The sequence below is a fragment of the Dryas octopetala genome, chromosome 2, assembly GCF_963921425.1.
Source record: "Dryas octopetala chromosome 2, drDryOcto1.1, whole genome shotgun sequence".
In the NCBI taxonomy this organism is placed as follows: Eukaryota; Viridiplantae; Streptophyta; class Magnoliopsida; order Rosales; family Rosaceae; genus Dryas; species Dryas octopetala.
In genome coordinates, this window is record NC_141367.1 from 7,196,630 (window position 1) to 7,268,718 (window position 72,089).

The 72,089-nt window shown below is 37.7% G+C and overlaps 3 protein-coding genes and 1 pseudogene across 3 annotated transcripts; 3 read left to right on the forward strand and 1 right to left on the reverse strand.

Moving 5' to 3' along the window:
* Window positions 1-13,390: 13,390 nt before the first annotated feature.
* LOC147292834 (PKS-NRPS hybrid synthetase cheA-like) lies at window positions 13,391-17,063 on the reverse strand. The gene is made up of 7 exons (XM_086230937.1): window positions 17,025-17,063; window positions 16,425-16,574; window positions 15,147-16,348; window positions 14,833-15,066; window positions 14,248-14,740; window positions 13,682-14,167; window positions 13,391-13,567 (listed from the first exon to the last, which is right to left on the reverse strand). The coding sequence occupies exons 1-7, from the start codon at window positions 17,061-17,063 to the stop codon at window positions 13,391-13,393; spliced, it is 2,781 nt and encodes a 926-aa protein (XP_086087063.1).
* Window positions 17,064-20,901: 3,838 nt separating this feature from the next.
* Window positions 20,902-23,939, forward strand: LOC147292835 (cytochrome P450 81Q32-like). The gene is made up of 2 exons (XM_086231386.1): window positions 20,902-21,891; window positions 23,081-23,939. The coding sequence occupies exons 1-2, from the start codon at window positions 20,983-20,985 to the stop codon at window positions 23,687-23,689; spliced, it is 1,518 nt and encodes a 505-aa protein (XP_086087512.1). The 5' UTR covers window positions 20,902-20,982; the 3' UTR covers window positions 23,690-23,939.
* Window positions 23,940-26,063: 2,124 nt separating this feature from the next.
* Window positions 26,064-26,989, forward strand: LOC147292836 (isoflavone 3'-hydroxylase pseudogene; annotated as a pseudogene).
* A 10,581-nt stretch (window positions 26,990-37,570) lies between these two features.
* LOC147292837 (cytochrome P450 81Q32-like) lies at window positions 37,571-40,539 on the forward strand. Its single transcript, XM_086230542.1, has 2 exons — window positions 37,571-38,676; window positions 39,810-40,539. Exons 1-2 carry the CDS (start codon window positions 37,768-37,770, stop codon window positions 40,416-40,418), a joined length of 1,518 nt encoding a protein of 505 aa, XP_086086668.1. The 5' UTR covers window positions 37,571-37,767; the 3' UTR covers window positions 40,419-40,539.
* Window positions 40,540-72,089: the final 31,550 nt, after the last annotated feature.

Here is a 72,089-nt window from a genome sequence, read left to right on the forward strand (position 1 = left end):
TTTGAGTTATTTACTTTGATTTTGCGTTTGCGTAGTTTTGAAACCTTTATTCTATGCTTGATATATAGTTCGAATTTATGTAATTCTTCAAGGTTGTAATGAACTACCATAACCTTGGGGTTGGTTTTATAAAGAAACTAGTTTTACTTTTACTTCATATATTTTCCGCTATTTATTATCTCTGATTCAACCCATACTAAATTCAAAAGGCTTAACCCGCCTTGAGTATTTTTGGGGATTAATACTTGATTTAGTGGTATTAATCTTTCGGGGCATTCAAGGTAAGTGCTTTTGTTACATATCCGGGATTCGGGATGTGACATGATACAACAAGTGTAAGGCACGTAACGGATCAAAATTAACATATGGATCCCTTGATTATAAAGGCATGACAACACCCTTATTTAGAAGCATTCAAAATCCAAAAGGAAACTTGCGATCCACTTTTTAAAATCAAGTCGTTGGACCCGTGCAAAATAGACAAAAAAGGATATGGTTAAACAATATAATTATAACCGTGCCCTCATGCCTACTAATGAGATTACCCATGTTTCATATCAGGCTAATGCCAAGTATATTTTTACTTACGAGAAAAACTTTCCTATAACAAGGATATTAGTTAACTTGACATATTAAGAGATAGAATATTTCTTAAAATTGAAGAAATTTTTATGTAATGAAGTATAAAAACATATGTGCCATCATGTTATTAAATTGAGCTACCAAATCAGACTTATCCTTATTACAAAGAAATTTCTCTTTTTACTGAATATTTCATAAAAGTAAAACTTAAAAGCCTAAAAAGAAACTTTTTTCAGTTTTACGTCAACATTGTTTTTGTGAAGGGTAAAGTTATAAAGCATTTAAACAAATTGGTTTTTGGCTTGGCTTTAGTCGTCATTTTGCCCCCTTAACTATGACTCGGGTGTCAAATTGTCTCTTAAACTTAAAATATGGTTAATTTACCCCTTTAAATTTTAAAAATAGGCCAATGTGACCCATTCCATCAATTTCTTAAGATTCCATCAGTATTTTTGTCCAAACACATGTCATGTGACATGCGTGTGATGGTAAAATAGACAATTCACACCCAAACTTAGGTTAATTGACTATTATACCTAAAAACAAAATAAAAACTGCAAAAAAACCAATAAAAAAAAAAGTGGAAAATAAAATAAAATAAAATGGGCCATCTCTTTAGTTTTTTATTTAATTTTAAGCATAACGGTCATTTCAGCCCAACTTTGGACATTTTACCCTCACTCACATGGCACATGACATGTGTTAGATGGATATATGGATGAAATATTGACAGAATGGGTCACATTGGCCTATTTTTAAAAGTTATGAGGGGTAAATTAACCAAATTCTTATAGTGAGGCATTTTGACACCCAAATCATAGTTGAGGGGATGAAATGACTTAATTTTTTTGGCTTAATGATTATATAGATATAGACATTGTGTTGTCTTCGGTATAAGTAGCTGGTATTCTATTTATTGTTCTATTGCATATATCATTAGGCTCTCTCACACGCTTATATTAAACACGTCACTACAAGAAATCTTGGCAACTCCAACTCTTTTTTTCCTAGCTCTATTGCCCATTCAACAACCATTTAGAGTTGCACAAGAGATTATCAGCTATGCAGCAACACTTGAGGTGAAGGATGTAGGGGTTGGGGTCGCTAAAGCCTTTCTGCACCACCTGTTTTGGTAAGGTGGCTGTATAATATGAAGTCTGACAAATTGACAATGAGTTGATAGCCACAATAGAAACCAAATGGATTAAACAGGTGCTAATCTTAAGCTACAGTTTCAAATTAGTTGGGATATTGGTTAGTTTAGGAGAGGTCTGATTCTGTTTTCACCACTGCTACAACAACCTTTGTGCAGAAGGTTGGCAGCTACTGCAATCTTTGATAAAGGTTGCCAATCTACTAACCAAATTCTGCAAAAATGGTTTCTCAAAGCATTTATTCTTATTTCTATGCAAACAAACTATTTCTCACAGCATTTATGCCAGGACCTATGTAGCTTTGGACATGGCTTCCAAATGTGCTTGCTGCTAACCAATTAAAGAACAAGATAATAATCCAGTAACTTACCTCATACACCAAAAAACTCACAAGTTGATCCAAAAGCAATTATAACACACATATATAAAACATATTTAGAGATCATCCATTACAAAACACCTCTGGTGTTATAAAAGTGCTGCTTTACACTACACTTAAGCAGAAAACTTAAACCTTCGACTCATCTTTTCAGTGTTCACCAACTTAAATTCACACCCCTACCACATTCACAAAAACAAAATAATCCACTTTACAGCACTTCCCATCAAAATAAACCATAAAGAACATGTCCAACCAAACTGGCATGACTTATATTATGGCCTCATTCCAAATATAAGTCAGCAAGTTCATAATCTAACTTCCAAAAGAGGGAGATTGACCATATATAGCATACTAATACTAAAAAGCAATAAACTAGCTTACTGAGAATCCAAACAGCAGCCTCAGAGGTTAGTTGGTCCCCCATTCGCACTGCTTGAAGGTGTGTTGCTTCCTTCACATGCAGATGATTTTCCTTTTTCGATCGACACTGAGTCAACTTGGGGTAGTACTAGGCTACGCTTGGCCTCCAGCAAGATCTGGAATTGGGGAAGTCACACTTGCAGCTGCTAATGGTTCTTGCAGGCTCGGCCCCATCACCATTTTTGGTGGGAATTGACTAGTGCAAGGGGTAGCACCCAACGACCCTCGGATGTAGTTGTCAACTGCATGAGACACACTTCCATTGACGTTAACATCCATATGTTGCTGTTGCCTTTGGAGCAGCATGATCTCTCCATTGTGCACTAGTCGAAGCCTTTCCATCATTATTATTAAAACAAAGAAGACATACATTAAAACTAAGAAATTACAAATTAAAAACTCATATACCATCTTTGAAGTGTCCATATTTTATAACAACTGAAAATTAATTGAAACTGTACCCAAGTGAACTCACAATAATTTCCCCAGCAGTAGAGTTCACCGGAGTGCCGTTGGACCTGCAATGCATGAGCTTGAACAGTTTAAGATATTTCTACAAATATTGTCTAGCTTAGGACACCAACAAAAGTAACTTAGAAGTCTGACAAACATTTTTCCAGAGTTGAAGGATAAAATACACTTTTGCAATTGTAGCAATTACTGATCCTATTCATTGCAAGGTTAACCTACAAGCACATAAACCTACAAACCATATAGGCCGCCATGCACATGATTGAGTCTTTTTAGCTACCTATTTAAGGTTTTCACGTTTTATAAAACATTACAGGACCTTGCATCCTTCGATTAAGATTTAAGAATGTCGGAATTGTCATATACATTGCTAAGTCACCTTGATTGATAAAATCATATAAACTCAATGACTACATCAAAAACACATCCTACATATAAGAAAAACCGGGTATCTTAATTTGACTAACCAATTTTTCCAAGCCATGTGCACTGATTTTTAAATCTGCATGTAAGAAACATGTAAAATTTATAAGTGGTAGAAAGATCGACAAGCATAATTAAGTGATAGCAAAAATCTGAATCCTACTAACAAGCTGCTGCTGGTTTCTCTTCAAGTCAACAAGTTAGCCGGCCAATCCTTTCACATAATTAACTTTCAACCCTGCGACTGATACAGAGAGTAACTTCTTAAACTTCCACCAAGAATCTTAAAATAAGGAGAAGGTATTGATATCAAAAAATGGGATACAAAAAAATACTCATAAGTAAGTATATTAGCATCTATAAATCAGTTATGATATACCTTCAAAGAACACAATCTCAAGAAGCAAAGAGAACAGAATCATACCCTATAGCATAAAGATAAAAAAACTTTAAATATAAGAAGCCGCCAAGCCGGTATACTTTATAACTATAAAATAGAACTAGATTTGAAATACCTGCTTACGGCTTCTAAGTTGTCTTTCCTTTGTAGAGAAATGACATAGAAGCTGTAATGCAAACTGAAAAGAACAAGGAAGAGAGCTTGGCATAAACAACATTAATGTGCCGGAAAATCTCTCTCTCTCTCTCTCTCTCTCTCTCTCTCTCTCTCTCTCTCAGGCTTTGTCTGGTTTAATTGAATTAATGCTATCATGGATGATGAGATAAATACTCAATTCATAGAAAACTTATTGTTACATAAACCAATCCAGGCTTGGGTTTATGGAATTTACCATCTTTAATTCGAGTTCATATGTCTACAATGGGTAACCTGCAGTTTTGCACATATACAGAATATTCAGAATATTCAAGCATTTGGAGTCAAAGCATCAACAAGAAATCTGCTTTTGTCATTAAACTTACAGAAATTGCAGCAATCACCATTAACTAGAAAGAGGATTGACTTATTTTACATACTAGTAGCAGTTTCAAATTTTCATCTATGCCAAACAATTAGTTTTAGGTTTCTTCAGTGAAAATCCATATCTACATAATCCAAAGACATCAAAGGAGGATGGAAAAAGAGAGGGAGTTGATGGTCTTAACTTTAACAGTGTTGCAACTAGACAATTTTTAAGAAGAGCACCACGAACAATCCATCTACATAATCGTTGCAGATTATAATATGAAATCAAACCAAACACATATAGAATACCAAATCAACCGATTATTGAGAGAGAATATTGAAAGAGAAGATAAGCAGAGAATCAATTAACCTGTAAATCAAATACTTAATACAAAAATAAAAATAAAAATAAAAAAAGACTAGAGATTTGCAAAGAATAAATTAACTTGTAGCATGAAAACATAAACTTTTTCAGAAAACAAAAAATCCCATCAGAAAGCCAACATGCAGGCATTAGAATTTTCAACAAATTTTCAATTTGTACCTAATCTTTTTATTTTCTTTTTTAAGGAAAAACAGTCCAAAAGTGTAACGACCCGACCCCGAATTTTCCTAGTAATTAGAATTTTAATTATTATTCGGAATACCTTAAAGGGAGAATACTTGAATTTTTCTAAGGAGCTATCTGAAAAATAAATTTTAGATGCTTATCTAGAGCTCGAGCTCACGAACTCATAGGCAAAAATGCATCTTGGATCAGAGTTACGTAGAAGAAATTATAGACATTTAAAAGTTGGGGGTATTTTAGGAATTTTAATTTAAGCTTAAAATGTGGATCTCCCTCTTTGCTGACACACACCCCTTTGTTGGCCACCTCCAGCCGCTACACTGGTCGGAAAGCACTCCTCTCCGACCGATCATCCCTACCCCACCCTCAAGTACAACCTCCAGCCCATCACCAAGCCAAATCGAAGGGAGGAAGTTTTGGATCTCTGCCGCAGTATTCTTTTGATCTCGGTCATTACTAGTCATTTCCAACCCCAATTTCAGGTGGGTTTTTCTCCTCTCAAACCACCTTATTTGTACCCTACCATTTTATTATATCAGTTAGGTGTTTGAGACTTATCAGGGCACACATATAAGAATTTGGGCCGTGTGTCAGGATGTTTAGCCCTTTAGGGGCAGCTTTGCATGCATGTATGATAGTTGTTGGCTATGCATGTGTACGTATGACAATGCAATGGCTCTGCACATGTAGGACAGTTTATCCTGAGTCCTGACTCTTCGAGCTAACACCTTGAGATCACTCAAGCTCATATAATAATTTTCTGGTGGGTACTTGATTCAGTTTGTTTATTATTATTAGGTTTATGTGGATTTTCTTAAATTCTATTGAGCATTGAGCATATTTGAGTTATTTATATTATATGGAGCTTTGAGCATATTTAGATTGATTTTAAATGCTGGCCAAAAAAAAAGAAGATTGATTTTAAATGACATTACAGCTAAATAATTGATTTTTATCAGCATCATATTCGAGAGTTTCGACAAGGTTTGAGAAATGGGTTTTAAAACTGGAGGTTTTCAAAAATAACAAAGCTTGGAGAATAAGGCTTTTCTTGGAAATGGTTTTAAGGAAATGAGTTTTAAATCTTTATTTTTATCCTCTCATTGAGATTTCCCTCATGTTGACGTTTCTCTGTTTTGTTTTAACGTTCTCCCTAGGTAGTAGCCATTGTTAGGGATGGCAATTCTCCTCGCCAAACCCCATCCCTGCGGGGACCCGCCCCTAATGGGGCTGGTTTAATTGAGGGACAAAAATCGGGGATGGGGATAATTTTATTTCCTGACACGAGTTCTGGGACGAGGATGGGGAATAAGGTCACCACCCTGCCCCGCCCCGTCCCGTCCCCATTTATTATTTTATTATCTATTTTATATTTATATAATTTTTTGAGTATTCTAGTTCTAATTTACTTTGATTTATTATATTTGTGTATTATATATATTTATACATTATAAATTATAAATTTATATATAATATAACTACTAGAAAAAATAAATTAAATGTGCAACATGCATGTAACTATTATACATATATATATCTATTTGTATAGTTCTATGTATATATTATTTCTAAACGTTTACTTATTATGCATATATAATATTATATATTGACGTTGTATTTAAGTTTTGAGATTTTAATTTTACTTAATTGAATTATATTTAATATAAATGGGGAGCCCGTTCCTCATGGGGAATTCAATTCCCCTACAGGGATGGGGACAGGGAATCCCCAACGGGGAATGAGGTGGAGATGGGGATGAGGATTTTTTGCGAGGACGGGGGTGGGGAGGGCAAACCCAGACCCACCTCACCCCGTTGCCATCCCTAGCCATTGTTGAGGTTGGGCCGTTATATAGCATCTCTTCACACCTCCATCTCATCGACATTGTAGGAAATATATGTCTTTCCTTAACGCACTATTTATGTTTATTAAATGATGTAAACCTTATTTAGCTATGCTCTAATAAACCATATATTGATTGGACATATATTATATTATTGATGGGTCATAAATCCTTTTTGGATTGTTGTTGGGGATGGTTGATAAATTAGAAGTATTATTTTTCTTGTCTTACATGTGAGATTGTCCAAATTACAAGGGAGGTGCTGCCAAAATTTCAGTAAAATCCTCCCTACTTATGGTTATTTCTGATCAAGGTTAATGAAAACGTAGATTAGATGTGCCTAACACCCCATCGTTGTTGAACCCTATATATAAAATCACTTTGGGTTTTAAGATAGACCTAGGGACGGTCATGTCAAAAGGGCTTTATGATTTATTCTTATTCCAAATAGTACGTTACATCAAATTAATTGCAAGGTCGGGAGAAGCATGCAGAGGACAGTACTAGTACTACTCCTGAGGCCAAACATAAGGTTGGTCACAATCCACAATATAACTTTCCAACTTATGAGCGGAGTTATTATAAACCTGAGGCTAATAACAAAGGGAGAAAAAAATCAAACTCATGCAACAAAGAATGGATCTTGGACACCAGCTTGCCATATTTACTCAATCACTCGATCTCCACAACTTTGAATTTCATGCCCGCACCATCTCTTGGGCATTACTCTCAAGTTGTACCTAATCTAAAATGTTATAATATTTTAGTTGTTAAAATAAAAAAAGTTTGTCATTAAATTTTTAATCTCAAAATCAATCTATGTATGATATATATATGTATACAGGGAGCTTCAAGTGTGGGATCTCACATTTAGTGTTAGATGTGGGATGGGGCGGATGGGCCCACTTCATGTAGTTTTTCAACAATCCGAACAGTCTATTTTTTAGGCCTTTATTCATAGATCAAGTTTGTAAAAAATTAGTTAAATTGGAAATCATTTGCCTATCTAACTTTGATCAAACAAATAGACGATTTTATTGAAAATATTTGGTTCGTCTAATTGTTTGATCAAAGTTAGATAGGCAAATGATTTTCGATTTGGCTAATTTTTTGTAAGGATGATCTATGAATAGAGACCTAAAAAATAAACGGTTCGGATTGTTGAAAAATTACATAGAGTGAGCCCATCCACCCCATCCCACATTTAACACTAAATGTGAGATCTCACACTTGAAGCTCCCTGTATAGAACTTGCCTTAAAATTTCGTGCAAATGAAAATGATGAGTATATATTTTGGGAGGACAATGCAAACCCTAGATTTTTAAAATATTTGTTTTCAGAAACTTTATGCCCTTATTTGATGCATATCTGATTGTTTTTCGTACTGAAAATTAAAATGAACTAATGCTAATCTCTGTTCAACCAATTGAAGAAAGTAAAAGATTGTTGAGATTTCAGTTGGAATTTACTGGACCCATTCTTTACAATAAAATATAAGGTAAAGGCTGAAAACTAAATAAAGAAGGGCCACTTTCAGATGAGATCAATGGGTTTAAACAGTTTTGACTTTATTATAGAGAGAGACGTCATAGGTGGTAGGTACAGTTTGCTACACTTTCAAAGATCAGGTACTGTTGGTACGACGGTGGCTTTTCTCCAAGCCATATCACCCCAGTGACATTTTATCAACAAAAAAAAAAAAAAAAACCACACTGCATCCACAGTGGTTAGTTTTGCATGGCATCTTAAATACCTATTTATAATTCAAATGAAAAATGCTTAAAAAGAAACTTAAGAATTAAGAAGAAGAAGAGTACATTACCTATCTTTTACATCCCATCTGGAGATGCTGCCTATTTGAGCCAAAGCCCCCTTCCACTTGTTCACCTTTTCCATGTTGTCTTTGAAAACTTGTTCATATTTTGCAAAAGCCTCTTCAAAATCTCCTGTCTGCTTTCTTACATGGGTCGGTTCCACGTCATAGAACACAGGCAAAACTACTAGTGAGGACATAGTCATGCATTCAAAAATCTTAGCAAGTTCATCCAGACACCACGTTGAAGAAGAATAGTTTTTTTAAAGAATGACCACTGAAATTCTTGATTCTTCAATTGCTTTAAGGAGTTCTAGCGAAATGGGACTTCCCCTCGCAAGTTCTTCATCATCCCTAAAAGTGTGGATTCCTCTCTGACGCTGTGAGATCCCGTATTTTTCAAAGTTTTATTTTAAATACTTTGAGAACTTATTTTGATCATTTTAAAAATTTATTTGAAAATTTAAAAGGTTTTGGATTTAATTTGGGCTTGACCCAAAAGTTGACTTTTAAAATTAGTAGACTTTTGATTTTGACTTTGGACCCGTTTGATAGATCTCGAGTTCACGAGTTCGTAGACACGAAGCACGCATAAATCAGAGTCACGGTTTGAGAGATACAGGCATTTGAAGGGAGGGACAATTTCGTAATTTTGTATGAGTGAGTTTTAAATACCCAAAATCTAGAAAGTTCTAAGGGGGGGGGGGGTATTTTATTCTCTCTCCTCTCGGGATCTCTCTCTCCCCCGCGTCTCCCTTCTCTCTCCTCTCTCTCTCTGCCTGCCCTCTCCCCTCGGCAGTATTGACTAATTCGTCTACAAAAAATAACTTTCTTGCAATATATGTTGCAATATTAACAAAGAGAAATTAAGAGAGTTTTGGGAGATTGAAATTTAGGATCCACACTCCTCTTTATTGGTAATGTCACATCATCAATTTATGTTATCGTTGAAGTGTTTCTCCTTAAACAAACAAAGTTTGTAAATAATACAATATGTGTCAGCTGTCTGGTCTAACAACTTGTTTATCATCATCTTTAATCCATTGGAGAAAGATGTATCTTTGTCTTGCAAATATCTTTTTAATGAGTCAATACAGTACTAGCTAGTATTTTTATAATTGATTGCTTAATAAATGAAAATACAATAATACCATTTTATGGGTGAAAGGCTTAGCAAACAACAATTCAAACCACAACACTTTATATCTAGCCCTTGACAGTGGCAACATTACAATCGGGTGGGCCTCTTTGGTCCTTTGACCATATCCCATGGATATAAGGGACATGTGTCAAAATATTGTCAAAAGAGAAATGGACTTTTGGAGTGAAACGGGGTTGAACCCTAATTTTTTTCATTTAATTAAGTATTAATAAGAGATAAGGGAGTTAAGTGACTATTAACTGCTGGACATGTATCAAAATATCAGCTAAAGAACAGAGAGGGAACAACCAAAATGAGGCTGAAAGGTCTATGAACTCCCCACCATGTGTCAATAATTGAGTATTCTAGCTCCATGTACACACATGGAACTAATCGCAAATATATATGTATTGACTTAGCTCAAACCAATATGAAATGGGCACCCACAATTTAGTTTGAGTGCTGCTATTTGCACACCCCTATTTTTCTCTTTGCACACAAATTTCTCCTACACACCCCCTATTAATTTGTCAAGCATAAAATTTCTTTTTTACACACCCCTATTATGACCAAAATACCCCAATCTCACAACCAATTCTAAATTTCTCTTTACACACCCTCTCAACCCAAACATTACACACCCTCACAAACACACACCCCCACAAACACATCTACACTACACACCCCCTACACATCTCACCTCACAGCCACAATTTTCTCATTTGCCGACACACCCCCACAGCCACCATTGCCGACACCCACCATTGCCCCGACACCCACCATTGCCGACACCCATCTCCGGCTTCATCACCACCGTCATCGCCGTCGTCAGCACCGCCGTGAACTCCACCACAGCTCTAATATTCAGTGAGTTTCTATATACATTAGTTGTAAATGTAAATCTAATACTTTTTTATCTAATTTGAATTAGTTAATCCATCCCAAATACCTTTTTCGTCTATTTCACTAGATTTGTAGGGAGGATTTCGGGTTTTGGAGTGAGCATTTTCGGGGTTCCTCCATTTTCTGATTTCGCAGCTCGTTCGGCACTGGTCTGCCGAACGAATTCATTCTATTCGGCAGCCATCTACCGAACTAAATGAATTGGTTCGGCAGTACCCTACCGAACGAATGCAAAATCAGAAAATGCCCATACTTTGGTTCGACAGGTGACTGCCGAACAATGAATATTGGTTCGGTGGTTACCTGCCGAACAAATTGAATTAGTTCGGCAGCACGCTACCGAACGAAGGGAAAATTTTGAATTTCCCTATTTTGGTTCGACAGTCATCTGCCGAATGGTGGAACTGTGTTCGACAGTCAACTGCCGAACAGTTTCACTTTGCTCGGCAGTTGATTGCCGAACCACCTGTGTTGAAATTTTTTTTTTTTTTTTTTTAGCTTTTAAAAAATCATATATTTGCTAAAACAATTTTGAATTTCTTGTTTGAAATTATAGGATGGACAGAAGAAGAATCAGACGTGGTGCATCTTCATCTAGAGGGGAAGTCCCCGATGCTGCCGATGATATGCAAAGAACACGACCCACAGCATCTGGGCGAAGAAGGCTAGTACAAGCACGAGCTAGTCGTGAGGCAGTTCCTGAACAAGCTGAAGTTCCGGTTCAGGATTACAATGAGGATAATCCGAATGAGCTTGCTGAGCCTTTCCCGGGAGGTCCCATTGACACGTCCCTGCTGAGGAGTTATGGAACTCACGTAGCTGCTGAAATTTGGAACAACGAGGTATGATCTTTAACAGTTGGTATTTTATTCTTGTGCAACTTGCAGTAATAATGAGTGAATTTCTTTGGTTATGTTTGAATTAGGAACGGGAGCCTTTGAGGTGCATGTCCAAAACCACCAAGCTTCGTGAGTGGAAGTTGTGGGCCAGAACAGATAATGACCGGGTGAAGGGATATGTCCTTAATTCTGGGTTGACATCACTGGTGCAGTGTTCTTATCGTACGGTTGACAAAGTGTTGGTGTCCGCTTTTGTTGAGAGGTGGCATCCGGAGACCAATACATTCCACCTGCCTTTTGGTGAGATGACCATCACACTAGATGATGTAGCCAACATTTTAGGCATTCCGGTTGGTGGTGCACCAGTGGCTACACTTGTGGAGGATAACATTACTTGTGAATATCTACTAACTGCATATTTAGGAGTTAGTGGGGATCAGGCATCAGAGCAGTTGATGGACTTTGGTGGTGAGTACGTACGATTAGAGTGGTTACGTACGTGCTTTAGTGATGTCACTGATGCCGACTCTGAGCATGAAATCCAATGTGCAGCCCGGGCGTATCTTCTGTATTTATTGGGTTGTACCCTGTTTGTAGATAAGACTGGCACAAGGGTACAAGTGCAATATCTCAGACTGCTCACTAATCTAGACACCGTTAGCCATTATGCATGGGGCGCTGGATGCCTAGCATGGTTGTTTAGGCAGTTTGGATTTGCCTCTCGAGCTGGTGTCAAACAAATCGGCGGATATATGACACTGATAGAGGCTTGGGTGTACGAGCACATGCACACCATTTTCGGTCCAGCGTACGATATGCATTATTCCGAGAATACCCCTCGTGCGCTCCGCTGGACTCCAAGGCGGGATGGTGGCAGTGATCTTGAAGCAGTGCAAAGAATCCGGCAACGACTTGATGTTTTGTCGGCTGACGAGGTAGATTTGTAATTTACAATTATTTTTATAAATTTAGGATTATATTATGTTTTCAACTATATAATGTTATTGTTTTTTTGCAGGTTATTTGGGAACCGTACAAATCCCAAAGACAAGCACACCCATTGCCAGCTATAGCATTCTTCACAGGGATGATAAGGTGTTTTGATGTTGTTGAGCCTTATTGTCCCGAGAGAGTACTTAGGCAGTTTGGGAGGGTACAGACGATCCCCCCTGCACCACGTGCGGTTTTTCAGGGGGTTAGAGGTTCGAATGCGCACTCATACAGACCCATGTACAACTATTTAGCTGGTATGTGGGAGGCATGGGGGAATCACGTGTTGTCTGAGGAGGCGCGCAGTATACCGGTGAGGCGGCCATCGGATACTGTGAGAGGGTACCTCGATTGGTTCACCTCTATATCACATCCAATCGTCCACAACCCTACTCGCAGAGGTGCATTTGACCCACACGCCACATCGGATATTCCACACGCCACATCGGATGTTGCATACTATCGGGTACGTAAATTTACACAATAAATTTTCTCATTTTCCGATTGCATCTGTTAATGTTCGCATATTTTGGCTTTTAGGAGCGCGAGGCTCGGATGCTACGGATTACCCAGCCGATTATTGACATGGGCGAAGAAGTTGCTATCACACGTCCTACTTACCTCTATCAGACGGTTCAGAGTTTGCAACATATTTTACAGGGGACGCATTTGCAGGACACTATGACATACCAACGCGGTTCGAGGCGGCGTCCCCGCCAATGATTATAACTTGATATTTTTGTAGTTTCCGTAACTAGATAAGGTTTTATTTATGTCAAATACTATGGTTAATTTATATAATTGAATCCACCTCATTTTTTATGTGAAATACTTAGGTTCATGCAAAAAAAATATCCAAATACTTATATATACTTAAATCCACATACTTATATATATTTAAATAATACAATAATCTCATCATAACTCAATGTAAATGCATCAAGTCCAAAACATAATCAATCACTATCAAGAGACACTGGTTCTTGTGTGGATGGATCACTATGGCACACAAATTCTTTGAATTGCTCAAGGCGATGTTGGTATCTAGTATACCACATTTTTGCGCTTTCGGTGGCATGCAAGGTCCACACAGTAGGAATAGGTGGCATGGGGTGATCCGGTACTAAGTGTACCTATAAAATAGCATTACACATGAGTTCAATAAATATGAAATAAATATCCACTAAGTGTACATATTAAGATAATTTAAATATCCAATAAAACAAACCATGTAGTTCAATGTGTACCTGTACGAAATGATCGTCATTGACAAAACCGATACCAATCTCACGAATCTCGGATCCCTCTAGTATATCTGGGTGTACGCTAAATGGTAGGCATGTTAAGCATAACGACCTAGATACATGGGTCACCACTACACCATAGCATGTCGCGATAACATATCCCATCTCCGGCATGTCCATCCAATAATCCTTTGGTGCAATAAGAGGTTCTTCAAAATACTCAATCGAATGCTTTAGCTCAGCAACTCGAGATCGACCAAATATGGACTCATATAGGATGGACAATGACCGTAACGAGTGGAATAAATCTATACGCACTTTCCGCCACGCATCTTCACCCAACCCCAATGCCAAAGCTACGACTCTATACCCACAATGACCGTCGGATTTCACATCAGTGGCACCGGTAATGAATGGCCTAATGCTAGCGTTGAATTGCTGTGTATACCGGTGGGTCGGAACAGATGGCGTGAGTGATGTCTTATATGCCTGTAGAAAAATATAAATAAATCCGATTATGCAATGAGTATTAGTAAAATAAAGTAAGATCATCCAAATGAATTATATACCTTCAATTTTGATACTCTTGCCTTTGGCATCTTCTTTGGTGAATTGGTGCCAACTGTACATATTGTAGGTGATGGTGAGTGGCTACCTTGACCCGAAAGTGCATACTCGAAGGCAGATGGCAAACGGCGGGTAGAATTTTCGGCTTTACTAGGGCGCCCTTTAGTCTTTACCTTCGCACGCGGTTCTTTTAGCACCGTTATCTCTGGATTCATAAGCTCTTCTATTTTCAAACTCATCATCCTCTTAGTGTCCTCATTCTGTCCTTCCATCCATATTGCTAGTCTATCAAGTGTTGACTGAACCGGTGGATTTGACACTATCACTTGTGGTTCGTGAAGCATATCCAACTTTCTCCAACGGGGATGCACTGAATCAAGTGGAATACGCATCTTACGTCGCCTATACGACAAAATCTCATGTGCACATGGCAAACAGTGTGTATGGCGAATCGTGCAATCACACGGTAATGTTCCAGTCGGATTTGAATCGGCCCTACAAAAAGAAAAGAATTATATTAGTCAGTAAGCATCACATTAATGAAGTGTTCATGGTAGTAATTATAGTTGAGTTAGTATCCAAATTACCGGCCAATCTCACAAGCAATTATAGTCAATGCCGTCATAGATACATAACCAATCAAATCTTTCAATTCCGGCTGTCTCATTTTGACTTGGACAAACGTTCGACTCTTCTCAAATGATGCCTTGATGTGTGTATGCTGCAATACTAACAATGAGTGTATATGTGCCCAAGAGGTATCAAAGGGAAGCTGGCTAGAGCCAAGTTCCCTTTTTAGCTTCGCGTGTGCACTTTCCGCCCTATTAATAGAGTCAAGTTAGTTTATATACAACACAATATAATAATTAACAAGTAATGCCAAATATGTGAAAGTGTTTACCTATTGGAAGTTGTATTACCAAAATGCATACATGTGTCTGTCCATACAGCCACAAACTTCTCCTTGAAAGGTATCAACCAAGTGTCCTTCAAATAGTCAATAACTCCAGGAACCCAACCGAACTTAGATTCAATCTGCTGTAAGTCTCTTAAATACACATCTTCTGACGTTGAATTTACCAAGGAATACCATGAACTATAAAACTTATCCCAATCATCCTTGGTTCCAAACTTTTTCTTGCAATTTGCCATCACATTTTTGCTAATGTGCCACCTACACAATAAATGTCTAGCAGTAGGAAAAACTGCAGAGATTGCATTCATGAGTGCTAGATCTCGGTCTGTGACAATCACACCAGGAAGACAATCATCGCTGAGTAACGACCTCAATCTAGTCAAAGCCCAAATGTAATTGTCTTCCTTCTCATAACTCATGTAAGCAAATGCAACTGAGAAAGTCATGTCCGTGGATGTGACCCCAACAATCTCAAAGAGTGGCAGACGGTACCTATTAGTCTTATACGTGCAATCCATGATCAATACATGTGGAAATGCACGTAAGAGATCAACACAACCAGGGTGGCTCCAAAACAAATCAGTCACAATATCATCACCACCAGAACATCTATGCCACTCAAAGTATTTGTGTTCAGATAACTTACTTAGCAAACACTGCATTTCAGTTTTTCCAGCCTTCTCTTTCACCCTATTGCGGTGTCTGACATTGTATATTGTTTTGATTGTTGTTGTATTCGAATAATCCCTTTCCTTCAAGATGGTCAGAATCTGCTTCGGTTTCACTAAACTCTTAGACATATCCACCAATAAAGAACTCTCTGTTTCAGATAATCTCCCCACAAATGAGTGTCCTTCACCAGTAACTAGAACTCTATGGTTATGCACTCCACATACCACACTTAGCATCCATTCATCCTCATTACCAGTTTGCACACCCTTTAATGAGAAGGGGCATCCACATCTTTTTGTAGTAGAGTCCCTACCATCCTTAGGACGTTTTACTATACAACTATCAGCATCATACTTGGATGGCCTATGGTGACCACTTCGTTCGCAACCAAGGAACACTCTAGCTTTCTTCTTCCCCACCCCTGCTGTATTAGACCTCATTATGACAATGACTATGTTGTTCGTCCTTCCTTGTGCACGTGCCCAGCTAACCAATGCATCCCTCGAATGAAATATCTACACATATGAAATTTACATTATTCACATTTCAACTACATTTGCAACATATATTTCCCAAATAACAAATTCATACCTCGTTTGTTGTGAATTCATTACTATAGTCACGTGAGTATTCGGTCAAAACCTTGGCCTCGACCTCGACCTCGACCTCGGGCCCAATGTAGTCCTCAACCTTGCTGTTCCGAGTAGAAGCACCACCATATTGCTCAGTCGGTTCATCATCCTACACATAAAACATGAAAATAATGTCAAAACAGTACGTTCGGTAGAAGGTTACCGAACTGAATGAATCTGTTCGGTAGAAGCTTACCGAACGAAATCATATTGTTCGGTAGTAATCTACCGAACCAATAACCTTAGTTCGACAGTTGACTACCGAACAATATCGATTTTTGTAAACAAAATACTTCATTCGACAGATGTCTTCCGAATATATGTACAATGTTCGGCAGGTGTCTGTCGAAATCTATAAGTTCATTCGGCAAACAGTCACCGAATGGATTTTTTAAAATTTTTTTGTAATTTTCATTCGGCAGCTAACTACCGAATATGTTAGTTATGTTCGGTAGTCATCTGTCGAACAATGCAGAAACGTTCGGTACTGGTTCGCCGAATGAACCGCGAACAGGAAATGAAAAAGACGAAAAAAAAACTCAAAAAATCACGATCATACCTCGTCGGAAGGCGAATACGGGACGAGTGAAGGCTCCATTCATGAAAATGAAGACTTATTTGGCAAAATGGGTAAACACTTTCAATGAGGAAAAATGAAAACTTAGGGTTTAATGGAGGAAAAATGAAGAGAAGAGGTTATGAGAGGAGGGGGTGTGCAATGAGAGTATTTTGGCTGAGGTTTAAGAGTTTGGGTGGGGTGTGTAAGAGTGTTGGGATGGGTGTGTAAGGAGAGTTTTTTTTTTTTCAAATAATAAAGGTTGTCCTTTTTGGTCTTTTCTCTTTGTGTCAATTAAGTAATTTCACAAATTGGGTTGTTAGGGGTGTGCAAAGAGAAAAATAGGGGTGTGCAAATAGCAGCTCCCTTTAGTTTATACTTTATGTTAGGATTGGGGGAGGATTCAAGAGGACTTGGATCCTCTCCTAATCTAGCTAATCTTCTAACGTTCCTAAACTTTTTATTATAAGATGGCATGTGTACATTTGAAGATCAAATGGTTCACATTGATTTAGAGCTATAACTTCAAATTAAATAATTAAAGAAATTAAAAAACGTGAGGAAAAAAAGTTCTGACTGTTTTTTTTTTTTTTTTTTTTTAATCTTTTGGAGATGTTTGTCTCCTCCAAAACTCTAGTCTACCATGGTTTTTCCTTTCTCTACAAGTTTATAGCTTGAGAGATAAAAAGCTGTTGACAAATAATATATCGATCGGTCCAGCACGGATTGAAATAGAAGCCGGTTCGACAGGAAGCTTTTGAAAACGCAGTGCACCCAGGTAAATAAGGAACGAGATGAATACAGAGGTTAAACGAGCATCCCAAACCCAAAAGGTGCCCCACATAGGTCTTCCCCGAAACCCCCCAGTAACTAAGGTAAACAACGTAAAAAAAGCACCAATTTCTGTACCGGTTCCGGAAGAGCAAAGAAAAAGGGGATGTTTGATTCTCTCCTTAATTTGAAATTTATATTTTGTATTTTGTACAATTTTTTTTTTTTTTTTTTTTCTGTTAATGTCTTGGTTGTTTGGTTGATCTTCCAATTATTTGGCCATTTCCTTGTTTGGCTTACAAAATGGTAACAATTAATCTGATAATCACACTATCAATCACTATATGATTGTCCAATGGCCGGCAGACAAAGTGAAATTAATATGATCACCATGACAGACAAGGCGCCTCTCTCTCCAAAAGAGCAATATATATAACAATAACTATAGAGAGAGAGAGAGAGAGAGAGAGAGAGAGAGAGAGAGCGAGCTAGAGAGCTTACAGATAGCAGAAAAACCTTGTTCTACCAAGAGTTGGTTCTAGGCAGGAGACTTACGGCACCATTAGAAAACAAGAAGTCGATCACTCAAATCACGTTTCTTTTTTTTTTTTTTAGGCTTTTTTACTCAAATACCACCTGGACTATAGGGGGTATGCTCCCGTACCACCTAAACTTTTTTTCTTGCCGATTTACCACCTAAAATTATTAATATGTGCAAATGTAGCACCTGCCATCCATATTTCTGTTAAATTATCAACTTTTTTCTCAAACTTCCTAATTTGCCCTTAAGTATAATTAAATATTACTTTTGTAAAATTCATTAAAAATAGCTCGGGTCTCGGAAAAAAATCACCAAAAAATCATACGGACTCGTCTCAGTGAGTACTAATTATCTAAGGGGTCAAAATATTATTTTTGACTTTCAAACTACTTTTGAAAAACAATTTCTTTAAATAAACTATCAAATCTCATAATAAATCTCAAATAAAATTTAAAAAATTTACAGGGTCTCACATCGGGGGTGAGGGTGGATTGGCTGAATTATTTTTTATTTTTTATTTTTTTTTTAGTTTAGAGTTTTATTTGGATTTTATTTTTATTTTTTTTTCCAGATATTCTATAACATAAATTGACAATAGTACCCTTTTAGTTAACAGAAAAATAGACATAAATGGATGACAGGTGCCACATTGGTACATATTGATAACTTCAGGTGGTAAATTGGCAAGAAAATAAATTTGGGTAGTACGGGAGCACACCCCCTATAGTCCAGGTGGTATTTGGGTAAAAAAGCCTTTTTTTTTAAAGCTAAATTCATGTTTTACAAATCAAATGAAATAAAGTCTTTAATCAAGATCTTAAAATGTACACATAGCATCTTATAATAAAAAATTTAGGAAGATTAGTAGATTAATTAGCTTAGGAGATGATTCAAATCCGATTCTCAAAATATTTTAAAGTATTTTTATCCGTTTTTGTTGGCTATTGGGGCTCTACTCATTTGCACAAGTGAGCTCATTTACAAGGGTATAAAGGAAAGAGTTGAATTGAAGAGGTGGGGAATGCTGTGGTGGTTAATTTTATCATCCACCTTCTCGTTACACCATTTTTGGTACTCTTCCTGACATGTATGGACTAATCGATGGCATCTCTCAGTGCTTTTGCTCGACAGTTGAGTATGTTTATTTCAGTCGCCATGCTGACAATCCTATCAAATTGTCCCTTTGGCCTGCCATCTTTGTTATATGTTTGGGTGCTTCAAGATTGAGTGAGAAGCGAAGGGTACACGTACCATAGATGAGACCATTGAACATACTTGCGAGTGTAAATAAGATATTAGTTAGGCAGAGGCTAGTGATTGAGTAAGAATGTTCACCCTAGCTACTTCATCCATATCTAATATCTCGTATACCATCACTTTCCTACGTATGTATAGTTCCTTGTACGGTTTAATAATTGTACTGAAATCACTTTACGGACTTTTTTTATAAATCGAGCTTTGTTCTTGCCAGTACGAGAAAAACTTTCATGAGACATATACACCTAATGTATCTATCTCGCTCATTACGTAAGAGAAATAAAAAAATGAAATTTGCCTAAAACACTATTTCTTTAATACAGTCTTCACCAAAAATGAAGTTATCTAAAAGCACGTACTTTCGTTAATGCAATTTATTAGTAAAATAGTTTATATTGCAATGAAATTAGTTGTCTATTAATCAATCCTAATCCTAATTCATTACTTCTCTCTCTCTCACCATTTGAGCTAACTCTAAAAATTTTAATTTCTTATATCTTAATTTGCAAAACCATAAATAATTATCAGCTGTGTCAAACTATGCTAGTGCATATGTATTGGTCATCGTGCTCTAATTAGTTAAGTAATTGTAGTTACAAAATAGAGAAAAACTTACCTATCCCCGTAAAAGGGACATGTGGCCAATATCCCACTTAGAGAGAGAGAGAGAGAGAGAGAGAGAGAGAGAGAGATAGTGTGTGTGTGTGTGTGTTGGGGTGGGGTGGCGGATACCCACCTGTCTCTATCATGAGAATATGTAAGTTCTTCTCTAGAAGATAAAACTATGATGTGAAATAATTAAGTATAAAAAAAAATTGCAGTTATAGTTTTGTTATAAGTGAGTGGTTGCTATAGTTTTGTTATAGTTTACCAATGTACTATATATATATATATTAGTGAAACACGATTATTATCTCGAATAATTTGAAGAAACATTTGAATATATAGTAAAAACTAATTTGCGCGTATAGCTGTTAAAAAAATACTAGTTTGCATTTCGCAACTAATTCTGTGGCCTTGATGGAGAACAAAAAACAAAAATTCTTTGCCTCTTTGGCCTTAAGTTTGCTCCAACTGGCCACACTGTCACATGCAATACAAATTGCATCACGTATTCACTGACGCATGCATTGATTTCCTGGCGTGAACGTGATGTAACATGCCAACGCCTAGAGAGGACAGGATACATGCAAAACAAAAGAAAACACTCCCTATTAATGTATTGCATCTCGAATCATCCAGATGACTTTGACAACCAAAGACCCACGTAGCACTCGCTATTCTTTTCATTACTTATAAATACCACATTTATATTAACCCAACCTCATCAAACCAAGCAAAAGCCAAAACAAGCCAAACCAATTATATGAGCCAAGCAAAAGCAACTTCATCATGGAAGTTATCGTGTTCTACACATCCCTCTCCCTTATCCTCTTCCTCTTCACTTTCAAGTTCCTACTCCAATCAAAACGACGCCGTTACACAAATCTCCCACCAAGCCCACTCTCCCTCCCAATCATCGGCCACCTCCACCTCCTAAAAACCCCAGTCCACCGCACCTTCCACCGCCTCTCTCAAAAACACGGCCCCATTTTCTCTCTCTGGCTTGGCTCGCGTCGCGTGGTTATAATCTCATCTTCCTCAGCAGTAGAAGAATGTTTCACCACCAACGACATCGTTTTGGCAAACCGCCCTCGCCTCCTCCATGGCAAGCATCTCGGCTACAACTACACCACCATGACATTGGCCCCTTATGGCGACCACTGGCGCAACCTCCGCCGCATTGGCGCCATTGAGATCTTCTCCTCCGGCCGGCTCAATAACTTCTCCGGCATCCGAAAGGACCAAGTCAGACACTTGCTCCGAAAACTCTCCAAAAACTCGCTTCAAGACATGACGAAAGTGGAGCTCAAGTCGATGTTTTCCGAGCTGACCTTCAACATCATAATGACGATGGTGGCGGGGAAGAGGTACTACGGCGATGACGTGGCGGTGGACAAGGATGACAAGGCCAGGCAGTTCAGGGAGATCATGTCGGAGGCGTTTCATTACAGCGGCATCGAGAACGCAGGGGATTTCTTGCCCATCTTGAATTGGATTGGGAGAGGTGGGTATGAGAAGAAGGTGATGAACTTGGCCAAGAGGATAGATGGGTTCTTGCAAGGTCTGATTGATGAGCATCGCAGTAAGAGTAAATCGGAGGGTGGAAATTCGTCCAACACCATGATCGACCATTTGCTTTCTCTGCAGGAGTCACAGCCAGAGTACTACACCGATCAAATTATCAAGGGGCTTATTATGGTTAGTACAAATTCTCTCTCTCTCTCTCTCTCTCTCTCTTAGCAAACTCTGCTTTTGCATTTGCCGCATGCATTTATTTATTTTTAATAAATAAATGATGGAAAATCTATATCTTAATAAGAAATGAATTAATTCTCCATAAAGAATGTCAAAAACTGTCCACATACATGCATTAATTTAAATAATTTTTCTACTTGGGTCCCACCATTTTCTTGGCCGAAGTGTATATTGTTATGCTAAATTTTTGTGATATTTTAGCATTTAGCACACGAGCAGAGTTGCAGTTGATTTTTTTTATCAAAAACTAATATTTTAGCTGTAGAATTTAGCATTTAGCATTTAGCAACCTCATTGTGCATTTTAGCAAACTCATTACCTCATTGTGATATTTTAACTAGAGTGCCTTAATTTCAAGGAACTAACAACAACAAAAACTTAATCAAAACTACACACAAATTTAACTTCTAAGTCACATTCTAGAAAGACAATCCTAACACAAGCCCAACTCATCCAAAATAAAAACTAAAATTAATATAAGTCCAACTCACTCAAAATTAAAAAATGAAAATAACACAAGCTTAATCTACCCAAAACAGCTCCAACAAGCGCCAAACTGAAACTGCGAACTTTAATTGCGTCAGAAAACTGAAACTGTAGTTTACGAACTACAACTGCATTAGAAAACTGAGACTGTAGTCTGCGAACTGAAGCTGCGACTGTTGACATATTTTCATTACACTTTGAACATTTATAAGTTTTATATACCAAAGATACTAAAACTAAAACTGCAACTGTTGACATATTTTCATTACACTTTGAACAAATATAAGTTTTATATACCAAAGATACTAAAACTAAAACTGCGACTGCGACTGCGACTGCTGACATATTTTCATATATTACACTTTATAAGAATTTGAGAGAAGAAAATTCAAAACGAACAAAACTAAAAAAAACTAAAACTAAAACTAAACTAAATAAGCTAAGTGACCTAAATGTTACAAATATTACTTTATTGTTATATTTTAACAATAGGTGTACTAAAGGTTACATAGGATGCTTATCACGCATCCTATGTTAATTTATCCTTTTAATTAACTATGTTGTCACTAATAATTGCACTTCAAATGTAATTACTCATATAAAGCCATGTGGCAATACATAAAATTATTTTTCTACCAATTTTCAGGTCTTGTTATTGGCGGGTACCGATACATCAGCAGTGACATTGGAATGGGCCATGTCCAATTTGCTCAACAATCCTCATGTGTTGAAAAAGGTTAGAGCCGAATTGGATACTAAACTTGGCCAAGAACGCTTAGTGGATGAACCTGAAATTTCCAAACTACCTTACCTCCAAAGCATCATCTCTGAGACTCTCAGATTGTACCCATCAGTACCGTTGCTACTCCCGCATTTCTCATCTGATGACTGCATTGTTGGGGGATTCGATGTTCCACGTGGCACGATGGTATTGGTCAATGCATGGGCCATACATAGAGACCCAAAGTTGTGGGATGAGCCCGAAAGCTTTAAGCCTGAGAGGTTCGAAAGTGGTGTGGATGAGTCACACAAGCTCATGCCATTTGGGCTGGGAAGAAGGGCTTGTCCTGGAGCGGGCTTGGCCCAACGTGTGGTGGGCTTGACTCTTGGGTCATTGATTCAATGCTTTGAGTGGGAGAGAGTTAGTGAGAAGGAGATTGATATGACTGAAGGTAAAGGAATTACCATGCCTAAATTTGTGCCATTGGAAGCCATGTGTAAAGCACGCCCAATTGTCAACAAGGTTCTCTATTGAATTATGGGTAATAGTTTAAAATTGTGTCAACAAATTAAGTAGGTTAATTGCAAGACATAATTGGAGTATTGTAATTTAGGACAGATACATCAAGTCTATTGCAATAATTTTTTTTTTTTTTTAACTAGCTATTATGTATTATATTATAGTAATTGTATTTCTATCTTTTTTCTTTTTCCATATCAATCATTTTTATCTTTGTATGTATAAGTTTTGTTGAGAAAATAAGAGAGGTCAATAATTGATTTGATAGCTGCCTTTCACAAAATCAGTGGGCACTGGTAGGGACAAATTAATCTTTTTCTTTTGGATTTTGACAAATTAATCTTTTTTTTTTTTTTTTGGATTTTGACTAATTCGTCTAAAAAAATGAACTTTCTTGCAATATATGTTGCAATATTAACAAAGAGAAATTAAGAGAGTTTTGGGACATTAAAATTTAAGATCCACACTTCTCTTTATTGGTAATATATGTCACATCATAAATTTCTGTTACCATTGATGTTTTTCTCCTTAAACAAACAAAGTTTGTAAATAATACAATATGTGTAAGCGTCTGGCCTAACAACTTGCACTACAAGAAAAAACGGTTTGGGAGAGGAACAAAATTCATCGCCCAAAGTAGAGTTTTGTCGCCCAAACGTTTGGGCGACGAAATGCGTTCGTAGAGCGTTTGGACGCCCGAAAGGTGACGCCCAAGAGTTTGGGCGACGAACCCGTAAATTTCGTCGCCCAAAGACACCTAGGGCAACAGATTTTTTTCGTCTCCTAAAACATAAAATTCGTCGCCCAAAGATGTCTTGGGCGACGAATAAAGATCTCCGTCGCCCAAAGCATGTTTGGGCGACGAAATTGTCCGTCGCCTAAACAAGATTTGGGAGAGGAATAACTAATTTCCTCGCCGGAACGTGCTTTGGGCGACGAATATCCTTATTCCTCGCCCTATATTCGTCGCCCAAAGAAGGTTTAAGCGACGGAAAATTTCATAGCCCAAACAGTCTTTGGGCGAGGAATAAGGGTGTTCGTCGCCCAAAGTATATTTAGGCGACGAAATTGGCCGTCGCCCAACCATATTTTGGGCGAGGAACAAGGAGATTCGTCGCCTAAATATATTTTATTTAAAAAATTTTTTATTTATTTAAATTATATATATGAATTTAATATTTAAAAGAAAAATCTTTATTCAAAAACTATATAAAACAAAATTAATAAATTTATATATCCAAAATATCCATACAAAGTAGAAACAATTTAATTAATACTGTATGCAAATATAATTAATACATACATACAAATAGCTAATGGCCCCCTAGGTCAGTAGCATCATCGACACCGGTGGAGGAGTCTGGCATGCACTGGTCAATGTTGGGCGGCAGCACAAACCCAGGTACAATCCTGGCCAACTGGCCAAACATCTGCTGCACCTTACTCGTCTGCTCCGCATATGCCGCTCTCGATTCTTCTAGCTGACCCTTCAACAGCTGCACTTCAGTGGTCAGGTTGACTAATTCTGCAGATGGCTGAGGTGAAGACCCGGCGCTGAGATCACGAACCCTACCCGCTCCCATTCCGCGTATCTCCCTACCACGCCTAACACCCAGTGTCTCCGTCATAATACGAAGACCGGCATCGCGATCGGCGACTGAGATCGACTCCAACGGAGTGTCTGGAGGGTACTGGCTGGCCACCTCCTCCAAATAACTCGCCTTCTTGGCGAGCATCTTAGCCTTCAAAATATTATACACAAGTTAGGAATTAGGAAATCAAATACAAATATTTAAAATTGTGAAATAAAACTAAAATATAAAAAACTAACGTGCTTCGCCTTGCCCTTGTCGTTGCCGGGTCGGGTATAAACATCCCCGTAGTTGTCGACCTTCGAAAATTGCAAACCAGCCTGAAAAAGAATGTAATGTTGACAAAAACTCAAACAATACTAAGGTATATATATATATATATATATTAAATTAAATAATAGCGCACCTGACGATACAACTTCACCCGGTATGAGAAGGGCATGGAACCACCATGATGATCAATCCTTGCGGGCGCTTTCTGGTTCTGAAGATTGGCATTCGACTTCCTCTATTAAATATTAAGCAAATTGTAAATGCACATATTAGTGAAAATTGCAGTGATAGTTTTGCAATAAGTGAGTGGTTGCTATAGTTTTGTTATAGTTTTCACTACATAGTCAAAATGGTCCCAACGTTCAATCCAAAAAGCAACAACAAATAGACTTTGTCTGTATAAGTGGGCAAGTAGGTGTATATATGAAAGCATGGCAACGTTATATAAATAAGAATTTTTAGAGGGGAGAAGGTGATTAATGTATTGCATACAAATCTTAGAGTAAATGATCCTAATCATCCAGATGACTTTGACAACCCAAAGACCGGCCCAGGTAACACTCAGGCTATTCTTTTCATTACTTATAAATACCACATTTATATCAACCCAACCTCATGAAAATGCTATTTTAGCATTTAGCACACAAGCACCATTGTAGTTGATTTTTTTTTTATCAAAAACTGTTATTTTAGCTATAGCATTTAGCATTTAGCATTTAGCAACCTCATTACCTCATTGTGATATTTTAACTATGTTGTCACTAATAATTGCACTTCAAATGTAATTACTCATATAAAGCCATGTAGCAGTACATAAATTTGTTTTTCTACCAATTTTCAGGTCTAGTTATTGGCAGGTACGGATACATCAGCAGTGACATTGGAATGGGCCATGTTCAATTTGCTCAACAATCCTCATGTGCTGAAAAAGGTTCGAGCCAAATTGGATGCTGAACTTGGCCAAGAACGCTTAGTGGATGAACTTGAAATGTTCAAACTACCTTACCTCCAAAGCATCATCTCTGAGACTCTCATATTGTACCCACCAGCATCGTTGCTAGCCCCACATTACTCATTTGATGATTGCACTGTTGGGGGATTCAACGTTCCACGTGACACGATGGTATTGATCAATGCATGGGCCATACACAGAGACCCAAAGTTGTGGGATGAGCCCGAAAACTTCAAGCCCGAGAGGTTCAAAAGCAGTACGGATGAGTCACACAAGCTCATGCCGTTTGGGCTGGGAAGAAGGGCCTGTCCTGGAGTGGGCCTGGCCCAATGTGTGGTGGGCTTGACTCTTGGGTCATTGATTCAATGCTTTGAGTGGGAGAGAGTTAGTGAGAAGGAGATTGATATGACTGAAGGTAAAGGATTTACCATGCCTAAATCTGTGCCATTGGAAGCCATGTGTAAAGCATGCTCAATTGTCAACAAGGTTCTCTATTGAATTATGGGTGATAGTTTAAAATTGTGTCAACAAATTAAGTAGGTTAATTCAAGACAAAATTAGAGCAGTGTAATTTAGGACAGATACATCAAGTCTATTGCAATAATTTTATTTTTTTTAACGAGCTATTATGTATTATATTATAGTAATTGTATTCATGTAACTTTTTGGGTCTTCAATCATCTCTATCTTTTTTCTTTTTCCATATCAATCATTTCTATATATCTTTGTATGTGTAACTTTTGTTGGGAAAATAAGAGATGACAATAATTGATTTGATAGCTACCTTTCACAAAATTAGTGGGCATTGGTAGGGACAAAATCATCCTTTTCTTTTGGACTTTGACAGATAAATCTGTTTTTTTTTTTTTTTGGATTTTGACTAATTTGTCTATAAATAATAACTTTCTTGCAATATATGTACGTTGCAATATTAACAAAGAGAAATTAAGAGAGTTTTGGGACATTGAAATTTAGGATCAACACTCCTCTTTATTGGTAATGTCACATCATCAATTTCTGTTACCGTTGAAGTTTTTCTTCTTAAACAAACAAAGTTTGTAAATAATACAATATGTGTCTTTGTCTTGCAAATATCTTTTTAATGAGTCATACAGTACTAGCTAGTATTTTTAGAATTGATTGCTTAATAAACAAAAATACAATAATACCATTTTATATATGGTTGAAAGGCTTAGCAAACAAAAATTCAAACCACAACACTTTACATCTAGGCCTTGATCGACAGTGGCAACATTACCACCGGGTGGGCCTCTATCGTCCTTTGACCATATCCCATGGATATAAGGGACATATATGTGTCAAAATATTGTCAAAATATTGTCAAAAGAGAAATGGACTTTTGGAGTGAAATGGGGTTGAACCCTAATTATTTTCATTTAATTAAGTATTCATAAGAGATAAGGGAGTTAAGTGACTATTAACTGCTGGACATGTATCAAAAAATCAGCTAAAGAACAGAGAGGGAATAACCAAAATGAGGCTGAAAGGTCTATGAACTCCCCATCATGTGTCGATTGAGTATTCTAGCTCCATGTAATCACATGGAACTAATTGCAAATATATATGTATTGACTTAGCTCAAACCAACATGAAATGGGCACCCACAATTTAGTTTATACTTTATGTTAGGATTGGGGGAGGATTCAAGAGGACTTGGATCCTCTCCTAATCTAGCTAATTAATCTTCTAACGTCCCTAAACTTTTTATTATAAGATGGCATGTGTAGATTTGAAGATCAAATGGTTCACATTGATTTAGGGCTATAGCTCCAAATTAAATAATTAAAGAAAATAAAAAACGTAAGGAAAAAAAGATCTGACAGTTTTTTTTTCTCTTTTGGAGATGTTCGTCTCCTCCAAAACTCTTGTCTGCCATGGTTTTTCCTTTCTCTACAAGTTTATAGCTTGAGAGATAAAAAGCTGTTGATAAATAATATATGATTCTTAGTAATTCTCTCCTTAATTTGAAATTTATATTTTGTATTTTGTACAATTTTTTTTTTTCTGTTAATGTCTTGGTTGTTTGGTTGATCTTCCAATTCTTTGGCCATTTCCTTGTTTGGTTTACAAAATGGTAACAATTAATCTGATAATCACACTATCAATCACTATATGATCTTCCAATGGCAGACAAACTGAAATTAATATGATCACCATGACAGACAAGGTGCCTCTCTCTCCAAAAGAGCAATATATATAACAATAACTAGAGAGAGAGAGAGAGAGAGAGAGAGAGAGAGAGAGAGAGAGAGAGAGAGAGAGAGAGAGAACTAGAGAGCTTACAGATAGCAGAAAAACCTTGTTCTACTAAGAGTTGGTTCTAGGCAGGAGACTTATGGCACCATTAGAAAACAAGAAGTTGATCACTGAACTCACGTTTCTTTTCTTTACGGCACCTTTAGAAAACAAGAAGTCGATCACTCAAATCACGTTTCATTTTTTTTAGGCTTTTTTACTCAAATACCACCTGGACTATAGGGGGTGTGCTCTCGTACTACCCAAACTTTTTTTTCTTGCCGATTTACCACCTAAAGTTATTAATATGTTCCAATATAGCACCATGCCATCCATATTTCTATTAAATCATCAACTTTTTTCTCAAACTTCCTAATTTGCCCTTAAGTATAATTAAATATTACTTTTGTAAAATTCGTTAAAGAGTTGGTTTTAGGCAGGAGACTTATGACACCATTAGAAAACAAGAAGTCGATCACTAAACTCACGTTTCTTTTTTTTTACGGCACCTTTAGAAAACAAGAAGTTGATCACTTAAATCACGTTTCTTTTTTTTAGGCTTTTTTACTCAAATACCACATGAACTATAGGGGGTGTGCTTTCGTACCAGCCAAACTTTTTTTCTTGCCGATTTACCACTTAAAGTTATTAATATGTGCCAATATGGCACCATGCCATCCATATTTCTGTTAAATCATCAACTTGTTTCTCAAACTTCCTAATTTGCCCTTAAGTATAATTACATATTATTTTTGTAAAATTCGTTAAAAATAGCTTGGGTCTCGGAAAAAATCAACAAAAAATCATACGGACTCGTCTCAGTGAGTACTATTTATCTAAGGGGTCAAAATATTATTGTTGACTTTCAAACTACTTTTGAAAAACAATTTCTTTAAATAAACTATCAAATCTCATAATACATCTCAAGTAAAATTTAAAAAATTTACAAGGTCTCACATCGGGGGTGAGGGTGCATGGATTGGCTGAATTTTTTTATTTTTTTTTTCAAGTTTAGAGTTTTATTTGGATTTTAGTTTTATTTTTTTTTTTTCAGATATTCTATAACATGAATTGACAATAGTACCCTTTTAGTTAACAGAAAAATTGACATAAATGGATGGTAGGTGCCACATTGGCACATATTAATAACTTCAGGTGATAAATTGGCAAGAAAAAAAAATTTGGGTGGTACGGGAGCACATCCCTTATAATCCAAATGGTATTTGGGTAAAAAAGCCTTTTTTTTAAAGCTAAATTCATGTTTTACAAATCAAATGAAAGATAAAGTCTTTAACCATTATAAGATCTTAAAATGTACACATAGCATCTTATAATAAAACTTTAGGAAGATTAGTAGATTAATTAGCTTAGGAGAGGATTCAAGTCCGATTCTCAAAATATTTTAAAGTATTTTTATCCGTCGTTGTTGGCTATTGGGGCTCTACTCATTTGTACAAGTGAGCTCATTTACAAGGGTATAAGGGAAAGAGTGGAATTGAAGAGGTGGGGAATGCTGTGGTGGTTTTATCATCCACCTCCTCGTTACAAAATTTTTGGTACTCTGCCTGACATGTATGGACTAATCGGTGGCATCTCTCAATGCTTTAATTTGCTTGACAGTTGAGTATGTTTATTTCAGTCGCAATGCTGACAATCCTATCAAATTGTCCCTTTGGCTTGCCATCTTTCTTATATGTTTGGGTGCTTCAAGATTGAGTGAGAAGCGAAAGGTACACGTACCATAGATGAGACCATTGAACATACTTGCGAGTGTAAATAAGATATTAGTTAGGCAGAGGCTAGTGATCGAGTAAGAATGTTTACCCTAGCTAGCTACTTCATCTATATCTAATATCTTGTATACCATCACTTTCCTAAGTATGTATAGATCCTTGTACGGTTTAATAATTGTACTTAAATCACTTTACGGACTTTTTTTATAAATCGAGCTTTGTTCTTGCCGGTACGAGAAAAACTTTCATGAGACACATACATGCACTTAATGTATCTATCTCGCACATTACATAAGAAAAATAAAAAAATGAAATTTGCCTAAAACACTCACTACTAGGAAATACCCCATTAGATATCACTAAAAATATATCAGTTTTTAAAAAATTGATATTGTCAAAGTTTTTTATATCAGTTGGATTTTTAGTTTTCTAAAAATGATGTCTAAATACATTTATATATCGCCAAGTTTTCAAATTCGATATCTAAATTTTTGGGTAGAAATTAAAATTCTATAATAACCGATATCTAAACCATTAACTGATATTAATTGTTTCACCTAAAAATCAAATATACAAATTTTTGCTACAACTTAAATGTTTTGACTTAAGTTAGACCCGACACTCCCCCCTCTCAAACACAATTAGCACAGAAACAGACACTCCTCTCACACTCCTCTCACCCCGAGCTCTCTCTCTCTCTCTCTCTCTCTCTCTCTCTCTCTCTCTCTCTCTCTCTCACACCCACGCCCTCATCGTCGCGTCGCCGTTCTCACAGTCCGGCCTTGTCATCGTCGCGTAGTTGACCTTAGCCATATCGTCGGCCCTCAAGAGCTTTCTCTGCCTCACTCATCGTCCTGGGTTGCAGCCAAAAGGTAAGATTAGTCATCGTCCTAAGTTCTCTCTTTTTCTTTGTCCTCGATCTTCTCTCTATCTCATCCTGGGTTCTCTCTTTCTCTCTGTCCTCTTCTCTCTTTACTGAAATTAGGGTTTCAAAATTGGGCTTTTCTATTGTTTAGGTTTTTCTTCAAATTATGGATTTCTTAGCTAGGTTCGTACGCTTCATGAAATTAGGGATCTGGTGCATTTGTTTCTTCAAATTAGCGTTAATTTTTTGTGGGCTTAATGCTTCATTTGCTTCTTTTAATTAGAGGGTTATTCTGTGGTTTTCTTGGCATGATTGATTTTGTGAATTAACTTAGGAATTTTGGGTTTTTATTTGTGCTGATTCTGGCTTTTGGTTTCAGCACCACAGGAGCTTTGGTAGGTATACAATTTCTTTCGACTTGGGAGCTTGTGAGCCTGAGCGAGCTGCAGTGAGTGTATTGTGATAACGAGCTATATAAGGTTTGCCTTTTCTCTATATTAGCTGTATTGTGATAACGAGCTTGTGTATTGTGTTTCTCTAGTAGCTCATTTCATTTCCTCTGCAAGTAATTCCACAGATAGAGTACTACAGTATCAGAAAGATCTCTGCTTTCATGGTTATTCCCTTGACACATAATAATTAATAAATTATAATTTAATTCTTTACCGCTCCCAGGTTCAAAAAAAATTAAAACATGCATATATCAGATTCAAAATAAGGTACAACTTGACACAGCTAGCTGCAATATTATTTCATGCGGTTGAATTATGGAGATGTATTGTGGTTCATGTGGTCCTGACCCTTGCTAGCTAACAGTAGTCAACATATATATATTCCCTTGCCTTATGTACAAGCTAGGATCGATTGATTGCTTGGTGGTGGTTGTATGAAGTAAATGGGTATTTACACTCTGCATTCAAATTTGGGGTCTAAAAAGCACAAGCAGCTAGCATGCACTCAATTAGCTGATCGACCAGCTATATAGCCCAGTTTAATTATATATGTACCTTATTAACAAGTACTGGTCACTGTCCCTCACTTAATGCCTAGCTAGCTTCTATGATCTGACCATATAGTGACTAAAATTAAGTAACTACTCATTCAAATGATCACTTCAATACATCTAGCAATATCATGATCATCTTGTATTCTGTGCACCAGCTAGCTGTTCGAATTTTGTTCAATTTCCAATGGTAATATTCAGCTAGCTTTATGAAACCCATATTTTTGTTTGGGTGCAAATATGCAATTACCAAGAAAACCCAACAATATATATCTACTAGCTAGATGAAATAAAATGAAAATTTGATTCTTTATTTTGCAAAAGTCACTGCAGTTTCGAAGATGAAAGAAGTATGAAACCAATATATATTGCTTCATTCATAATTCATATATGCATCCAATTAAGTTCCCAAAAATTAATCTAAGATTATGTATAGAGGCCAGTATATGGTACATACTACATATATATAGCATGGTCGATCTAAAACAAGCAAAACATATGGAAATTTAACATATAAATCTCTGTACAATGTGGTATATAGCAGTCATAATAAATTAAATACAAAGCCTGCAGCAAGAAAATATACAACAGTCAATTGAACAAAGATTATATGGAATCTAAGTGGTCTTTCATGGGTTTTCTTCAAACTTCTATATATGAATATATGGTGATCAGCTAACGATCTATAGCTGATTCCTAGTTTCCAGGTTAAAAAAAATAGGGTTATGGTATGGTCTGTTTGTGTGTTAGGACCTTAAAAATTTGCTAGTTTGCATGTTTTCATGTGAAGAATAGCATGTTTGTGTGTTATGAATGCTTTAAAATTTGTGAATCGTGAATTTTCTAGATTGCATGTTAGGGAAAATACGCTTATAACCTGGTTGTTTCTTAGTGGGTTGTGATTTTGCATCTTGAACCTTTTATATTGAATTAATCTGCTATCTCGATCTTTATGTGAAGTTGATATCAGTTATATCAATGGATAAAACATGGATTCAAGTTGATAGAAGGAGTAAGGAATGTGACGTGGGAGTTGACAATTTTTTGAGTTTTGGATTAGCCAATAATGGCAATCGTAAGTACATTCATTGATTTCGGTATATGGCGCATGAGTTTGATTTCGTGTGGCTTATCATTTCTTATCATTTCACAGGAACTCAGGGACTCCTCCCCCCTTCTCCTTCCGCTCTGCCTCCAAATATTTTTTGCTGAGTTTCGGTTCCCGCTCTCTCCGATCCCTCTCTTTCTCTAAAGCGGAAACCCAAAGTAAGTTGTTCTTCTTCTCTCTGTCTCTCACTCTCTCTCTGAGCTTCCTCTCTCCAGCACGATTTTTAGGGTTCTTGAAATTTCTACATTTACTTAATCTGTTTTTTTTAAAACATATTGAATATATATATACATTTGTATATATTTGGGTTTGTGTTGCTTTTGTTGTATGTTTTACGAATATGGTTGTTTGTGAGGGTATGATTGGTAGCTGAATAGAATGGAGGAAAGAAGAAGAAAGTTAGTGCTCAAGTGTTTTTTGTTTTTTCAATATGATGACTATTCTACACGAGGCTTGTTTGACTTCGTTAAAATGATAGACGAATCAAGGAAAGGCATACAAGGAATCAGGGGGGGTACTTGGTTAATCAATGTGGGGTGAAGTAAATAATGAGTTTGTGGGGTAGATTAAGATACTAGAGGAAAAGGGTGGGTCTGATTGACTTCAAATTCGTGTTTGGAAGTACTTTGGTCTTTGGTATGATGTGGTTGGCTATTTCTTTTTCAGTTTTATTTTTGGGTTCATAGAATAGTTTTAGAGTCTAAGTGGATGTATCAGATACTGATACTTTCAGAAGGGATTAGAATAGTTTTAAAACATCTTCCCAAGAAAATGTTATGTACGTTTGCAATCTCATATGTGTTTTCCATCTTTGGACTGTTTACAGATATCATCATGGCGAAGTAGAGGATGTCTTCCTGTCGTGATTGAAGGTACAGCTTCGATTATTGAAATTCAGCAAAAAGATCCTCACTTTATGTACTGTACCTTTTATTCTCAAATTTACAAGCTTAAATTAGGCCCATTTGGATCAACATCTTATATCTTTTATTTTTCTTTGCTTAGGTGGAGGGAGGAGGGATCCTTAATGCTAAATATTATTCGCTTGGTGGCTCTGTTTGTAATTCAATCTCATTTATGGTTGTAATTCTAACCTCCAAATTTTCTAGCAGAAGATATGTATTTGTCGTATTATGAATACAACTGCTTGTATGTGTTTTGTGAATTATAGAAAGGACCAATCAAGTGATGCTTTAGATAATTGCAACAGATCAATCTGGTGATGCTTCACTTTCAGAGGAAATGCTAGCCATGTTATATTGTATGGCAATCACGAGGTGAGGTTCCCTTTATATAATTTTTTTGGCTCTTAAATGTCTCCATTCTTTTCTTTTTCCTTTTATCATCTTGTAATGTATGGATGTATTTGCTTAGTAGTACTACCATAGTGACCACATTACAATCATTTGTACAAATAGGTCCCTTAATCAACTATATAATGCACCTTCTCTCTCTCTCTCTCTCTCTCTCTCTCTCTCTCTCTCTCTCTCTCTCTCTCTCTTTGGTCTTATTAATTGGTTTAGTGGTTGAGTTTGCTGAGATGGGGTTTTATCTAGGCTAGCTTTTGAATATGATATTGCAGTAAACTATATATTGCTATAACAAGTTTGTACTTGGTTTGATTGGAGATGTTTCTTTCCTTCATTAAGTCGGTAAATATAGCTGATTTTCCTTCATAAGGTATTTAATTCGGATGCTTGCAGTAATATATTGTTAGTTAAGAACTTCATTTTTTCATCATTGTATGGATGCTTCTTTCTTTTTTCCTGTTCTCCTTTCTTAATCTATACAAATTTACATTGGTTCAAATTCATTATAATGTTAGTACTTTGTGTGATTGGAGATGTTTTTTTCCTTCGTTAGTAGTTAAATATAGCCAATTTTCCTTCATAAGGTATTTAATTCGAATGGTTGCAGTAATTGTTAGTTAAATATACATTTTAATTTAATATTGATTTTAGGTTTTGTAAGATGTTAGAGGGAAAGAGGTGGATAATTTGTGGAAAAGAGTCTGGTTTTGGGCATCATTATGGGCATTCTTATAAATCTGTTTGTTTCTATCAATTTGTGGGAAAGAGGTTCATTAGACCATCATTATGTGGATAATTTCTTTCAAATCTGTTTGTTTTTATCAATATATGTAGGTTGCAGAGCACATGGTCTATCTCTCTCTCTCTCACTCTCACTGTCTCTCTCTCTCATCTTTCATCTCTCAGCCTTTTGAGTCCTATATTCTCAATGTGAAGGTCACTCTATGTTAAACAGGGTATTATCTAGGATCTAGTTTATGTTATGTCTTTTTAATCATTGATCTTTCTAGTTTTCTTGTTAAGATGGAATAATACTCTAGACTCTAATTTGTTCGTATGTTAGTATTGTTTTCTGCAGGTTTAGGTAGATAATCCTTGGCTCATACTCCATTTTTTCTAATGCAAGTGGTATGCAAAAAGATTTTTGCATCCTAATGTTGTAGTAGATACTAGTTGACATTCCAATCTTTTGTATAGCCAGAATATAGGCATCATTGCACTGCCATTCTAATATTTTTGTGAACTTATTGATTATTTTTGGATGTTGGAATTTATATGAATGGAAGAATTGAACTTGGATGATTACTTTTGTGCAGATTTTTGAAGTTGCTTATGGGGTTATATATGGATTAGGGTTATCCCTACCCATTTCATATTAGTTTTTTTTTAATTCAAAAATATTTATAATATCAGTTAAACACCGATATCTTTAATCTTTTAAATTTGATATTTATACATGTATATACATCGAAATAACAAATAAAACCGATATCTAATATGTACATTTATATCGGCTTTAGTTAAAAATGCGATGTGTTATAAATCTTACATATCGGTTTAATAAAAAAAGCGATGTAACAACCTACCAAATATAGCTTTTGATGAGTTTACAATATCGAAAAATAAAACCAAATTGATATTTAAATTATATTACATATCGGAATCCGTTTTTTTAGATATCAGTTTTTTGAAAAATCGATATATATTGTTTATTAATGATATAAGATATTCAAGAAATAGGATATCTACTTTGTTATAGACATCATTGGAAAACCGATATCTAAAATAGGGTACATTAGATATCACGTCTGCCCTTATCGGTCGAAAACTTAATAGACATCGGTTTTCCACTGATATTTAATGGGGTATTTCCTAGTAGTGACTATTTCTTTATTACAGTCTTCACCAAAAATGAAATTATCTAAAAGCACGTACTTTCATTAATGCAATTTATTAGTAAAATAGTTTATATTGCAATGAAATTAGTTGTCTATTAATCAATCATAATCCTAATTTCCTGGCCAAAAAAAAATCCTAATCCTAATTCATTACTTCTCTCTCACCATTTGAGCTAACTCTAAGAATTTTAATTTCTTATATCTTAATTTGCAAAACCATAGATAATTATCAACTGTGTCAAACTATGCTAGTGCATATGTATTGGTCATCGTGCTCTAATTAGTTAAGTAACTGTAGTTACAAAATAGAGAAAAACTTACATGTTCCCAAAAAAGGGACATGTGGCCAGTATCCCACTTAGAGAGAGAGAGAGAGAGAGAGAGAGAGAGAGAGAGAAAGTGAGTGTGTGTTTGTGTGTCACAGGAACATGTAAGTGATCTTCTCTAGAAGACAAAATTATGATGTGAAATAATTTGACTCTTTGGCCTCAGTCTGCTCCCACTGGCCACACTGTCACATGCAAATATGCAAACATGCAATACAAATTTCATCACGTATTCACTGACGCATGCATTGATTTCAAACAAGATCACAGATGAGAATAAGGAGAAACACACGCACTCCCTGACGTGAACGTGATGTAACATGCCAACGCCTATAGGGGACAGGATACATGCAAAACAAAAGAAAGAAAACACTCCCTTTGACTACATTGTCAAAATGGTCCCTACGTTCAATCCAAAAAGCAACAATAAATAGACTTTTCTGTATAAGTGGGCAAGTAGCTAGGTGTATGTATGAAAGCATGACAACCTAATATAAATAAGAATTTGTAGAGGGGAGAAGGTGATTATAGTTCAGGTCTGCATGGGTGGTTGCGTGCATTCTTTTTTCCTATTAATGTATTGCATACAAATCTTAGAGTAATTGATCCGAATCATCCAGATGACTATGACAACCAAAAGACCCGACCCAGGTAACACTCAGACTATTGTTTTCATTACTTATAAATACCACATTTATATCAACCCAACCTCATCAAACCAAGCAAAAGCCAAAACAAGCCAACCAATTTTATGAGCCAAGCAAAAGCAACTTCATCATGGAAGTTATCGTGTTCTACACATCCCTCTCCCTTATCGTCTTCCTCTTCACTTTCAAGTTCCTACTCCAATCAAAACGACGCCGTTACACAAATCTCCCACCAAGCCCACTCTCCCTCCCAATCATCGGCCACCTCCACCTCCTAAAAACCCCAGTCCACCGCACCTTCCACCGCCTCTCTCAAAAACACGGCCCCATTTTCTCTCTCTGGCTTGGCTCGCGTCGCGTGATTATAATCTCATCTTCTTCAGCAGTAGAAGAGTGCTTCACCACCAACGACATCGTTTTGGCAAACCGCCCTCGCCTCCTCATGGGCAAGCATCTCGGCTACAACTACACCACCATGACATTAGCCCCTTATGGCGACCACTGGCGCAACCTCCGCCGCATTGGCGCCATTGAGATCTTCTCCTCCGGCCGGCTCAATAACTTCTCCGGCATTCGAAAGGACCAAGTCAAACACTTGCTCCGAAAACTCTCCCAAAACTCGCTTCAAGACTTGACGAAAGTGGAGCTCAAGTCGATGTTTTCCGAGCTGACCTTCAACATCATAATGACGATGGTGGCGGGGAAGAGGTACTACGGCGATGACGTGGCGGTGGACAAGGATGACAAGGCCAGGCAGTTCAGGGAGATCATGTCGGAGGCGTTTCATTACAGCGGCATCGAGAACGCAGGGGATTTCTTGCCCATCTTGAATTGGATTGGGAGTGGTGGGTATGAGAAGAAGGTGATGAACTTGGCCAAGAGGACAGATGGGTTCTTGCAAGGTCTGATTGATGAGCATCGCAGTAAGAGTAAATCGGAGGGTGGAAATTCGTCCAACACCATGATCGACCATTTGCTTTCTCTGCAGGAGTCACAGCCAGAGTACTACACCGATCAAATTATCAAGGGGCTTATTCTGGTTAGTACAAATTCTCTCTCTCTCTCTCTCTCTCTCTCTCTCTCTCTCTCTCTCTCTCTTAGCAAACTCTGCTTTTGCATTTGCCGCATGCATTTATTTATTTTTAATAAATAAATGATGGAAAATCTATATCTTAATAAGAAATGAATTCTCCATAAAGACGATCAAAAACTGTCCACATACATGCACTAATTTAAATAATTTTTCTACTTGGGTCCCACCATTTTCTTGGCCGGAGTGTATATTGTTATGCTATTTTAGCATTTAGCACACAAGCACAGTTGTAGTTGATTTTTTTTTATCAAAAACTGATATTTTAGGTATAGCATTTAGCATTTAGCAACCTCATTGTGCATTTTAGCAAACTCATTACCTCATTGTGATATTTTAACTAGAATGCCTTCATTTCAAGGTACTAACAACAAAAAAAACTTAATCAAAACTACACACAAATTTAACTTCTAAGTCACCTTCTAAAAAGACAATTCTAACACAAGCCCAACTCACCCAAAATAAAACTGAAACTAATATAAGTCCAACCCACTCAAAATTAAAAACTGAAACTAACACAAGCTCAATCTACCCAAAACAGCTCCAACAAGCGCCAAACTGAAACTGCGAACTTTAATTGCGTCATAAAACTGAAACTGCAATCTGCGAACTACAACTGCATTAGAAAACTGAGACTGTAGTCTGCGAACTAAAACAACATTTATAAGTTTTATATACCAAAGATACTAAAACTAAAACTGCGACTGCTGACATATTTTCATTACACTTTGAACATTTATAAGTTTTATATACCAAAGATACTAAAACTAAAACTGCGACTGCTGACATATTTTCATTACACTTTATAAGAATTTGAGAGAAGAAAATTCAAAATGAACAAAACTAAAAAAAAAAAAAAAACTAAACTAAATAAGCTAAGTCACCTAAATGTTACAAATATTACCTTATTGTTATATTTTAACAATAGGTGTACTAGAGGTTACATAGGATGCTTATCACGCATCCTATGTTAATTTATTCTTTTAATTAACTATGTTGTCACTAATAATTGCACTTCAATTGTAATTACTCATATAAAGCCATGTGGCAATACATAAAATTATTTTTGTACCAATTTTCAGGTCTTGTTATTGGCGGGTACCGATACATCAGCAGTGACATTGGAATGGGCCATGTCCAATTTGCTCAACAATCCTCATGTGTTGAAAAAGGTTAGAGCCGAATTGGATGCTAAACTTGGCCAAGAACGCCTAGTGGACGAACCTGAAATTTCCAAACTACCTTACCTTCAAAGCATCATCTCTGAGACTCTCAGATTGTACCCATCAGCACCGTTGCTACTCCCGCATTTCTCATCTGATGACTGCACTGTTGGGGGATTCGACGTTCCACGTGGCACGATGGTATTGGTCAATGCATGGGCCATACATAGAGACCCAAAGTTGTGGGATGAGCCCGAAAGCTTCAAGCCCGAGAGGTTCGAAAGTGGTGTGGATGAGTCACACAAGCTCATGCCGTTTGGGCTGGGAAGAAGAGCTTGTCCTGGAGCGGGCTTGGCCCAACGTGTGGTGGGCTTGACTCTTGGGTCATTGATTCAATGCTTTGAGTGGGAGAGAGTTTGTGAGAAGGAGATTGATATGATTGAAGGTATAGGAATTACCATGCCTAAATTTGTGCCATTGGAAGCCATGTGTAAAGCACGCCCAATTGTCAACAAGGTTCTCTATTGAATTATGGGTAATAGTTTAAAATTGTGTCAACAAATTAAGTAGGTTAATTGCAAGACATAATTGGAGTATTGTAATTTAGGACAGATACATCAAGTCTATTGCAATAATTATTATTTTTTTAACTAGCTATTATGTATAGCTACCAGTGCCCACTGATTTTGTGAAAGGCAGCTATCAAATCAATTATTGTCCTCTTATTTTCTCAACAAAACTTATACATACAAAGATAAAAATGATTGATATGGAAAAAGAAAAAAGATAGAAATACAATTACTATAATATAATATAAAGTGGGCCGCTATAGTAGTTTACTGTAGCGGTTGGGCCGGATGAATAGTAAATTTTAAAAAATGGACTTTAAAAAAAAAACTCTAATGATAATAGAGGAGAATGCTAAGCGCCTCTAAAATAATCCAAACTTAATCACATAATTAATATGAGGCAAATACTAAAGTGCCCCTATATAATTTTCGGATTATTTAAATTTAATTTATAGTAATAATAGAGGCGAATGCTAAGTGCCTCTAAAATAATCCAAACTTAATCAAAGAATTAATATGAGGCTGATACTAAAGTGCCCCTATAATTTTTTTGAATTAATTTGGGATAGTTGTTATCCGCCCCTAATTAATTTTCAAATAAAGTAGGGGCAGTTATTATTTGCTCTCGCGCATTAAATTAATCCGGTTATAATTAAAGGTAGCGTTGTATAAATATCCGCCCCTATTTGTCATTGGGGCGGTTAGATAGTGACATCCGCCCCTAATATTAATTAGTGACGGTTGCAATAGGGTCGTTTATTATTTCCGCCTCTCCGACCGCCCCTACCTATGCCATCTTGGAGCGTTTTTCTGCCCCTACTATTTTTTGTATGTGCGAATCTTTTCTGCCCCTATATCCTATATTTCTTGTAGTGTTCTAAATCTGTTGAAGGTAATTTTGCTATTTGATCATTAAATTTTTCTGATGCATATCTACATATTTGCTCTGTGCTTTTTGGTGATTCCTTGCTAGGTCTTTGAAGAAGTATATATACATGTCCATCCTAATGCTAATGCATCTGTTTCTACTATTATAACAGATGCATTAGCATTAGGATGGCCGGACATGTATATGTTAGCATTACTATTTTATAATAATTTTCTAATGGAAATACTAAGGGTTGAAGCTGTTGTACTTCTTGGTCAATTTGTTGTACTATTTTAATATCTTATGTGTTAAAATATTTTTGTCATATTTTGCTTGTTTTACCATGCAAAACTACTAGTGTACGTGCACAAAATCATGCATTCAACAATCTTAGCAAGTTCATTCAGACACCACGTTGAAGAAACAGAGTAATTTCTTGAAAAAATGACGACTGAAATTCTTGATTCATCAATTGTTTTAAGGAGTTCTGGCGACAATAATACAAAACCAATTGCAACTCTAAAAGTGTGGATATTCCTTTCAGACGCAAAGCTGTGTATATATAAATGGTTCGTGAAACTTTTGCGAGTGTCCTCAACACGTGATACCGCAGTGGAAGAGAAGGTGATGAAGAGATTTGGGTGGCCATGTTACTAAAGAGTATTAATTAATTTGCACACCCAGCTGGGAATGAATAAAGATGGTTAGACTTACTTCGTACAAGCTAGCCATCAGTCTTGGACCAATTTCTGATTCAAATAGGAACACAAAGAAGACAAGGTCAATGTAAACGGAAGAAGGAGCACCTAAACATATTTAATAATTAAGAGGCCATGTTATCTCGATTTGTCTTATAATGACTGAAGGCTGACCCGTAGCAAGTTGAAAAAATAAAATCAATTAATATATAACATTGAGATCAAGATCCACCAATAATAAAACATCCAACTAATTATTTTCTATTCATTCCAGCTAGCAAAACATTTTCTGAGGAGGTAGTTAGGACGAAACAACTCTGGTCTTTTTTTTTTGGCCAATGAAACAACTCTGGTCTAAATCTTGCAATCCCACACCAAGATTTGTGTCAAGACGCCACATAGCTTGCGTCAGATACCTTGCGCCTGGTGCATAGAAATATCGCTGCACGTCAAGTGGGGCAACAAGTGGCGGAGCCAGAAAAGTTAAACAATAAGCACGCTACATTTTTTTAAGTAACATGCAATTCAAGCTATTTTTCTATCTTATTAGAAAGCTTCTTAATTTTATACTCTCTTTAATATTAAATTTGTTACATAAGTAAATATTAATCAAAGAGAAAAAGAATGTATGTTCACACTCAAAGTAAAAGAAAGGTTTGAAATTAAGAATTAACATTTGAGTAAGAGAGAGAGTGAGAAAAAAATACAAGGAAGACACTTGAGAGAGTGGGCACTTAGAGCTAAATTTTATAGCAAATTATAAATAAATTAATAAATAATTTGTAAATTACATAATAGTCAATATATAATTTGGTATTCCTTAATAGTCAATTGCATATTATCATAAATTACATAACTCTCAATAGCCCAACCCATTGCTTTAGTTAATTTAAATATTTATTATGTACAATTATTATTTTGCCCTTTTGTTATTTTTCTTTTTTTTTTTTGCACAAGGAATTTTACGCCTCTCTCTCTCTCTCTCTCTCTCTCTCTCTCTCTCTCTCTCTCTATTTGTCTTCCCACTTCCTTCACCTCGCTGCCTCCATTGTCGAAGGGCTACAGAGTCACTGTCAGTGACAACGACATTGACAACGATCTCTGTCACACCTAGTGAAGCATGTCCATGAGCTTCGTGGAGTAGATTGAGCTCCGTTTGGTTGTCGAGAAACCATAGGAAAGGAAAAGAAAATGAAAGTTAGGGCTCAATTTTTCGTTTTCTCTTCCTATTATTTCTCATAAAGCAATTGGAATTCTAGATTCAGTAAGGGCCTGATCTTTGTGTTCAGCGAGGTTTTAATTTTTTTATTTTGCTGTAAATTCTAGATTTAGAGCTCAATTTCAATTTTTTTGGTTAGGTTTTCAATTGATTGTCTTATAGCAAGCATATTATATATGTATTTTTTGTGCCTAATTTTGTGGATTTCGTGATGGTTATGTTATGTATGTGACTGTTGGAGTTAGATCTAGAATGAGCTCATAATCCATAATTTCTATGCTCGATTTCTCAGACACACACGGTTCGACAATGTCTGTTTTAAATTGTTTACTCTCTGACAATATATGTTTCATTTAGTATATAACTTTGATTTGCTTTGTTTTGTTATTTTGATTTTAAATTCAATTTATCTTTAATTTGTGTTTATAGGGGTGGTGTTGGGTGTAGAATTTGCATGTCGAAGCTTATAAACTTTGCAAATATTGTCTGTTAGTTTAACCTTTGGTGACTATCATACAATATCCATTTTATTTAGTTTATAATTTAGTTTTGTTATTTTGATTTTAGGTTATGTTTTTCTTGGTTTAGAATTTATATATTATAACGGTGTAGAATTGAGGCTTATGGTTAAATGTGGGGTTTAGGGCATATAATTGGGTTTAGGGTTATAAATTTGTTTTTTGGGAACTTTTACTTTAGGTTAATGTTTTCAAACACTGTCATACAGTCATTGTTTGGTTTTTTATATAGTCATGGATTGTTATTAGTGTCATAGGATTTTTCAGTGTTTGTTTGCACAATTACTGAATTAATTCTTGATAGGAAAAATTTTAGCAAAAGGACTCGACTTTTACCCATTTTTTCAGTTGAGGATGCGATATTCAAAGTGTTCCAATTAAGGACTCCAAACTTACTTAAGCATCAATCAAGGATTCTTCGTCAAATCTGTCAAAACATCCGTTAAAAATTGATCATGTGACTTGCACGTGATCAATTTTTAGGGGCAAATTTGTCCTCTCCATTAACAAATAATTCTAAAAGAATTAAAAAAAGGAATTAAAGAAAAAAAAAAAGGCAGGGAGGATGCAGAACCCTACCCCAGCCTAGCCCAGCCCAACCCCGACCTTCCTCACCTCCACCCCACCTCCTTCCCCCACTCCGGCTGTCGACCCCTCCCTCCGCGCCGGCGATCAGCGACTCCGTTCCCGCTTGCACCGCTCTCTCCCCTCTGCTACATCTCTCTCTTCCTCTCTATCTTTTGCTCTCTCTCTCTCTCTCTCTCTCTCTCTCTCTCTCTCTCTCCTTTTCTCTCTTTCTTACTTGGTGTTCTTCACCCAGTAATGGTGATGAATTAAGCCATTGATTACAGAGAAAAAATGTAAATGGCAATTGATAAAGACAAAATTGCAACCCAGAAAAGTAAGAAAAAGAACAAAATCCCCCACTTCAAGAATTATACAAGATCAGAGACAAAATATAAATAAAACCCAGAAATTGACAATGAAATCTAGCTTAAATAAAAACCCCTTTCAAGAATCAAATCCCTTGCTACAATTTCAATGCACACAGAGTGAGAGACAATTCAAGAATCAAATCCCTTGCTGCAATTTCTAGCCAAAACTTATAGCAGAGTAACATTCATATAACAAAAAGGAAAAAAAAAAAAAACCAAAATCCTAAATCGTCAGGTAGTACAAATGAAACCCAATCTCCACTTCACGAATAAGAAATCAAAACCTATGAGAAAAAAAAACAATCCTAAATCCAAACCCTCCATAGTTATCACAAGAAGATCTAGCTCTTAAAAAATAATAATAATAATAAATAAACCCAGAAAAATAAAACAAACCTTAAGAACTAACAATATCTGGTCGTGATTTTTTTTCTTTTAGAGAAGAAGAATGGAGCTCAGAGATGAGTGGGAAGAAGAAAAGTGTGAGGACCTTGTTCTTTTGGAGGTCTTCTCGGAGTTCGATTCTGGAGGCAGCGAAGTAAGAGAGAGGGAGAGGGAAAGTTGCATAGGGAGGTCATTGATCAGGGGGAGGAGACGAGTCGCAAACGCAGGAGGATTAGGTAGTTGATAGCCGGTGGCCGGAGAGTGTTAGACCCCTTTCAACCTTGACCCAAATATACAGAAGAAATGAAGAAGAAGATGGAAGGAAGAGCTGGAGACACAAAAGCTCTAGAGGATATACTCTTGATTTAATTCATAACTCCTTACAAGTAAAGAGCCGAGGGCTTATATCCCAATCCTAGGCTGCCAGCTGGCATTTACAATCAATTAAAAGATAACAGAAAAATAGTAAATGTAACTATATATGGTAAATGTGATTATAAGATCACAGCTTCGTAACAATTACCCTCCCTTTAACATAAACCTTGTCCTCAAGGTTGTTCAAAACTGGAAATTAGGGAATTTGCTGGTGAAGTCATCATAATCTTCCCATGTTGCATCTTCTACATTGAGTCCTTTCTAGTGAACAAGTGGTTGAGGACCTGCAGCATTTCCCTTCTTATAAATCCTTTTCTGTAACACAGCTTCAGCGGTTTCATGTAGAATTCCATCTTTTGTAATGCAAGGAAGTGTAGCAATTAGGATCACAGCTGCACCAAGATGTTTCTTCAAACAACTGACATGAAAAACAGGATGTATCGTGGTTCCTGCAGGTAATTTCAACTTGTATGCTACCTTCCCAATCCTCTCAATGACTTCATAAGGACCATAGAACTTTGGGTGTAACTTGTGGAAAGAATGAGAAGCCAGAGATTGCAGTTGATAAGGAACCAACCTCAAATAAACGAAATCACCCACACTGAATTCTTTCTCAGTTCTGTGTTTGTTAGCTTGAGTCTCCATTCTTTCTTGAGCCACTTTCAAATTTATCTTGAGCATGGATATGATCTTGTCCCTCTCCATGAGTGTCTGTTCCACCAAATCCAACCTTGCAGACCCAACTTCATAAGAATTAACATGTGGTGGTGGATATCCATAGACCAGCTCAAATGGTGTTGCCTTTGCAGATGTATGGAAAGCAGTATTATAGCTCTATTCTGCCCAGGCTAACCATTGGACCCATTTCTTAGGTTGATATCCTGCAAAACACCTTAAATAGGTTTCAAGGCATCTATTCACCACCTCAGTTTGCCCATCACTTTGAGGGTGATACCCTAAGCTCATGTTCAATTTAGAACCCCTGCAATTTAAATATTTCCTTCCAAAAAGCACTCACAAATATAGGGTCTCTGTCACTCACAATAGAGGATGGCATTCCATGGAGTTTGAAAATGTGATCAATAAAGACTTGAGCTACTATGACAGCTGTGAGTGGATGAGCCAAAGCAACAAAATGTGCATATTTTGTCAACCTGTCTACCACAACCAGAATCACTGATTTACCCTTGCATGATGGCAACCCAACTACAAAATTCGTGCTGATATCAGTCCAGACTTGGATTAGAATTTGTAAGGGTTGTAACAAGCCTGGATGTGCTATCGTTTCATACTTGTTCTGCTGGCATACTGAGCATTCTGCAACCCATTGTCTGATATCTTTTTTCAGTCCCTGCCAATAAAAACCCCTCATAATTCTTTGATAGGTTTTGAGTACCCCAGGATGTCCTGCAGTGGGAGTAGTATTATGATCTTCAAAAATTTTAACCCTCCATGTTGATGTTGAACTAAGGACAATTCAAAATTGATACTTCAGAAACCCATTATCCACCTAAAATTTTCGCAATTTAGACTGTTGATCAGTACTTGCATCTATTGCAGCCAACTCTTGCAACTTGTTAATTGTCCATTCATCCTACTCCACATGTCTTCTCAGTTCATCCAGCCACCCAAAATAAGGGTAAGATATTGTTGTACATTCAAATTGACTACTTAGGGAAGTTTCTGCAAGTTGTTTAGCGCCATGAACTCTGGAGAGTTCATCTGCAACGACATTTTCAATACCATGCTTGTATTGTATCTCATAATCAAACCCAAGCAACTTAGCCACTCACTTATGTTGGAATGGAGTGTTAGCTCTTTGATTCAAAACGAACTTCAAACTGTTGTGATTAGTTTTGATCACAAAATGTCTTCCTTGTAGATATCCTTTCCATTTTCTCACTGCATGCACAATACCAATGAGTTCTCTTTCATAAGTTGACAATGCTTGATTCCTAGGGCCCAGAGCTTGACTTGTAAAAGCTATTGGTCTGCCCTTTTGTTCTAAGACTGCCCCAATTCCAATACCTGAATCATCACACTCAATTTCAAACGGTAAATTGAAATCCGGTAAAGCTAGAACTTGTGGTGAAACCATGATGTTCTTTAGATGTTGAAACGCTTCAGTTGCAACATCAGTCCAAAGAAACCCACCTTTCTTGGTTAATTGATATAAAGGCTGGCAAATCTTACCATATCCAGGTACAAACTTTCTGTAGTAACCTGTTAGCCCCAAAAATCTCCTTAACTCCTTGACTGTTGTGGGAATAGGCCAATCCACAATGGCTTGCAGCTTTGATGGGTCAGCTGTCACTCCCTCTCTAGACACAATGTGGCCCAGATATTCCACCTTGCTTTAACCAAAAGCACATTTTTGCTTTTTAACAAATTAGTTGATGTTGTTGGAGTATTTGCAAGGCCTGCTGTAAATGAGACAAGTGTTCTTCCCAACTCCTACTATAAATCAGTATATCATCAAAGAAAACTAATAGAAACTTTCTCAAAAATGGTCTAAACACATCATTCATAAGATTTTGGAAGGATGCAGGTGCATTGGTTAGCCCAAATGGCATGACCAAGAACTCATAGTGGCCCTCATGTGTTCTGAAAGCTGTTTTTTCCACATCTGTAGGATCCATCCTGATTTGGTGATAACCTGATCTCAAATCCAGCTTAGTGAAATACTTAGCACCATGCAATTCAACCAATAAGTTATCAATCAATGGTATGAGGTACTTATCTTTAATAGTGACTTGATTAAGCTCCCTGTAATCCATGCACATTCTTCATGTTCCTTCTTTCCTTTTTACCAACAGCACAGGGGACGAGAAAGGACTGTGACTTGCTTGTATAAACCCTGAACTCAACAACTCTTGTACTGCTTTCTCAATTTCAATTTTTTGAAGTGGGCCATAGTGATAGGGTTTGATACTAGGTGGTTTAGCTCTTGAAATGAGAGGAATTTTGTGATCATGGGGTCTGTTTGGTGGTAAGGTAGTCGGGGTGTGAAAGACATCATCAAATTCTGACAAAACTTCTTTTAATTCCTCCAACTGCTTGGTGTTCAGATCACATGCTTCATTTTTGTCGGCTGCCATGGAATAAAGAAAGATTCCCAAGCTTGAAGAATGAAAAATTCTTTCAAGATGTTGCAGAGTTGCTTCTTGTACCAAAGGTGCTTGAGGTTGAGTGCTTTCTATTTTTTATCTTACTGCCTCCACACTAAACTCTATAGTTAGAAGCTGAAAATCGATCCTATGACACAAGGCTTATTGAGGATAACCATTGCAGTCCTAGTACCACATCACAGCCCCCAAGAGGTAAGGCAAAAAGACTGGAATCACACACATAATCACTCATAGAAAGAGTAGTGTTCAAACACCCCTTACTCTTAACTTGACCCTCATCTGCTATCAACACCTCAAACTCATTAGTGGGGTTCAATTTCCAACCAAGCTTTTTGATCAACCTACAATCCACAAAGTTGTGAGTACTGCCAGAATCCAAAAGAATAGTTACAGGGCAATTCCTAATGAAACCTGCAACTTTCATGGTTATGATAGACTTTGTGGCCGTTGTACCATAAAAAACAGACTCACTAAGCTCCATTTGTTGTAATTGCCCGGAGGAATCAACCACAGTTTCTTCATCTGTTAATCGTTGATCCTCCACCTCCCAATTCACATATAGAACCAATAATTGTTTCTGATTACATCGATGACCCCGTGTATATTTTTCTTCACAGAAAAAACAAAGTCCCTTAGACTTCTTCAATTGGACTTCCTCAGGTGTCAATTTTTTGAACAAGAGTAACCCAGTAGGCTTAACATTATTACTAGGTGGTGGTAAGATAGCTAATGGTTTTGCAGCAGAGCCAGGACCTGGAACTGGTGAGGGTTTAACTATAGACTTAAGTTCACTCACCTTAGCATCAATTTGAGCAGCTATAGCAATTGCCTCATGAACATTCGAAGGACGCAGCAACTTAACATCAAATTTTAATTCCTTCTTGAAGCCTCCCAGAAAACAACTCTTAAGTAAAATAGGTCTAATTTCTCTAGTGCGATTTGTCAATCGGTGAAATTCAGTAACATAATCCTTTAGAGTACCTATTTGCTTCAGTTTGAAAAGAGCCTCAGCACTATCATCAAATTCCGATGGCCCAAATTCTCTGCAAAAGGCACGAGTGAAATCCTCCCAACGTGGGGTCGTCGCTAGGCAATCCATCCAACGAAACCACTGTAGTGTGTCGTTCTCGAGATGAAAAGAGACGGTGACCACTTTTTGATGCTCCTGCGTGTTGTAGAGAGAAAACAATTGCTTCGCTCTGTAGATCCAAGCTAATGGATCATCCCCATCGAAAAAACGAGGAAAATCGATTCGTTTTGGCAATGGTTGACGCTGCGCACCTCCCCAACTCCCATCGAGACGACAGCGACGACAATAACGACCATCGATGGTCTCAGCTACATCCTCGACGTTTGATCCACCCTCGCCGCACTGGGTAAAATACACACTGAGTTTGGCATCACCAGTGGCTGGAAGTGAATCCGTCAAGGATTTAAGCTCGGTAGTGAAAGCAGTGATGGAAGTTTCAACGGCGGTCAGACGAGCGTCCATGTGCTTCGCGCGCGTGAGATAGCGGGGCATACACAGGAAGGGAACAAGGATCAAATAGATGGATCCAATACCAAATGTTAGACCCATTTCAACCTTGACCCAAATATACAGAAGAAATGAAGAAGAAGATGGAAGGAAGAGCTGGAGACACAAAAGCTCTAGATGATATACTCTTGATTTAATTCATAACTCCTTACAAGAAAAGTGCCGAGGGCTTATATCCCAATCCTAGGCTGCCAGCTGGCATTTACAATCAATTAAAAGATAACAAAAAAATAGTAAATGTAACTATATATGGAAAATGTGATTATAAGATCACAGTTTCGTAACAGAGAGGGGAATAGAGGTGGGTGAGGGTAGGGGTAGGAGGATCCTGCGCGCGTCTCCTACCCTCTCTTTTTTCTTTATTTTCTTTTTATGTTCTTGATTTTTTTTGTCTGTTCTTGATTTTAAGTTAATTGGTTATTTGATTTTTTTTTTCTGGGTTTGACTTAGATTCAAAAGAAAATACAAAAATGCCCTTTCCTTTCAAGCACGTGCAGGTCACATCACATTTTTAAACATACGTTATAGGAAAATTGACGGAGAGTCCTTGGTTGGTGCTTAAGTAAGTTTGGAGTCCTTAATTGGAATACTTTGAATGTCGCATCCTCAACTGAAAAAATAGGTAAAAGTCGAGTCTTTTTGCTAAAATTTTCCCTTCTTGATATATATAAAACTGTGCAGTATTGGTTTTGAATGTTCTTTAGTAGTGTCAGATAGCTTGCGCTTGGTGCATAGAAATATTGCATCAAATTAGGGTCTTCAGTAGGGTAGTCACTACATGCCAACTGGTGCAACAAGTGGCGGAACCAGAAAATTTAAACAATGGAGGCACTTAAACAAACAGGCTACTGTTTAATTAGAGCACCTCGCTTGTAAATTAAACAATCCTTACTTGTAAGACATCTAAATAACACTTCTAATTCAACAACCAATTTCAACCACAATTCAAAATCGGTCTCAAACCTACACCAAGTAACTTCTAATTTAATTAGAGCATAACTAATAAAGTTTACTGTCACGCCTCAATCTGGGTTTAAGAGTAAATCTATGATTAAAGAGTGAATCACATTCTAATTAAAGAGTGAAGCATAGTTGTCTAAACCTAAACCTTAATGTTGACCAGCGTGAGCAATTAGGATAAGAAACCTAGGCAACTTGGAGAAGGGATAAGGAAGGTGACCTAAGCATGGGATGGTAATCATGTTTTAGGTAGAGTGTGTTTCGGTTTTGGACTTGAAAAAGAAAACAAAAATGAAATGATGAGTTTTATTAAGAGAGGTTAAGCAAGCAATGGCCTTAGAGTGCTTAATGGGTTGTAAAGCCTGGTTTAGTAGACTATTATCCATTTAACTAGGCCTCAAGGATTGGTCAGCCAACTAGAGCCCTCTTGGAAAACTCAAAACCTGTCAGTACAACACTTAAACCCCTTCCCACACCTAATAGGGAAAATTGAAGGGATTACTCTTCATTTTCTCTCCAAACGGCTATAACACCCTCCTTATAACACCCTCCAAACTTCAGGCAAACCTTCCCTCACATTAATTATGACTTAACGAGAGAGAGAGAGAGAGAGAGAGAGAGAGAGAGTTAAAGGAGAGGAAGCTAGTTGCCAAAAGAAGAAGAGGACGTGCAGCCTATACTGCCTTTGAAGAAAACTTTGGTAAGAAGTCTGAAATCCTTTTTCCTAAGTTCTTGAGTATTAATTTTAGATTTTGGTAATGGTTGATTGGCTAGGGTTAACAGCATTACAAGAAATCCAAAGGGTTACATGTTTTAAATTTTTGTTTGGCAGCTTTTCAATCTTTTGACCTCGTGCCTTGTTTTTAAATTCTGTATTGTTCTAGAAGGAATTTGGTTATGATGTTTTAGGGATTGAAACTAGACATCCTAATCTATATTTTGCGTCAAGAAACACTTGAATCAAACATGTTATGGATTTATAGTGAATTTTGCAAGATATATTAAATGCTGCCACAGTTCTGCAGAATTTTCATTGAAAAAGTATTAGGTTTTTGTGCACAAAATTCTCTATGCTTAGAATTTAAACATGAAATTGTTACAGTAGGTTTTTTCAATTGGTTTCATTCAATTTGGTTCAATAAACACATAAATAGCATTTTTGACCACATAAACAATGTTTTGTCAAAATCATTTTTCTGGTGTGAGATTCCACTCTTCAAAAACCTACTTGAACAACTCTAATGCTTTGAAAATTGTTATGCATGAATATTAACCTATTCACTAAATTTCTGTGAAAAGTCTTGTTCAAATGATTTTTGTACAACTTTATAAAAATGACAGAGCAAGCACTGCATTTTGGGCCTTTTTGAAAAAAATTGATTGGATGAAAAACTAAAATCCTTTGTTTTAATGGTTTTTGGCCTATACTCTTAGGCTGAGCAAGTCACATTCCATTCTACTTATAGATAATTCAGAATTTGAGTTGTCAAAACCTCAAGTTTTGAACAAAGAGGCTTAGAATTCAATTATGCAGAATCCCTCTTTTATTCATTTGACCTTGGTTTTGGTTTTAAACTTTTAAAAGAGTATTTTTAAATGATTTAGAACTTGTATGAAGTCAGTTGGTATTTAATTATGGATTTAGGAACTCGGATGCAAACCCTAAGTGCAAACCTGAGAAAACCCTAAGTCTGATTTATAAAGGCAAATTCTAATTTTATCATGCCTTGAACTAGGATACCGTTACCTCTATAAATCACGGCAGATTGCCGAAAGATTGCTCTGAACACTGGTAGTCCTTATTCTTGGAGGGGACTGAGGATTTCTTGGGAGCTGCTTTTGCAGAGCTCTCTGAGACGAGTAATCTCGGCGACCCTCCTTGAACTCCAAACAGCTCCTGACGCTTGGTCTCTCCTGAACTGGGGATTTTTGGCGTTAGATCCTTACTTTTTTCCTTTCTTCTCATAAGGGTGGATATCCCCTTCCGGCGTTGTCCCTCGAGTCTCCTCTGCCAGAATCCTCTCTACTTTGCTCGGCAAGAAATTGCACGAGGCTTCTCTTCATGCACCATTGGTACCTTTCTCTTATCTTCCCTAGTGGGTTTTTCTTTAATCCTCACAGATTCCTTTAGGAACTCCTCGAGTTTCACCTTGCATTTGCACCTTGTGCACAAGACGACTGGCCCTTCTGGCCGTGGTAGCACCTATTCTGCCTGCCCCCTGTGTGTGGTCAGGTCAGCCCTTGCCTTAGGATGGTTGTCCGCCGGCTTTGGAACTCCCAGCAAAACCATGTTAATTGTTACTTCGCCGAAGGGTTGGTGTCGATCTTCATCTAAATCTTGTCTTTTTGAGGAAACTTCAACTTCCCTCTTCAATAAGTTTTTGGATGATATATTTCTCTGAAGGTTATGCATGCCACTGTGGCATGGGTATATTTGGCGTGATATTTGCAGAAGATCTTCTTGGCCAACTCCTGTAACGACCCGACCCAAATTTTCAAAGCTAATTTAAATTTTTATCTAACTATGTTTTTAAGAGATTTCTTTTAAAGGATGTGGAATTGTATTTTAAAGATTTTGAGATTTATTTGGAAAATAAAAAGGGTTTTGATTTAAATATTTATTTTTGTTTTAATTTGGGCTTGACCCAAAGTTGACTTTTAAAATAAATGGGCTTTTGATTTTGACTTTGGGTCCGTTAGATAGGTTTCGACCCCACGATTTCATAGACACGTAGCACGCGTCGTTTCGAATTACGGTTTGAAAGATACGGACATGTGAAGTGAGGGGCAATTTTGTAAATTTATAAAAGTGGGTTTTAAATACTCAAAATCAGAAAAATTTTCTGATTTTTCTCTCTCTCTCTAGAATTGTCTAGTGACTTCTCTCTCTCCCTTTATCTCTCTCTCTCTCCCCACACTCTCTCTCTGTCTTCACTCCACCCCCGCACCCTCTCCCCTGCGCGCACCACCTAGCCACCCCACTCACCATCACCGGCCACCCCTGGCCAGCCCCTGGCTCCGGCGAACATCCCCAGGCGCCGACCACCCCTCCCCCCCCGAGCCTACACTCTCTCTTTCCCCCGCAGACCCTCTTCTCTCTCTTCCTCTGTGTGCGCGCGACACCATCATCGGAGGGCAGCCTCCGGCCATTTTCCCGGCGGCACGAGATCACCGACGTGACCCCCGTGAGCCGGACGTCCTCCTTCGTGCCTCCCCTCGCTAGCCCGCCGCCCCTGTACGCAGCAACTCGCCGGAGAAAGCTAGTCAAGCCGCCGGCCATTTTGTCGATTTTGACCACTCCGGAGCTCCGATCACGAAATTAATTCGTGGGTTTTCTTCCTCTTTCATTGGGCTTTCATTCTCCTAAGCTTAGGTTGATTAATTTTGAGTAATTTGGAATTTGAAATTTTGGGGTTTGATGCCATTTCGGGATTGTTTGGGTTTTCAGATTGGGGGAATTATTCTCGTTGTTTTGTTTAGACATTTTCACCCCTAGGAATCTCAATCGACGTTTAAAATTGAAATGTATGAGTAGATTTTAGGAAATAAGGTATTTTAGCTAAATTTGGGCTTGGAGCCGCCACTTTGGGTGGCAATCGCAGTGGTCTCAAACACCCACTGTCATCTCTTGAATGTAGGATCATTTAGAGTCATTGTTGAGTTGGTTGTTGATCTTGGGTAGGTTGGAAGTGATTAGAGAAACCGAAAAGTGTTTCGGACCGTAATTGGAGACTAATTTTACGGTTTTGTTGTGCATTTTATAGGCGAGACGACCGTGGCTCGTGACGATCCGGCGGAGAATCGAAGCTAGGGCTATCACAGTGAGTGGACCTTGTTTCCTTAAATGATTTATGAAATTTGTGTTTTTTATTTTGATTAATTAAGTTTGATTTAGAAATAATATATGTGAGTGAACTTTGACCTTTCAAAAGAATTTTATGAAATTCCATCATTTTAATTATGTTAAGCATCTTGAGTCTGATTTGGGATTTAGTGAATAAATGCCGGATTTCGGTTTTTCAATTCCCTTTGTACATAAGTTTACAAATATGGTTTCACTTGACGAATTGTTTAAATTGATGAATATCTCTTGGAAAGGATGTTAACTTATGATTTTTTTCATATGGTTTATTAAATTTTTCGGTTTTCAATCGAAAAGAATTGGTTGGGTTTATACACTTTGATTTTAATTGGAATTATGCTATAAGTTATGGATTTAAAGTCTTCTTGGGAAAGTACAATGATATATGTTTTCGGTGAAAAAAGGATCTATGATTTTGGTTATGAAAAATGGTTTTCAAACCACCCTTGCAGTACCCTCCAGATTATCAGATACATAGGTCTTTGGGACCCATCACGGCACACATATAGGCTTTGGGCCGTGTGTCGGGATGCTTCGCCCTTTGGGGGCTGCTCTGCGTCCACGTACGACCAGGATTTGCCTGCACGTGCTGATTTTATTCACACGTGTGTATGGCCAGGATATTGCCTGCACGTGTTGGATTTCACTCCACGCGTGTGTATGGCCAGGGTATTGCCTGCCTGTGCAATGCAGGAATTCCGCACAGGTGTATGGCCAGGTTATTCAGGGTATATAGCATGGTGGAAAATGAATTTGGTTATTTTCAGAAATTATTAAATATGTTTTTAAGTGAGGGATTTCCTTTGAATTCTATCAAGGTTGTTGTTACGATGATTTACGGTTCGTTTGTTTTAAGAAATTGTTATCTTGAGAAATATATATTGTTTTATGGGATTTCTTAAGTTTAAATAAACTTTATGGTTTTAAACTGGGGGATTTCAAAGAGTGACGTGAGGTTCTAGAGCTGAACGTGGTTTCGAAGGATTTTCTGAAAACATGAAGTTTACTTTAATTTTCGTTTCTATTAAACTGTCCACTCACTGAGTTTGTCTCACGGTTTATCTTGTTTGTCTTAAATTGTCCCCCCAGGTAGTAGCTTTGGTGGAGGTCGAGCCAATCACGTCGAGGCAGTCACATCCATATTCCTACTCGGACCAGTAGGGGCCATATAAATTTTTTGTAAAATTTCCTTGTAATAGAATAGCAGCTCTGATAACCACTCTAAAATTTTAAGTTGGATTTTCTGTGAAATTGTTGGATCTGAGACCCTTTTTGGTTGTGGTAGAGGTGGTTGCTGTTTAGAAGTGCTTTTCACAGGTTTTGAAATTTCTGGGTTAGTCCATTTTCAGGGGAGGTTCTGCCGAATTTTCGGTAGGATTTTCCTTGATTTTGGATTCTCGCAGGACCTCTCCGGGTTTTAGGGTGGAATCCAGGAGCGGTCCTGTCAACTCCTCTTTTGATGGGACCACATGATTTGTTGGGAATTTGATCATCTTGTCGGCTCTCTTCTCGTCAAAAATTTGGTCTACCTTTGAAAAATCAAAACCATAGTGCTTAGTCACGTTCAATCTAAGGGTACTCCCCTAGGATTGATATGAGATTACTTGGCCGGTCACACCAGGCTTTTTCGCCGGGGGCTTCACCAATGCCGAGCACTTGTAAGGCTTGTCAATATTGATCTCGGCCAAAGATATCTCAGCTTCTTCTTGAATTTGATCTTCATCCATGGCTTAAAAGTTCATGGGTGCTCTTTTTTGGAAATTATTCTTGGCCATGTTCTTCCTTTGGGCTTCTTCCTTCAACAGTGGCTCAAAGCGAGCCACTCGGTCAGCCAATTCGTATAAATCCTAGATGTTGGCACCATCTAGGAACTTCCTACATTCGAATATGTGCCAAGGCTGATTCCTTTTCCCTCTGAAAGAGTCGTGCAAGGTCTGCGACAGACACCTCCTCTTCGTAGTGGTGGAATTGCTCATGGAATGCATTCTCCAACTCCCTCCAGCTTCCAATTGAGTATGGTCGTAGGTGCATGAACCATTTGAACGTGATGCCAGTAAGGGAAGACACAAAGAGATGCATTTTCAAGAATTCTCCTCTCTAATGCTCGCCACATTGGGCTGTAAATCTTTCAATATGTTCAATTGATGACACCTGGTCATCTTTGCCAGAGAAACATGTATAATCAAGTAGTCGAAAATATTTGGAGTACTCATAATCCAGAGAACTATGACCGTGAATGGCAACGCATAAATTGGCCTAGGGCGCTGACCCGGCCTCTGATGTGCTTTTGGAGCATATTCTCCACAACAGCCATAGTTACTAGCTGATCATAGTGAACTGCCTTTTCCTCGACATCTCTATATTGGACCCTTGACGCCTACCTTTGGCCCCTTTAGGGGTAATTCGCTGTAACACCCCGAACCTCGGGCCCATAAAAATATTGAACATCAAAGTTTTAAACCTGTTTCCTCTTTTCTTTGAGTCATGCACAACAACATAAGGAAATACAATTTTACTAAAAACATTTAAACGAAAACATTGTGTGAAAACAATTAAATAAAACTCCTGAGTCCCACTGCCTCGTCTTCTCCCCACTGCTTCCTCAGCCTGCTTAACCTGCAAAACAACCCCAACCATACTGCACCATATCCATGGTACACTAGATCATTCAAACATACAACCTGGTAAGCTCACTAGAGCTTGTATGAGTGAAATAACGTAATTAACTAACCTCAAGAATTTCCTCAATTTCCATACTTAATAATAATCCACAATAAAATCCATAAATACTCAATCACATACTATTCCATCACTAATGATCCAAACATCAAAATAATCATAATTCATCATATTCACATCAAATTCCACCAATAATAATAATAATCATTTTTCTGCAAATCAATTGCCTAATCGTCAACTATTAACTTCAACCTCAATCATTCACATCCTAATTAATAGCCTCAAACTTAATTTATATACTTATACCATATCTCCAACTGGTTCACGATAATTCAATCCACAAATCATATTCCATAGTCTCATGGCAAATCATTAACATTTCCATTCTCAAGATTCAAGCCTAGTCTTATCAAGTCCTAGTCACACTAAATCCTAGTAAACAAAAGCAACACAAGCACACAATACAAACGAACATCTATCTAATTTCACTCACACCGCTCTTTGAAATCTCCCTAATTTCACTCACATCGCTCTTTGACATCCCCCAGCTTTAAAACTATTTTCAAAAATCTCTTCTTGCAAATCCATTTTTAAATTCCCTCAACCGTAAATCAAACTCTGAAAGTAACAAAGTTCGCAAGTTGAAATCGATATTATCAACTGTATATAAATAATTTAGGCTAAAAACTTTCAACTCAAATAAACCTCAATATACTGAAAAAAAGAAATGAAATTGTTCAAACTGAGAAGTATCAGATCTGAACTGAATTAAAACACAAGGTCTTACTGAAACTGTCATTTAAAATATTTACTGATGCAAATTCATTTCTCAAAATACTCCACAACAGAAAACTCACGCTACACTAGTACCTGAGGAACTGCTAGTCATACACTGCCGAGTCATCTCTAGGCAAGTGCAGAGCAAATCTATACTTGCTGTGATGTTGGTCATACACCGCCGACTAGGCAAAGTGCAGATCAAATGCTGGTCGTACACCGCCTACTAGGCAAGTGCAGAGCAAATGTCATGTTGGTCATACACCACCAACTAGGCAAGTGCAGAGCGAGTGCTGGTCGTACACTGCCGAGTCATCTCTAGGCAAGTGCAGAGCAAATATATACCTGTTGAAATGGGTACTAATATGGCGGTTTGAAACCGCTTTTGGATATTTCAATCAACCACATCTCAAAAATACTCCTCTAGATAAAAACTGAAATTTATTCTTCCAATAAATCCGCTTAAATAAAATCATTCTCAAATCATGAAAACTGCTAGATCCAAATCATTTCCAAAGGATAAAAGTTCAATAATAAAACTTCCCCAAAATAATACCAAAAGCCATTTCCAGAAACTGTCCATACTCAATTAAATCAAGAAAAGAGTTAAATTATAAAATGTGCAAAACATTTCGAAAACCAAAGATCCACTCACAGTCTACCCCGAGCTACACCGAATCCCTTCTGAAACTGATTCCTACTCATGACCCCTCACTTGTATGCCATTCCTACTCACAGTCTACTGTATAATAATTGCTTAATCCGCACTCATATACCTCGACGATAAACATTTCTTCTCTAATTCAGCAATTATCGTCATAGCATCTCTATAATTCTCAATTAATCTTTAGTCACAAATCCTCGTCACTACGCCCTCATGATTCGAATCCTACACTTAGCCTCTTCTAACATAAAGCAACAAATCACACACAACAGACAATTCATCTACAGTACTCAACAATATAACTAGATAAGTTTCACTCACAGTTTAACCGTGTGAAAAGACCGAAATGCCCTTCACAGCGCCAATGCTCGGATCTCCAATTCGGCAGCATAACGGCATCGGGAATGAGATTTCCCAAGCCCATGCACCTGTTAAGACGAAACAACCAAACAATTACAATCCATATTCACAAATTGGCCGTTCAACGGCTGAATTGGGCGGCAACACCACACCCGGTGGCTGCCCGGCCACAAACAACACACAAACATCATCAAATTCTCACCATAAGGAACTAGAAGGGTTACTAGGACTTCAAATGGACGGAAATAGATCAAACGACCACTAACCCTCCGCCAAGAGTGGTGGTTCCGATGGTGGCAGCGGCGGCACGAACCTGGAAATACCTAAAATCAACTCCAATTAAACTCAATTGCACGATGGAACCTTCAATTGCACAAGAACAACTCGAATTCAAGTCCAATTTCAAGAAATTCGAAATAGGCATAAACCCTAAAATCGAATTTCCAATTTCTCAAAATTGGACGTGCCCACCTTAAGGGAAAGATTACCCATACCTCGAGGATCATTTTTGACAACTGGACCGACGACCAAAAGTCGCCGGAAATGGCCGAAATCGGCGGTGGAAGCCGGCGGTTGACTTGGCTTCCTGAGCTCATTGCTCCGCCGTGGAGCATCATCGAGGCAGGAGGACACCACGGCTGAACTCGCCGTGATGAAAGGAACAAGACCCAGTGGGTTCGGTGACGCGTCCAGGCAGGAAAAACGAGATCGCCGGCGGAGCCATCGATTCTGTCTCGCGTCGATTCTCCATCTACGGTGGTCGGCCAGCGAAGGGGAGGGCTGCTGGGGGTCGGCGACGGCGAGAGGAAGTCGCCGGTGCCCGTTGCTGGTCGTGGGGTTGCTGGACGGCGAATCTACCGAGAGAGAGAAGCGCCGGAGAGGAGAGAACCGGGGAGAGAGAAAGAGAGATAGAGAGAGAGTGAAGAGGAGACTAAGGGGGGGTGGCGTCGCTGGAGGTCGAGGTCGCCGGGGAGGGGGGTAGCTGGTGATGGCTGGGAAGGGTGTGTGTGGGAGGAGAAGCTTAGAGAGAGAGAGAGAAAGAGTGTGCGGGAGGAGAGAGGAAAAAATTAGGAGAGGGAAAGAAAATTCTGGGTTTTTAAAACACATCCACGCAAAATTACAACAATGCCCTTCACTTTGAACGTCCGAAAAATTCAAACCGTAACTCCGATCGACGCTTGCTACGTGTCTACGAACTCGTGGACTCAAGACCTATCCAACATGCCCAAAGTCAAAAGCAAAAGTCCACTAATTTTAAAAGTCAACTTTTGGGTCAAGCCCAAATTACAACAAAAATTAAAAATTTAAACCAAAACCTTTTTAAATTCCAAATAAATTCCCAAAATTCTTAAAATATTTAAAATAATTATCTGAAAAATACGGGGTCTCACATTCGCGCCGTGGCCAATACCATTCCAAGAATGACAATGAGGGACGAGACCACCACTGATGCCGCCCAGCTTTGTTGTTTCCAAGACTAATTTAGCCAAAAACAATCGACTTCAAAGGAACCCCATTTAATTTCTCAAATTTCTCAAACTTAGGGAAGAAATTTGTCTAAATTAACCACAAGAACAGCCCTAAAATTCAAAAATTTAGAGCATCCCGAAATGGCATCAAATCCCAAAATTTTCATTTCCACAAAACTCAAATTAAACAGCAGTTTCAATAGGGAAAATGAAAGCTCATACCTTAAGGGGAAAAACCCACTAAAACACTGAAGAATTCGTAGTGAAAAGCTGGCTGGAAATTGGAGGACAAGGCCGGCGGGTCTGGGGTTTTCTTGGGTTGTTTTCGTGCGTGCAGGGATATTGGCTGACTGAAGGAGCGGCTGAGGAAGATGGCCAGCATCTGTGGAGTGGGTCAGTGGCCGGACTTTGGTTGATTTTTCAGGTTCGGCTGTGTGCAGAGGGAAGGGGCGGCAGCTGGGGTTTTTGTTTTTCTAAATTGTTTTCTTAGCGGGGGAAGCTGGGCCAACGGAAGGAAGTCAAGGAGGAGATGGCTATTATATTAAATTGAAATTGAAGAAAATAAACAAAAAATGTGGAACTCCAGTAGTTATGGTATTGACTGGAAGACTATATTAATAACAATACAGGAAACAAAGTCTTGCTGAAATAAAGTAACGACTAACCCATGACTAACAGCTCCTAAGTACATGGAATTTTCCTAAAGACTTGGTATACAATACCCAACTCCCTGAAGAATAGGACTACCACTATTATTCTGTTGAAATTATTAAACTTAACACTCTCCCTTAAACTGAATGTTATTCATCATACAATCAGTTTAAAGTAGTAACAGAAAAAACTCCAAGAAAACCACCCAACTTCACAAAAGCAACCAACTTGAGAGACTTGGTTAATATGTCTACAATCTGATCTTCACTTCGACAATATACAAATTCAATGGTTCCATCTTTAACAAGATCACGAAGAAAATGATACCTCACATCTATGTGTTTGCTTCTGCCATGTAAAACTAGATTCGTGGAGAGTTTGATTGTTGAGCTGTTATCACAGTAAACTTGTAAAGGTCCAGACTGCAACTTGTGTAACATAACAAGTATTCATTTCAACCAGATAGCTTGACATGCGCATGATGCTGCAGCAATAAACTCTGCTTCAGTTGTGGACAAAGAAACGACTTGTTGCTTCTTCTGTCAGCATAAATGCATAACCAGAAGTGCTTCTTTTGTCATCTAAATCACCCGCATAGTCACTATCGCTGAAGCCAAAAAGATCTGGTTCTCCTTTCTTGTAACAAACACCTTTCTTATAAAAAAACACCATAATCAATTGTACCTTTCAAGTAATGTAATACTCTTTTTGCAGCACGAAGATGGCGCTCTTTTGGACGTACATTCCATATATCTGCTAATGAGACTTACAGCATACATCATGTCCGGCCTGGTGGCTGTTAAGTACATTAAACTGCCAACAATTTGCTTGAATAAGGTGCTATTAACCTTTTTTCTTGCAGGATCCTTGGTTAGTTTCAATCTTGGTTCTGTTGGGGTGCGAACTGAGTTGCAATTCATCATTTGAAATCTGTCCATAATCTCCAAAGCATACTTCTTTTGTGTAATAAAAATCCTTGCTGCTAATTGCACTACTTCAATGCCGAGAAAATAGTGCATCATACCTAGATCAGTCATCTCAAATTCAGCCATCATGGATTGTTTAAAATCATCGAACATAGCTTCATCATTCCCTGTGTAGATCAAATCATCTACATACAAACAAACAACCTGAAATTTTCCCAAGATTCCAGATTTAACATAAAGAGTATGCTCATATGGACATTTTTGGAAGCCTACCTTTGAAAAATAGGCATCTATACGACTATACCAAGCTCTAGGTGCTTGTTTTAGTCCGTATAGGGCCTTTTTCAACCTGTATACCTTCTTTTCACTACCTTGTTTCACATAGCCAGGGGGTTGATCAACATATACTTGCTCATGTAGCTCACCATGAAGGAAGGCAGATTTCACGTCCAGTTGGAAGATAGGCCAGGAATTTTGTGCAGCCAAAGATTTTACCAAACGAATTGTATCATGCCTGGCGACAGGAGCAAAAACTTCCTCATAATCAACTCCAAACTTCTGCTTGTAACCTTTTGCTACTAACCGTGCTTTATACTTGTCGACTTCTCCTTTCTCATTCAACTTGGTTTTATAAACCCATTTCACACCAATGGTTTTCTGCCATTGTGGAAGATCAGATAGCTCCCAAGTATTATTCTTCTCGATGGCTTGTACTTCTGCATCCATGGCTTTTTGCCATTTTGAGTCTTTCACTGCAACTTCAAATGCTATTGGGTTGCAATCTGCAAATAGAGCAAAATCAGCAGTAGTATCATCATCAGACAACTCATCTCCACTTACATAGTCGATCATCCAAGCTGGCCTTTTCCTTTGGCGTTGCATTTCTGGAATGGATGCATGTGGTGATGGTTGATCTTCATTTGATATACTTGCAGACGTATTGGAGAACACTTCATTAGGTAACTACAGCGGCTGGTTAGACTGGTCAGACTTCTTTTCATCTACTTCTCCATCAAAATTCACTGAGATTAGCTGCTTCCCTGTACCATTCCAATCCCATGCATGTTCTTCATCAAAAATGACATCACGGCTGATGATTATCTTCTTGGTTACTGAATTATACAACTTGTATGCCTTGGATTCTTCACTAACTCCGAGAAAGACACATTTTACCCCTTTGTCATCAAGCTTTTTCCGCTTCTCGTCAGGGATGTGTGCATATGCTATGCACCCAAAGATTCTAAAATGATCAACGACTGGTTTGAGTTCAGCTCAGGCTTCTTCTGGTGTCATGTTCTTTACAGAAAAAGTGGGACACCTATTCAGCACATAAACACTCCAGTTTACAGCTTCAGGCAAAAACTCTTCGGAATGCTCCTCTTTGCCAATATACTTCGCACCATGTTCAGAATTGTGCGATTCTTTCTCTCTGACACACCATTTTGCTGTGGTGTGTAGGCTGCTGTCAACTGTCTACGGATTCCATGCAGTGCACAAAAGTTAGCAAATTCATCGGAATTAAACTCGCCACCACGATCAGTACGAAGGATTTTAATATCCCTCCCCGACTCCTTCTCCACGACTGTCTTAAAGCTTTTAAATAAACCAAAAGCTTCACTCTTTTCCTGCAAGAAATGGACCCATGTCTTTCTACTATAGTCATCTGTAAATGTGATAAAATACCTCTTGTTGCTGTTTGAAGCTGGATTGATTGGACCACAAATGTCTGAGTGAATCAGCTCCAGTGGTTGCTTAGCCCTCCATGCCTTCTCTTTTGGAAAGGGATCACGATGTTGTTTACCAACAACACAGTCTTCACAGATTTTCGATGGAGTGCTGATTTAAGGAAGACCTTTGACCATGTTCTTCTGTTGCAGGATTCGTAAACCATTGAAATTAAGATGGCCATAGAGAAAATGCTATAACCATGTAGATTCTTGCACTTTAGTAATCATGCAGGTCTGATCGTTATGCTGCATATGCAAAGGAAACAACCGATTGGCTGTCATATTTACTTGAGCAATTAATCCCTTCTCAGGATGTTGAATTGAGCAACAACCCCTACGAATAATGATCGTATAATCTCTTTCTTGCAGTTGTCCCATGCTAATAAGGTTGCTCTTTAATTCTGGAACATAGAAAACACCAGGAATTTTGAAAGCGTGATCTTTGAGTTGTAATCTGATAGTGCCTTTTCCCATAACAGAAATTTTCGAATTATTCCCAAGCTTGACAGTATCTTTAAAAGATACATCCAAATCAGAAAATAAAGACTTGTTACCAAACATGTGGTTGCTACAACCAGAATCCAAGTACCACTTGTTTGAATGAGATTTCTCCTGGTCATGGCAAGCCATCAACGACGTTTCTTCTCCTTCTTTCTCTGCAAAGTTAGATGTCTCTTCCTTGTCGGAATGCAAAGTGGTAGTGCATTCAGATTTATAATGGCCAAGTTTATGACAACGATAACACTCTATCTTTGATTTGTCATACCTTGGTTCATGATTGGATGAGTACCTGTGATTATTTCTTCTGCCTCTGCCTCTGCCTCCGAAATCTGGAGTGTTCGATCCTCTACCTCTTCCTCTACCTCGGCCGGAACTTCTCCCAGTGAAGGAGTCAGTTGACACCTGCAAAGCTTGTTCGTCTGAGGAAGGAGGTGCCATTCTCTGCTTATGCACCTGCAAAGAGCTTTGCAATTCATCAATTACATTTCATCAATGTCTTTTGATTCTTCAATGGAGCAGACCACATAGACAAATTTGGGAGACATAGACCGTAGAATCTTTTCAATCACAGCAACATCATCCATTTGACCACCATGAATACGCATCTTTTTGACAATTGCTAAAGTCCTGGAGAAATACGCTTCAACTGATTCTCCTTGCTTCATGTAAAGAACCTCAAAATCTTTGCGAAGAGTTTGAAGTTATTGCCTTTTCACCCTTGATGAGCTGGCATACTTCCTCTGCATAGAATCCCATATCTGTTTGGAAGTTTCTTTTTGAAGAATATTCTTCAGTATAGCACGATCTATTGCCTGGAACAAATAATTTTTTGCCTTCAGATCCTTCAGTTTCAGTTCATCCAATCTCTTCTGCTGGACTTCTGTCAACACGTACCGTCGCACTAGCTGGTTCACTAATACCAGTCTCCACAATGGTCCAATATTCCTTGGATCGCAGGAAATTCTCCATCAACATGCTCCAATGGTCATAGTGACCATCAAAATGTGGAATTGCAGGTTGCACATAGTTGTTATCAGATGCCATGAACACTTGCTTGCTGCTACAAGTTGAAGCTGCTGCTTCGTTCTCCTTCAAGTCCCAAAAGGGCTCTGATACCAAATGTTATATTAAACTGAAATTGAAGAAAATAAACAAAAACTGTGGAACTCCAGTAGCTATTGTATTGACTGGAAGACTATATTAATAACAATACAGGAAGCAAATTCTTGCTGAAATAAAGTAACGACTAACCCATGACTAACAGCTCCTAAGTACATAGGATTTTCCTAAAGACTTGGTAAACAATACCCAACTCCCTGAAGAATAGGACTACCACTATTATTATGTTGAAATTAATAAACTTAACAATGGCCAACGCCGGGAGGTTGCACCGGTGGGTCGAGAATGGCCGGTGGCGTGGGTCTAGGTGGCTGGATGCATGTGCGGGTCTAGCTGGCTGGGTGTGTGCGCAGGGTGGGTTGCGGGAGAGGGGAAAGAAAAAAATAGAGAGAGAGATCGGGGGAGGGTGGCTGGCGCCTGGGGGTGCTTGCTGGAGGTCGGTGGTGGTGGTTGCGGGCAGAGAGAGGTTGCGGAAGAGAGAGAAAATGGAAAAAAAAAGGAGTGTGCGAGAGAGAGAGAGAGAGAGAGAGAGAGAGAGAGAGAGAGAGAGAGAAAAATGAAAAAAAAATTTAAAGAGAGAGGTAGAAGATTTTAGAAAGGGGGAGAAATTTCTGAATTTTAAGTCCCCAAATTCAAAAGTCTAAAATTTCCTTGACTTCACATATCTGTAACTTTTAAACTGTAACTCCGATTGATGTGTGCTTCATGTCTATGAACTTGTGGATTTGAGACCTATCCAACAGGCCAAAAGTCAAAATCAAAAGCCCACTAGTTTTAAAAGTCAACTTTGGGTCAAGTCCAATTCAAAACAAAAATACTAAATTAAATCAAAACCCTTTTTATATTCTAAATAAATTCTTAAGATGATCAAAATAAATTCTAAAAATATTTTAAATAAATCCTTGAAAAATACAGGGTCACAAATTTAAAAATGTAACACTTTTAGCCGATAGGTTTTGAAATAATGTTAAATCAATTGTCAGTGAACACACGAAATAAATTATTAAAACAATTTCTAAAGTAATTTAGTAAAAATTTTCCGAGGTCTTTCAAATTTCGTTTCCTTAGAAAATCTCTTAAAATGAATAAAATTGAATAAAATTTTAAATTTCCAAAGAAATTTGGGTCGGGTTGTTACACTTGAGGGGTGTAATGACAGGACCGCCCCCGGATTCCACCTTGAATCTCGGAGAGGGTCCTGTGAGAATCCAAAATCAAGGAAAATCCTACCGAAAATTCGGCAGAACCTCTGCTGAAAATGGACAAATCCAAAAAATTTCAAGTTGCTTGTGATGTAGCCGAAGGGTACACAAGTTGATATTAAATGGTACTGTAGCCGAAGGGTACACAAGTTGATTAAATGGTACTGTAGCCGAATGGTACACAAGTTGATTGTGATGGCACGTTTAGTTACCGGTGATGCTCGTTTGAGCTGTTTTATTATTGTGTTGTTATTGGACATTGACTTGACATTTAACTTGTTATTATTCAAGTTATATTATGAATTTCATTATTATTGTTGGAATTCTCTGTTGTTAAGGTGATAATTGTTGAGGTTAATATACGTATTTGGTAAGATGAAATGAATTAGATAAGACACTTAATAACCAGATTAATAAAAGGGTTGATTCGTGTACTTGTTAATGAATTAAAATGAGTTAGCTAGGGTACACTTTAAGGACTTCACGTAAGCTCTTGTTTGTTGAGTGCGTGTGACCCTATTGTATCTCATAATTGGATATCATAATTTGACTAAATAGTTACTTGGTAAAGACGATTAATGTTTGTTGGAGAACTATTGTTTATATATGTCCTTGTTGACTCGTTTGAGCCAAGACACAAAGAATGTGTTAGGTTGTGACAGGACCGCCCCCGGATTCCACCCTGAAACTCGGAGAGGTCCTGCGGGAATCCAAAATCAAGGAAAATCCTACCGAAAATTCAGCAGAACCTCCCCTGAAAATGGACTAACCCAGAAATTTCGAAACCTGTTAAAAGCACTTCTAAGTCATCAACCACCTCTACCACAACCAAATAGGGTCTCAGACCCAACAATTTCACAGAGAAACCAACTAAATATTTAAAGTGGTTATCAGAGCTTCTAATCTATTACAAAGAATTTTACACCAAAAATAAATGATGCCTACTGGTCCGAGTAGGAATATGGATGTGACTGCCTCGACATGATTGGCTCGACCTCCACCAAAGCTACTACCTGGGAGGACAATTTAAAACAAAACAAGATAAACTGTGAGACAAACTCAGTGAGTGGACAGTTTAATAGCAACGAAAATAAAAATAAACTTTCTGTTTCAGAAAATCCTTCAAAACCACATTTAGCACCAAGACCTCACGTCACTCTCTGAAATCCCCCAGTTTTAAAATCATTTCCAAACTTTAAGAGTGTTATAAACTATTGGAACTCAAATAAAAGACAAATCAAGACACATTTCTCAATGGCCAACATCTAAATTAACAAAGTCATAAAAATAAAAAAGATCGAAATCATTATAAAACTCGAAAGGTATTTCTCATTTAAATTCATACTTAAACCCTTGAAAATACCAATTTATTTTCCCACCATGCTATATACCCTGAATAACCTGGCCATACACCTGTGCGGAATTCCTGCATCGCACAGGCAGGCAATATCCTGGCCATACACACGTGTAAATAAAATCAGCACGTGCAGGCAATCCTGGTCATACGTGCACGCAGAGCAGCCCCCAAAGGGCGAAGCATCCCGACACACGGCCCAAAGCCTATATGTGTGCCGTGATGGGTCCCAAAGACCTATCTGATAACCTGGAGGGTACTGCAAAGGGTGGTTTAAAAACCATTTTTCCATAAACCAAATAATAGATCCTTTTTTCCACTGACAATAAATATCATAGTCCTTTTCCGAAAGAAACTTTAAATCCATAAGCCATTATGTGAAATTCGAATCACATTCAATATACAGGGACCGAAATAATACTTTTCGACAAAAACGAAATATTAAATAAACCTTGTATATAAAATGAGAAACCAAATTCCTTTCCCAAGCCCAACAACTCGCTAAAACTAATATGAAAATATATGGTTTTTAAACTTATTTATGAACACATTTGAAATTCGAAATCCATTGCCATTGATCAAATCCCAAATTTAAAATCAACATCACGAAATAATTAAAATGATACGATTTTCATAACTTATTAAGGATTAAACAACCAACTCAAAGATTTTTATTTCTCAAACAATAATTAGAAAACAAGTATAAATTAAATTATAAACTTCCATAAACATTTTCAAAAATAAAAGTCCACTCACTGTGATAGCCCTAGCTTCGATCCTCTACCGGATCGTCACGAGCCACGGTCGTCTCGCCTATCAAATAAATAACAAAAACAGAGATTAGTCTCGGTTCTACGCCCTTGAAAGGATATGTGTGTGGAGTCTAACGTCCCACTCTACTTCGTTCCTACGCAATTGGTTTACAATCTACACGAATTAACCAATAACACTTCCACAATCGTCTCTAACGTTTCCCGGCTCAATCTAACCACAATTACTATAACTAATAACGATAACCCAATCAACCAATTATCATAAATACTCTAAAATTATGGAATATCAGTGGGGGTTTCGAAATCATAAAGGTTGCTGCCCGAGGTGGCTATTTCAAGCCCAAAAAAATTAACTAAATATACAAAAATTTCTCAATCTTCATATACATTCTTATCTAACATCCAATATCGGGTTTCCTACACATGAGATTGTCCAAAATCACACCAAAAATACTCTGAAACTCGGCCAATCCTCAGCAAACCCGAAATGGGTTCCAATCCTTACAAATCCAACTTCTCAAATCTATTCAATCTTTACTTCCAAACATCCATTTGGTTTCCTAGAGATAAAATTGCCCAAAATAACAACTATAATCGCCCCTAATCCAGAAACCCAAAGTAATTCCCGAAATGGCCTCCTAAACCCATAAATCAATTTTTTCCAATTGCTCAAAATAAAACCATAAACATGTAAGGGGAGGAGAACCCATATATAGGGGAAGAAAACCCACCTAGAGATGTAGTGATTGGTGCCAAAAGTTGGCCGGAATTCGACGAGCCAGTGGTGAGGCAGCGGCTGGGATTTCTGGCTGATCTCTGTGCGCGCGAGGCTGAGGTGACCAAGGCCCGCTGCTGGGTGATTTCTGCGCCGGTGTGGGGAGTCGACCAGTGAGCTTGGGTCTTCGGGAAACTCGCCGGAGAGGATGGTTCGGCCTGGTGGTGTCGCGCGCCGAGAAGGGGAAGAGAGAGAGAGAGAGAGACGCGAAGGAGAGAGAGCACGGGGAGAGAGAGAACTGGGTCAGTGGGGTTAGCTGGTCACCGGCCTCTAGTCGTCGTGAAAATGGCCGGAGTTGGCCACATCGGTGAGAGAAGAGAGGGGGAGGTGAGTGAGCTCGGGGAGAGAGAGAGAGAAGTGAGAGAGTGCGGAAGAGAGAGAGAGAGATAAGGAAGAGAGAGAAGCCACTAGAAATTTCTAGAGAGATTGAGAAAAATCAGAAAATTTTTCTGATTTTGGGTATTTAAACCCACTTTTATAAATTTACAAAATTGCCCCTCACTTCACATGTCCGTATCTTCCAAACCGTAACTCGGATCGAAGCATGCTACGTGTCTATGAAATCGTGGGATCGAAACCTATCTAACGGACCCAAAGTCAAAATCAAAAGCCTATTTATTTTAAAAGTCAACTTTGGGTCAAGCCCAAACAAAAATAAAAATAAAAATTTTAAATCCAAACCCTCTTTATTTTCCAAATAAATCCCAAAATCTTTAAAATACAATTCAACATCTTTTAAAAACCTCTCAAAACCATAGTCAAATAAAAATTTAAATTTCCAGTGAAAATTTGGGTCGGGTCGTTACAGGTTGGGCAGAGATATAATTTAGTACATGATTTTATTGAGAATGATTGATTGATTTGTTGCTTAAATTGCATGATGAATTAGCATGACAACTGAGCATGATAATCCATAATTAATAAATTGATTATGCAGATGATTATTGGATATGCTACCTAGATTGCATTAGAAATTGGCATGGCATTGAGCATGTAAATCAATATTTGATAAATTGATTACGTTAATGATGTTTAAGTGTTTGGACTACGAGCTTGAGACGAAGGGTCACATAGTGATGACCTTAGGTTTGATTCCCTAAATCCACCGGTGGGGTTTACCTAGGGAGCTGTGGCTCCCCAAGGACAGTTGTTGTAATTTACACAACCACGTGGTTACTACTTTTATGAGTAAGCTAGGTTGTTGTGATATGAAGATTAAATGGTTAGGACGTCTTACTACTCATTCAGTTTTTACTGACAGGGAGGTAGTTGATAAATTTGATTATTGGTTAGTGTGAGTCCATTGTCATTTGAACAGATCTATAGGTGCATGTTGCCTCTTCTGCAGGCCAGTTATGCATACATTGGTGTGCATGACATATAATTCATATGGTATCATGATCATTAAACTGTTGGTGGATGCGTGATTTGTAATGAGTTTGAAATGCCATTACATGTTTTATTGTTGATAATAATGGTGATGTTTTACACTATTTCAATGTGGTTGTTTATCAGCTTTGATATTATTTTCATGTTGAATTATGATGGTTGTTGTCACTATTTATGTGTGTGATAACCTGGATGTTGATTCCAGGATTGGTATTGCAGGGTATTTTATATACCATACTACTAAGTGATGATATTTGTTTAAGTTTTCTTATGGGCTCGTTCACGTTTACGAGCTTTATAGCTTACCGAGTTTGTTTTTTTACCCGGTGCACCATTCAACATATGGTGCAGCGGTTTGTTTTGCAGAGTAGTTATGTTGTGGAGGTAGTGTGGATGAGATGTGGCAATGAGAAATCTAGAAGTTGATTTCTCGATCTTTATTTTTTATGTAAAGAGTATCTTTGTATTTACTTCAACTCATTAACATTCGAAACTGTTTATGAAGATTACAATTAATTTATGTAATCTTGAGAGTTGGTTTAATCAAAAGTATTTGGTTTCTTTTACGATGCATCATAGTTTATCTTTAATGCAACCCAGTATTTTGTTTTAAATCTAAGCCTTACATTGATTGTTTGGTTCTAAAAGTGGGTTACCACACGGAGCTTGATAATTCCTTCTATAGCTGAATGGTCAATGTGGAAATAATATGTGTCCAAATCTTCCAAGCCGTGGTTTGGGGAGTCACATTAGAGGCCTCGAATCGGAAAACGGAGGCCA

Coding starts and splice junctions, on each gene's coding strand:
- LOC147292834 (XM_086230937.1), bottom strand. CDS start 17,063: ATGGAGCCTTCACTCGTCCCGTATTCGCCTTCCGACGAG. Junction 15,067..15,146: donor GGTAATACAACTTCCAATAG/GTAAACACTTTC, acceptor CTCTATTAATAG/GGCGGAAAGTGCACACGCGA. Junction 14,741..14,832: donor ATTGCTTGTGAGATTGGCCG/GTAATTTGGATA, acceptor TTCTTTTTGTAG/GGCCGATTCAAATCCGACTG.
- LOC147292835 (XM_086231386.1), top strand. CDS start 20,983: ATGGAAGTTATCGTGTTCTACACATCCCTCTCCCTTATCCTCTTCCTC. Junction 21,892..23,080: donor TTATCAAGGGGCTTATTATG/GTTAGTACAAAT, acceptor ACCAATTTTCAG/GTCTTGTTATTGGCGGGTAC.
- LOC147292837 (XM_086230542.1), top strand. CDS start 37,768: ATGGAAGTTATCGTGTTCTACACATCCCTCTCCCTTATCGTCTTCCTC. Junction 38,677..39,809: donor TTATCAAGGGGCTTATTCTG/GTTAGTACAAAT, acceptor ACCAATTTTCAG/GTCTTGTTATTGGCGGGTAC.